The sequence below is a fragment of the Catharus ustulatus genome, chromosome 2 (assembly GCF_009819885.2).
Source record: "Catharus ustulatus isolate bCatUst1 chromosome 2, bCatUst1.pri.v2, whole genome shotgun sequence".
Lineage (NCBI taxonomy): Eukaryota > Metazoa > Chordata > Aves > Passeriformes > Turdidae > Catharus > Catharus ustulatus.
Genome location: NC_046222.1, coordinates 27,017,658 through 27,088,846, shown reverse-complemented (window position 1 = coordinate 27,088,846; position 71,189 = coordinate 27,017,658). Strand labels below are relative to the sequence as shown.

Below are 71,189 nucleotides of genomic sequence, written 5' to 3'. Positions count from 1 at the left end.
CTGTGCCACTAATCCTTATGCTTGTTTCTGTTCTTCTGACTAAGCTTCATCTCTACCATGTAACTCTTTCCATGGTTAATATATAACCATACAAAGCCAAGGAGGAAAGCCAGGATCAAGTGCAAGACTACAAATCACAGGGCTGTTAAGTTCAACTTTGGTGATTTCCTGTGAATCTTTTGGAAGGGAGCAGGGACAGTGGGACAGCCAATAAAAGGTCTAAAGACATTCTTCATAGCTTGTGGAAGATGGGTGTTGCTTACCGTAGCCCAATTACGGCTGCCCTTTATGCTGGCATTACTCAGATGCTACCTTCAGGTCTCAGATCCCTGGGGTAATGAAAAACAAAAGCAGTGCTTGATAGCTTCCAGAAATATATAAAATGTCCAACTGTGACAACCTGCCTTTCCTCTCATCTAGCTAATAAAGGATCTGATTAGGATTGTAGTAAATGTAATAGAATTACGTAATTTAAGCCCTTTCTGTGTGGGGAAAATTACTCTCTTGGATTTTTTTCTTTTCCTCACCCAAGGATACTGACACATGTTTGCCAGTATAATATCAGGATAATGGAAGATATGTATGCATATAGATGTCCATGTTTTGTGATGGCAGAACAATATAAGTCGTAACAGCAAAGGCAGTTTACTTAATCATAACCTTTCCTTGTTTCCATTGTATAGACATGGAAGCAGTTTCTACTGTAGGCAGCTCTTAAAAATGGACAGTGAGTCTCTTCAGTGTGCTGTGGTTTGGTTGCCTTTGTTTCTTCTGTTCTGAAAGTGCTTGCAAGATTTTTCAAACATGCAGGCATTTTTTTAATATACTTTTGGTAAGATAAATTTGAGTGTACTCAAGAGTATGGCTTAATTCACCATTCCCAAATCTATACTTAGTTGCTGCCTGAATAATAATTTCCAAGTCAGTGTTCAATTGGAAAAAGACAGGAGTCATTTGCCTGACTGTGGAAGAGACAGGGAGAAAAACTGTCATGTTTAGATTAGTTTTGAGCATCTCTGCCCCACTCTTGTGCACTCTTGTAGACGAACACAGAGGACTTTTCTCTGCATTGCTCTGTCTTCACAATAAACTTGTGGGAGATTCGGTCAGGATCCTTCCCAACTTTGTAAGCACTTCCTTTGTTTTAGGGACTCTTTCATTATTTGCACTGTTCAGGGTGGTTTTTTGTCCATGTCTTTAAGCCAAATGGTTATAAGCATAGGAAAACAGTATCTAAGATGAGACTTCAGACTCCAACTCTTCCCTTCTGGTGCTTTTCCAAAACTATTGACCAATTCTGGCTGCAGCTGAAGTTGTTCAGAAACCACATTTGGTCATGCTAAAGAGTAGCTTTGGCTATTGATTTTAGAATTCATATTTCCACCTATATTATGAATTAATTTCTGCTAATGCTATAAAATACTTGCCTAATATTTAAATCTTGATATCCTCTTGTCTACATGTGTGCTCTGTATGTATGTTTGTCCATACTAATCACTTTACCTTGAATGTTGAATAATTCTGTGCTTGTAGCAGACAATCCTGTTGTCTTCCCCACACTCTGGGATTGGGACATAGAGCCTGGTCTCTCTCATTAACATTTTTCCACCCTCCAGAACTGGTTTTAGGTCTTCATCCTGTCCTACTCCTGCTCTCCTTCCTGTTGTCTACTTTTAAAGCAGATTGTTTTGCTTGTAATGCTTCCAAAGTGACTGCTTATACTGTAGATGCAAGGAAGAATACAAAACAGTAAAATAGAAAAACAGACAGCTTGTTTTGTCACTTCTAATTATAACTGATGACAAAAGAAAGTGAAAACTCAGAAATCTTGTAAGTGGGCTTGGATTTAGACGAAAGATGAAAATGCGAGCTCTTCTTTCTGAGATTTAAGTCTGTTCTTTTGTAGAGGAACAAAGATACAGTGATGAGGATGAGAAGTTTCTTTGGTTGCAGTTCCATAATTGCCATTATGTTCATCATAGAGTCGGGTCAGTTCTCTACCTCCCACCTGCATATTCCTGAAATGCATTATGCTTTGTATGGTAATAAAAACCTCTTGAGTAACACATGTTCAGGATTTGGATCAATATCCTTTACCTGACTGACCATTATGCCCAGACTGCAGATTTTGGGACAAGGGACCAGGCCAGACCTGCATGTCCAAAAAAGCAGAACTTTTATTTCCAGCATGAACTGGACTTGATTTATGCCTGTTGTGAAACTGTGCCCTGACCTCTTTCTAAACAGTACAGCTCTACTTTTCACTTGATGTGTAATGACTTTACAGGCAAAGAGTGAAAACAGCTCTGCTGGAGACTAACTTTAATTTAAAAAAAAAGGTTTTTTGGCAAGTTCATATTTGACAGCTCCTTTGGTAGCAGCAATGGTTAAATCTCTTATCTTGTATGGGTGAGAAAAAAAGCCAGGTTTGCTGAGTGCTAAATTGCCCTGCCTCTGCCCAATTAATATGCAGTAAAGAAGGTACTACCTTAACAGTAAAGGAGTGAACACTAATGCAACATTAAGAAAGGATTTCGAGTAGTGCAACTATGGAATTTAAATGCTAAGTTTAACATACTTTCTGCAGTGTACCATCTGTTTAGCCATTCCACTGCAACACATCTGTCTAGGTTGTTCATAGCAGCTGTCCCAGTGAGATTGAGAGCACTGAGGTACATTTTTGGGGGTTCTCTCTCAGAAGAAGGGGAGCTGTATTGTTCCTCTTAGCTTTGTTGCTTTTCTTTGGAGCTTGAGAGAAGCAGAGCACATGCACTGGGTAATAAATATGAACTCGTTCTGTTTCCACAGGGTCCTCAATGGAAGGAGCCCAGTAAAAAGTGTGTGGTCTCAACATGAAGTAGCTTTCAAGACAGGTTCCTGGACCTGTTCGCAGTTTTGTATTGGCTCATTTTTAAGCCACTTAACCCTTCTTCATTTTTTTTACTTAATTTTCTCCTGTCTAAGTGCCATTGGACAGAAATTCTTGACTAATCAGGTGTTTACTATTTCTGAGGTGCTTTTAGAAAAAACATAGAAGGATTTAATTGGAGAAAGAAGTTGGGGGGCTTATATATATTTTAAAATACCTCCCAACACCATTGCCTCTTTTGTGGACACTTTTTAACCCCCGTTTTATATCACGTGAGTTTTACACCCTTCAAAATAGCCAAATGGCATATTTCAGAAATCCCATGCTGAAATTCTCGGGCATTTGGAACAAGACTTGTCCCAAGAGCTTCAGATGCAGCCTTGGTGTTTTTTGTGTCAGGTGGAGATCAGTGCATACATTGCTGTCTTGTGTGTGTCTCTTCCCTCTCCTTTTGTGAATGTGTTGTGTTTCTCATGAGCTTTATTGGCTTGGGTGATCAAAATTCTGCTTCTTAGTAATTGGTATTATATGATAGCATTTCTTAAAAGTTGATTTTAGAGTTGAGTTCTACACTGATGACTTGGCTTGTAAACAGTACAAACTTTTGGTTGAAAGAAGGAGCTTTCCCTCTTAGCTAAATGCTCGTGTGCAATACGAAATACATGCTTACAAACCAAAAGAATGTGCACAGACTGTCAGCCTTGAATTGGTGGTGTGGGTGGTTCTTGGCAAAGCATGTGAGTCTGAAGCTGCTTAGGAAATTTTTTACCATGGTGTCACAAACTTGCTGCATTAGCAGCAGATGTCGTTTTCCTAATATGACTTGATGTAGCACAGCATGCTACAAGGCAGTATTCACAATCTGCATGCAAAATGCACAGTGGTTGATGGCATGAAATCATGTCTTTTAATACACACTGGCTAGAAACGCACCTTGGTGTCACATTGTGAAGCTTTGGCTGTGGGGCTTAATTATGCCAAGATGATGGAACTCGTGTTGTGTGTGGAAAGTTTGTTTGAGGAATGTCATTGAATTGAAAGTCAGAGCAACCTTTCTGTTAAAACAATACTTAGCTCTTGCCCCATGTGGTTTTATTTGAGAGCTGAATGCTGACGTGAGTGAAGTGAAATAGGAGAATTCTGTGCTTTCCATCCTTTTTCTTTCATCTTTCCATATGTGCAGAAAAATAAAATTCAGAAGGGGCGTAAACTCCACTACACTGGTAGGAACTACTTCAAATTAGTAAGAAAAAATGTGACTGCTCTGCTAGTGCACAAAGCCTTCATATGAATTGAAGTCTCTTGGGGATGAGAGCTGTGTAGTGCACCAGGGCTACTTAAGCCTGAAATGTTGAAGAAGATGGCAGTTCCATTAAAATGAAAGGGGAGTAACATTAAAAAATGTGCATTTATATCAGTTCAACTTCAGAAGGAGAGAGGAGTGTGTCAGGCCTTGCTGACTCGCTGTTGTGGTCTGTTATTATTTGAGCATCACTAGCATGCCTGATCAAAGAAAAAACTCACACTAGTCCCTCAGCTTTTTGGTGAGGTATAGATTTATTGGGATCTGAAAGGGGGTGGGAAAAGCCAACAAAAGCACCAAAAGCTGTGACTTTCGATGAGTTTGGATGAGCATCTCCATTTGACATGATCATCCGGAGATTTTTGTAACTCATCCGAAAAAAAAAAAAAAACCCAAAGAAAAAAACAGCAACCTGGGTCTCAGCCTGAAATTGCAGAAACAAGAGGTTTTGAGTTATTCAAGTGCAAATTATTCTTGAAGAATATTGTATGTAAAGCCTTTTTTTTTTTGCATTTGTTTATCTCCAAAACAGGTTCATTTTTTAAAATGAAAACTTGAGCCTTCAGTCCCTCCTGTGGACAAATAGCCTTACAGAAGGTCTTGCTTCATTTTAGAAAAATGAATCACTGCACCAGTGGGGTAGTATTTGATTGCTTTAAAAGTTCCTGTCAGTGTTTTATTTTTGGTTTCTATTTTGTTTGTGGACTTACTGTGCCTTTTGCCCGACTGCATACTAAATGTTAGTCTACCCAAACACTTTGTGCACTTAGCTTTTTTTCTTTCTTTTTTTTTTTCCTTCCTCTTTTTTCTTTTTCCTTTCATTTTTTATTCTTTTTTTTTCCCTTTTCTTTTGCTTTCACCCAAATGTATTTTAGACCAAGACAGACTTGGCTCTGATGGGCCGGATTTTAGTCCGTGCACTAAATTTTAGTCCGCAGACTAAAAATAATCCGCGGATTATTTACTAAACTGATTCCCTCACTGAGAACTATAGAGACTTTAAACTCCTGCTGAGACATATGTACGAAGGGCTTTATGTCTCACAAGTCGCATTGTCTATCCATCCTCTTGCCCCTTCCCACCATGGAGCATCAGCCCAGCATTGTCTTGGCGTCAGTGCCCTGTGGCATGGAGGTGCTGGCGTAGCCATTGCCATGGGCGGCAGCTGCTCATGTAGTTCTCAGTGGGGGAACTTCGCTGAATGGGAAGAGCTAAAAAATCATAGAGGGCTTTGCTTTTATTTCTTAGGGAATTATTCAAAAGGGAGGTGGGAGGGGACAAATTGAGGAGAAAAAAATTTCTTAAGTAACGGGTGCGATGGGTATGAGGGGGAATAAGTCCACAATAGAGAGAAATTCAGTCCATACCCACACTCCTGAGGTGTGGTACGTCCAGTTCCCGAAGAATCCTAAAGAGATAATGCCAGCAAACCAAATCCAGTGGAGGGGGAAGTCAATCCAAAATGGAGAATAATCCGCGGCGGCCTGAGGTACTTGTAGTGCACATAAATTAAAAGTATCCAAATTCAAAGTATAGATCTCGGATTTTTATTTTGTCTTCAGCACAAATTGCAAATTGCTAGGGATTTGGGTTTTTTTGAGAAAAACCCAAAACCATCCAAAAGTTTACATTGTATGTCTGAGACAGATTTACAAGTGGGATGCATCTATGGATACAAACTAATCTGGTCACTTGGTTCTGTGGATGTTTCTATCCAGGACCGAGGACTGAAAATTCTTTATTATGGAAATTTCAATTACCCTTTTAGTTCAAGTTAGAGTTTTGATTTCAATTTTGTTTTTATTTTTTTAGTAAATGCACTGGCATTGGAACATAAATTTCATATAGAAATGGTTCTATACTATGCCTCACCATTGCACAATCGATTTTTTGACATACACTGTGGTGAAGTTGGACTTGCTGCTATGGAGACTGATGTATAAAGTTTCTAATTGTGTAAACATTTACTATGTCCCCCACACCATGGATTTCTTATAATATTGGCTATATTTTTCCTTGCTGGACTATTCTCTTTTGGATTGACTCCCCCTGTTTGGATTATTTCACTGCATTATCATCTTTAGGACTCGTCAGGAACAGGACATTTCACCTCAGGAGTACGGGTATGTACTTAAACATTTTTTCAAATTACTAGGCCTAGCCTTGAAAAAAAAGGAGAGAAATGCTAGAAGTGGAATAATTGAGTTCAAGCTGCATCCTTGAGGCAGCAGCCAGGCAAATGTAACATAGGCTGATAGAGATGAGATGGGCACAGACCTGTAACTTGCTTCATGTGTTAGTCACCACTTGTTGCAGGAGAAGGCTGTGTGAGGCCTCCTGGTACCTATATTTTTTCCCCTTCCTGGTTTCTAGCAGTGAGGGCAGACTTTGGGAACTGCCTACCCCAAATGACTAATTCCAGATCCAAAGGTAGGCTGAGCAGTTCATAACAGGGTTTAGGAAACATGTTAGGGTTTCAAGGACTTGAAAAGGAGAAGTTTTAGTGGACAAGAAAATACTCCTTTTATCTATATCGGATTTGTGACTGTCTGCCTACTAATTTTCTCAATATAAGGGCTTGTCATCTTTACCTTAAGAAAATAAAATTGTTTTCTTTTTAAAATCTGTATAGTGGCTGATATGTGAACTGTGCTGAGGAGAAAAACACAGCTAAGAGTGAAGAACTGAAGTTTCAAGCTATGATAAATCAAACTTGTTAAAATATCACTGTGAAGGTGCATGAGGGACACCTCAGTAATTTTACCTCACATTAAATACAGAACAACTTCACTGCTGTGGGTTTACCTCAAGACATACACATTTGTGCTACTTACCATGGAGAGGCGGGGGGAAGCTAGAAGGTTTTTTCTTTTTAACTGGAGACAGTTTTGAATTTTGTCAGGCTGTGACTTGGGAGTAATAATTGCGTCCACTGTGTGCTGTGGTCAACAATCCAAGCTCCACGGGCAGCAGGCACAAAGCAGCTTCTGCTGCCTCTTCAGGTGGCCCTACAGTGGTAACACGGTGGTCAGTACAGGCTCTTTCCCAGCAGTGTTAACCTAAAGCCTTTCATTTTGTCATTGTGAAAAACTTCCTGTCAGTGTGAAAACTTTCTGCAGTTTGTTTTGCAATAATCTGGTAGTAGGAATAAAGTCAGGTCTTCTTGTACATGGCTCCTTGACTCCCTTAGTCAGGATTCCTTGCCACATGAGTTAGTTAGCACAGCACACACTGCAGCAAACCCAGCGCTACCGGCCCAGCTGGGTACAAAGGGCGGGAAATTTTAGTCCCTGTAGAACTTGGCTTTTGTGTTTTATTCTCATTCAAGAGAGCATATATGCCTGGTTTAAAACCTCCTAAAGGAATGCCTGTGCAAGTTTCTCATCTCTGGTTAACTAGAATGTCATTCACCGATTTAATTTTTTTTCTCCTTGGTGTTGTGTGGCTTGAGTTCACCTGCACTGGTGCAAAGGCATTTTGGATTACTTCAGTTTTTACCAAAATTGCTGGTATCAGAACTTTTAGCTCATGCCCACCCTACTTCCTTTACCCCAGACTGCATTTTACCTGCAACACACAGAGCAAGAGACAAATGCTTGAGGAGGCCATCCAGGTCATGTACATGATTAACTCCTATTTTATTTATAATGGAATGAGAAAGGAGAGTGTGGTTAGCAGTGGGTAGAACTATTCTTAGAGGTTTAAAACAAAGCTGCAGTGAATAACTGCTTTTTGTACTCAAAGTAAAAATCTGTTAGACTAAAATAGTTGGTTTTCTTGACACAATTTTCAGCTGTCCTTACAAATACCAAATGTGCAGGAATTATCCCTATAAACTTACAGGAGTAGCTTGCCAGAATAAGGTCACAGAAGGAGTAGCTTGTAAATTTGAGCTAGACATTTCCTGCACCCCACCCATGCTTTCCTTGTTTTTCTCCAAAGCTGAACAGCAGCCTCCATAGCAACAGTCTGACTGCCTGCCTGCAAAAGTCCTTGTTAGTAAGACTTCCTTCACTAGCCAGAAAAACCCCAACCCAGAACTGTAGCAGGCTGTATTATATTCTTACATCCAGTGAATCTTGCTCATTTGAACCTTCTTCCCCACCTTCACTCCACTCCATATGCATGGCTGGTAGCACCAGTGTGTTTGTCACAATTTTTGAATGAGTTTCCCCTTCATTCTCAAAGTTGTTTTTCTGAGTACGCTCTCATGAAGTCTCTTGCTGGCATTGCACCTTCACTTGAGTGCAAGGCGTTGCAATTAACCCTTTCTCAAAACCCTGGAATGGATTTTCCCACACTTATTGCAGGACTTTGATTAGCACAAAGTGTTCCAGCTTGCTGGGCAGTGAGAGGTTTAATTGCTCTGACTTGCTTCTGGTCAACAAAGAGATGAGACCTAGCCAGACAACCTGTTTCTCCTTGCTTGTTTTCTTCTTGTCCCTGCAGGTCTTCCGGCCCCGCACTCCCCCCGAAGCAATTGCGCTATGTAGCCGCCTGCTGGAGTATACCCCCACTGCCCGCCTGACTCCCCTGGAGGCCTGCGCGCACTCTTTCTTTGATGAACTACGGGACCCAAATGTCAAGTTACCAAACGGGAGAGATAAACCTGCACTCTTCAATTTCACCACTCAAGGTAGCCCGAGAGCGTTGAAGGATCCCTTCTTTAGGAGGAAGCAGCAGGATAAATGTTGGTTGTAGTGCAGATGTTACTCCTTCAGAAGTAAAAAATCTCCAAGTGATACTAAGTTTATTAAGTAGTTGCATAACCAGCTGTCCATTTCAAAAAGAGAGGAAAAGGTCTTGGAGTTACAGGATTTTCAGAGTCTTGATTCTTCCGATTCAGTTTTGCTGCAGTACTGAGGGTGTACTGGATTGCATCAGGAAGGATTGCATGCATATAGCATGTGTCTGCAGAGTGTGAGTGTGAGTATGAATAGCTCAGTCTACAACTGGGCTGATGTCTTTGTGTGAAATATCAGTTTAGAATATCATTTGGAGATGGTCCTGCTTCTTCACACCTGAAACACTGTAGCCAAGTAGTAATGCATGTTACATTTGGAAGGGAGCTTTGTAGTGTTGCTGCCTGTTTTGGTTCTGAATGCAAGATAAATAAAGATACTTTATTTTCCAGATTTTATATGCTGTACAGTTCATCTGGCATTACACTGACTCAGTCATTTAGAAAGTGTAAAAATAAATGTACAACTAACTTTCTTATTTGAAACCAGGCTGGTATCAGATTTTAAAACCATTCATCTATTTTTTTCTACAGAAGTTAGAAATGTAAAGCTGATAGCCCCCAGAATAGTTTTGCCTGCCAAGACAGAACATGTGAGACGTATGGCACACAAATATGCTAGTAATGAATTTTGGAGCACCTTTTCTGTTGTTTTTCTTTAAGTGATTAACTGCTGTCCCTCACCCTTTGAGCAAGAATAGTTCTGTATACATTTTCTATTGAAAGTCTAAAACACCTTTTGGCCCAGTTAGCATCAGTGTCATTTTTCAAACTCTAGTGCATGCTCTGCCCCTCTGAAAAAATGTGAAACAGCTGTCTCCTTCAACTCGTGGAGACTTTTTGTTTAAAAAAATAAAGACCATTTATGAAGCAAAAACCCATTAAAGTGGTCAAGTAAATAGCTTGTGCTTGCACATCATGTCCTCTGTGCTGATTTCTGCATTTGTTGTTAGAAATTTAGTTGTTACATTACAAGTGCTTCCTTGTACTCCTGGATTGCCTTTTGTTTTGCCCCTCTAAGGCGATCTTCAGTAGCTAAAATAGTTTTGATCCCAGTATCTTAATACAGCTTCACCCCTGTTCTTTTTGAAAGTATTTATTAATCATTTCATGATGACATTAAGATTGAACTTATCTACTACGTGAAAACAAGGTTTTTTAAAAAAAGCTGGAGAGCTCTATAGTGAGTCAATTAAAAAATGTTTTTCTTAGGGGAAAAACAGATCTATGTATTGGGAGTGTGTCCCTGGTTCACCTCAGGTAGTATGGAAGCTGAGCCTAATGCTCAAGCAAATGTAAAGCTCCTCTTTTGCCATTCTAAGGAGTTGATATGCCCTCCCTCACACAGAGAGTCCTGGGAATGGTAAGAGAAAACAGTTCCTGTGGAGCAATTTCCTTAAAATAAAAAAAGTCAAATTTCTGTCTGTCATCTACAGGTGCCAGTTTTACCATCTATAAGGGGAAGGCAGGACACAGGTTGATCATTAATGCATTTCCAAACAAGCTCTGTTGCAGCTGACTAGTCAAACTCAGAAAACCCAAAGTGGAGTTGTTTTTAAATACCTAAATACATTTCTTAGTGCAGTGATTTGAAGAACTCTGTAGTTGATAAATGTACAGCAGCCCTGACTATGAACTCAAGATATACAAGAAGCTTTTGCTCCTCCAGTGACTACTGTTCAGTCCTTGTTCTCTGATCTTTACTGTGCAAGGTTCCATCAAATTAGTTGCTCCAGAGCAGAAATCCCAACTGGGATACATATCAGATCATTAGCTGGATAACGAGTCATGTTAAGTCATCTGTGGTAATTTGAAAAGTAATGAAAGACAATTTTGTTTTAAATAGCCTTTGTTTTCAACAGGCAGTATTAAGTTCTAGAAGTGTTTGATTTGGCTATATCCAGTTGCCTGAAACTCAAGAAGTAGGAGATGAATGCAGAGGGCTTGAAGGCAAAACTCTTAGAAATGACAAGATAAATCTGACTAGTAAGGCATTGGATTGATTTTCCAAAAAAAATTAAACATCATACCAAATCTACTGACCTGAGCATTGATGCTTCTCAGAGTCTAGCAAACAAGCAGTGATGGTATATGGAAGATCAAGATCATGGTCTTCAGCAGCCAGCTGTAGTTGTGGGGCATGTGGGTGTTTATCTTAGAGATTGAATCTGTTGAAGAGAGCATGGTTGTCACACTTCCTGAAGATAAAATACTTTTTTATTGAAGGGGGAGTGCATTGGGATTTTTGTTTGTTTACATTTTTAATGACCCTAGCCTGTGAACTTTAATTTTTCTTTTATTTAGAGAGATAAATGTATATGTTTAAGTGTACATATAATGGAAAGTTTGTTATTGTGACCAAAAAAATAACATGGCAGAAGAATAATTTTTCCATGGAATTCTTGTAGTTTTGATATATCAAGTATGCACTGTTTCCCAACACCAGGCATTTTCTTGTGTTTGGGGTGTGAAGGTGATCTGATCTCTTAGTAAAACCGGACATTTTAATTTGTGCTCCTTCTTGGACATGTTAAGTGACTGCAAATGGTATGATTTGATCAGCAGAAAGCCAAAGGTGTTCTTCCAGCTGATGTGGATGGGTCTCATAAATGAATTGTGATAGCTGCTCTGTTCACATCATGATATTGAAAACTTTGTCTGGATTGCCTTGACCACAGTAGCTTCTTGCAGCTGTATTGGTTGTAATTAGCCCAGCCTTGAGTTACACATTTGGTTTCCATAACAAGGCTTCAGTTGAACACCCTGCCCAAATACTGTGTGGGAAATCACTAAGGACAGAGATTCTCAGTATTTTGTAAACTGCAGATAATCACAGGTAAAGCTTTCTCCAAAGTATTGCAATGTCTCATTCTTACATATGGTATGGGTGCAAAAATACATTATAGCAAAAATTCAAACAAGTTCTCAAGCAAAGCTGCTATTGAACTTCAACCAAGAGAGTCCACTTTACTTTGTTTTTATCTCCTCTGAATTGGCCTGCTCCTCTTAAAGTTCAAGACATCTGGAGTATACTGAATTTAATAAACTTCATAACAAGAAAGATAATGTGAGGTTTGAGAAGGGAACAAAGTCAGTCTCCTAGTCTCTATGAAAGTTCCTTAAGGTGGCTTCAGAGAAATGGTTTCACTTGGGTCAAACACAACAAAAAGCCATTATTGTTGCCACAGTACAAAAGGATGTGTTCTCACAATATTAGATGAGGGAGGAATGAGAAGGGGGTTGAAGTGCCCTTGCAAGGGTGTTGTTCTGTCTGATAATTGCTTCTTGGGCTACAGCGACACTGACAGTCTGTAGCTGCACCTCGAGGCACTGTGCAGCACCAGAAAGTAGCAAGTGTCATGGGGTTTCCTTGTTTTAGTTCTGCTTTGGTTTGGATCACAGCCCACATTGTTTTGAGTGATGAGCAGAAAATAATGCAGGGGTGATAGAAACTTTCAAAAGAGCAACGTAAAGAGTGGGTTCCCAGTAATAACACATTTGAGAAACAGCATTGGAAAAAAATTAAGGGAGCAACATTTTCTATAGCACAAACCAGCTAATACCCAAGATAGTATTGAAGTATAGGTTTATAACTGGTGTTCCAGTTTGACACTTCAGGATTCATGTTTCTTCAGTTTATTTTTTCATTTTAAGTGGAGATTCACAAATTCTGCGTTAACAATATGAATATATGAATTCTGAATTACTCCTGTATGAATTGAGGATCTTGTATTTGTACAAGTGCTGTGAATACTGAGGCTTTCTATAAGGACTAGCTAGGTCTGCTTAGACCTGAATGGAGTATTACGAGATAGATTAGACGGGTTGCAGGTAGTGTAGCAACCTGCTTGCATTAGTAAGTGCTGAAACACAGTCTCAAAATGTGTAGTAATAAGAGCCTTGTAATCAGGGGAGTCTTCTGCCCCTCACCCTCCCAGCAGTAATGAAACATAATGTAACAGCAGAGAAAGAAAAATCAGCCAGTGGATTGCTGCTCCCTTTAGGCCCTGAGTTTAAAGCTAGCATTAAAGAAAAGCAATAGCCTCTTAAAAATGAGCCCAAATAATTTGAGACTGTGTCCAAAACCCCCTTACTGAACCCATGCCACGATTTGGCTGGGTTTCTGTACAGCCTATGCTCTCTGGAGGTCTTGCATGAAGATCTGTCTATTCTCCTTTTCTCATTTCTCCTCCAGATGACCTCCTGGAACTCCAAAAGTCATCAGTCTCCTTCCCTGAGGTGACTGTTCACATCCTTTTTACTGGATGTTGCTTTCTCAGGAGACAGCCAGTCACTCCTGTTTCTGAAACAAACAGGATCTTTCTTGTCTCAGCTCAGTCCCACCTTCTGTGAGGCACTAGATTCTCTTGAAAGGATGCCAGAAGATTGTCATTTGTTGGCAATGTGTTGCCCTTAATCCTCTCACAGTTGTGGCTGTAAGATGCCAGTTTCTCATTCTATCTAATACACATTCTGAAGCTGTATTATATTTGGAACCTAAAAGACATGACTATTTTTTCCCTGGTTAATATCTTCATCCACAATGATTGCATCATTTTGTTGTCCATTTAAATCACCCAGCTGACCAATTCCCTTTGCCTTTCCCTGTCCTTTTAAGGGATACGTTACCTCTCCTTGTTCAAGGAGACTGGTGTGAGAGATTGGTCTTGGGTTCCTGGGTCATTGAGAAAAAATGATGCTTGAGTAAGCCAAAGAACTAATCCCTGAAGCTCTTGGAGCAACTGTTGCAGCTGCTTGCTTGCTGAACCAGTACCCAAAGCAGCACCACTGTTATCAGCCTTCTCCCTGGGACTGATTGCAGGTGGGCCTGTGAAAAGGGGATCCTTCTCCAGTGCTCAGAAGGAAGCAGCATTATCAGGCCATTGACAAGGTACAGGCTTGGCTGGTTCTTTGCTCACTCCCAAGCCACTGTCTTTCTGTAGGAAATTACTCCTTTGCACCACTGTCTGTAGTTTTGGCAGTCTTGCTCTGGAGGCTGCCATGCTAAATATTACTGTGGTTTCCTCTCGCTGGTTGGCAAAGAAGAAAATGTAATGTGACCTTGGGCTGTAAGGGCATGTGTTTCACCTGAGGTGCCATTACGGGGAACCCCTAGGAGCTGATCCTGCACTTTGTGGATGATGAGCTAACTCTCTTGTTCCACCTCCCCTCCAGAACTGTCAAGTAACCCAACTCTGGCTTCGATCCTCATCCCTGCTCATGCCCGGAACCAAGCAGCTGCTTCAACCCCTACAAATGCTACAGCAGCCTCAGGTGAGAACGTGCAACTCCCTGCTTCCTTCCCTCTCCACCCTCGCTCATGCTGCCCAGGCACCTTCCCTCTGCTGAGGCTCACAGACCACCTCAGCCCACAAAGTGAACGGGGAGGAAGGGATTGTTTCAATATGACCTGAACCTTGGTCTTGGTAGGTGATCATTTGAATATTAGCTGTGGTCACCAACCCAAATCCCAACCCAAGGCACTCAAACCTGCATATGATTGCTTAATTTGTTGGTCCTTCTCACTCAGACTTTCACTATTAAAAAAAAAGTCATTATCTCAACCTGTTTTTTAGCAATCCTTGTGGATTGATTTGCACCTAATTGCTGTGCTCTCAGCCATCCTGAAATTAACACTGAATTTGTGCATGAGTTGTGATGCCTAAAAGCTAGCTCAGAGCATGTGGCCTCTGTGTAGTATGGATGAAGAGGATTTTTCCCTAAGGGCCTTGGCGTCTGAAAGTCTAGTTAGGGAGTTCACTCAGCATACTCATTGCCTCATCTTAGTAGTTGCAGTTGTTTCCTACTGAGTTTGCTTGTGTCATCTTCAGGCACAAGGCAGATGTTTTTGGGGTTTTGGCCAGCACTGAGTTTTCTGTTCTTCTCCTCAGGTTTCTGTCAGAAACCTTTTAAAAGCTCACTGTTGGCATTTAGCCACTCCATATTGTATTCTATTTCCAGTGAAAGCTTTAAATCCTGGTAATACCAGTTGGGAGACTCCAAAGAAACTCCCAGGTGCTGCAGGATGTGGCAGAGGTGATTCAGTACATTGCATTCTTCCTCTGAGTCAGCCCTGATTCAGCACACCAGAGGCTGTGTCAGGGCTTGGGCTACCAAAGGCAGGCTACAAAACAGGTATGCTTCCGTATGTCCTGCATGCACATCGGCCCCACCCCACAAGGGCTGTCAGCCCTTTTGCAGTGCAGGACACTTCCTTAGCATAGGATAGCTGATAAGGAGAAAGCATGATTCAAAAGCTGCTCTTGAAACGTGCAGGAAAGCATTTGCTGGTTGATGTGCTAGATAATTACCTGAACTTGATGTACTTGGTCCAGCCAGTGCTGTACAAGTAGCATTTTCATACTCTGGGACAGATGCAACCAAGTTTGAATGATGAGATTTCTCTCTGAAATTATAGTAGCAGCAGATTAAAGACGCAACTTGTACCATTTATGTACTCTGAATTTAGGAGAAAGCAAAATGCTATTGTCAAATTTGTTTGTTTCATACACTTGGCGATATGTTCTCTGTTTCCCTCTTATGTGCATCTGTTGCTCAACAAGTGAGAAAACAGATAAAGTAGTAAAAGTGATTTACAAACTCCTTAATACAAACATGGACAATTATTTTAAGCCTTTCTGAAAAATACTGTTTTACCTAATGTCCCTTTCATACCTTTTAAGGAGTTCTCTCCACTAAGTCACAAGTCTTGAGGAATTAATGGGGTTAAGAAATCTTTTCAAGGCCTCGTATAGGGAGAAAATACATTACAAGTCCTAAATGTGAAGTGTTAAAAAAAAAAAAAACCAAAACCAACTAACCCCAACCCATCCCATATTATTTAAAGCTTCTGTGTGCAAGCACTGCACTGAGTTGGGATGTGTCCTCCAATTCGTAGTTTAAGACCAAATTATTATATCCAGGTATGATATCCTTGCTGATTAGAAAGAAATTGTGCAATTAAGTTCAGTATTGGACAGCTTTGGATTCTTACAGTTGGTCGTTTCTTACTCACATGGGTTTCTCACAGCAGATGGTGGGAATGTCATCAAAGTTATGATGCTTATTTTAATCTGTTGCACTTTGCATGCTGATGCTACACTTAGCAAGAGACTTTCATACAAGGGGTCCCTTCTTTCTCTATACCCCTTGCACCTCCCAGAGCAGTAAATGTTGTTAAGTTCCTCAGTAACTGCTAAAGCAGTGTGGGAACAAGTCTCCCACCTAACCCAGGGCATCCTGATAGGCAGGAGACTTCTCTGCAAAATGTTTGCATGTGTGACTAAGCAGTACAGTTTCAAAAACTGCTTTTCTGAGTAGCGATGATGCAGCAAAATGTAGCTCTCAAAGCAATAATGGCAAGAGCAAATATGTAACTGTAATACACATTATTAGTGTGTAACTTGTGCCTCTCTCTAGCAAGCAGTGTTAAAAACTACATTTATTGTCAATTTCCACTTCTCTTGAGGCAAAAAGCTGTACTTGCTCTAGTAATGGAACCTGGTTTTGCAGTGGGAGTGTGTAGCCTTGGTGCTCTGGCATTAGTAAATTCTGAATATTTATGAGAAACTCTCTGACATAGTGGCATGTCTAAAGCAAAGTGGAGGAAAAGAAAGATGAGATTTATTGGCCCCTGCTTGAAATGATGTACTAGCTTTCTGTGACTTATACCAGCCATTGATGAAAAATGCCAGTGCAGTCATATTCCCGGGGATGGATGGAGGAGGAAGAGGATGGTTTCATAACTGTGCAGCCATGGCATCTGAGAGGGGAGCGTGCAGACCAAGCTGAATGCAATGCATATCTGTTTGTGTGACTACATTTTTCTTCCTGGATCAGCCAGCAGTAGTAGTTACCTCTCTGTTAATCAGCCCTAAGATGGGAAGAGTGTACTTGCCATCTGCAGGGAAGTTGTGCCAGCAGGCATTCTGGGGTCATTGTCTTAGGCATCCTGATGTGTTGATCCTATGTAATCCCAAATGCAATGGTGTGCCTGAACTTTTAGCAACACAACAGATTAGAGATGGTGTTACCTGCCAGTGTATCATAGTTGAAAAACACCACAGTGCTCCATCAAATAAGATTTACTGCATTTGCGGTATTGACATTGAAGGAATTTTGGAAAACTTGAATTCTGTAGCCAGGAGAAGATGGGCAAGCAATTCTCTCAGGCTGCTACAACCTTAGAACAAGGATGAATCCATGACAAGAGAAGTGAAACTTGGACATTTGCCAGGTTTGCTCAGAGCTTGGATTTCTACATCCAAAAGCAGGCACAGTAGGAAAACCAGGCTATCCTCCTCCTTCCCCTTGTCTCCTCAGCTGTCCTGTGAGGATTGCCAGGCTGATGGTAGCATTGTTTCTGTATCTTTGCAGATGAGCAGCACAGCCTGTCAGCATCACAAATGCGCCCAGCTAATGCTGTCAGTAGTGCTAATGGGCTTTCTCAGAGCTGGCACCTGTCACTCTCTGAACTGTAGCCCTATCTTTCCCTTTCAGGCGGTTTTTAAGCAGTGTTATGTACCCTCCAAGAAAACTGAGGCTCTCCTTAGGAGGGAAAAGCTGAGTTGGAGAAAGTTCTCTATAATGATGAGAGATGCTTTTGCCCTCAGTTTGAAAGAACTTTTGGAAGCGACTGGCACTTAAACCCTGATGACATTTCTTTGCCTGACAGGGAGAGGTGTCAGGCAGTGGCTCAGGACAAAGAAACTGCTCTGACCTTGAGCTGGGCACTTGTCTGTCCTGTCCCGCAAAGCCGCATGCCAGCTCCTAGCTGTGCTTCCCAGCAGGGCTTTGCTATCCTCTGTCAGCATTGCCGAAGACCTAGATTTCGTTCTCTTAGGCCCAAATACTCATTTTTTATGGTAAGAAGTGAATGTCCAGAGACCCTCATACTCCAGTTGTACTCTTTTTCTGGTGCTTCAGCAAAGTGATGGTGGAATAAGCCCGTCTTTGTTCCTCAAACATCCTATCAATGCAGAGTCAACAAATGAGCTGAAATGTTAAAATAGTGCATTTTGTTGCAGACTGGGAGTCAGGGCAGCCTTGAGCTTGCTCTGTCCCAGCCTGGGGGGGCCTTCTGCATATGGTTGTGAAAAGCCCCAGGAAAATGTTCTTGGCCTGCATCACCTGTTTTATTTTAACATGTGGCATCTATATTTCTCAGAAGCTCCCTGGTTACAGTGATAGTAGAAAAGGAGCATATTTTACATGAAGTAGCTCCATCCCTTCCTCTTTTTTTCCCTTTATCTCTGTGTAGCATCAATGTAATGATAACAATTTCGGTCTCTGCTATTTTCAGAAAATTGAGATCAAAAGACACGTTTCATTTCAGCAAATGAAATACAAGCAGTTTTTGTACACATACAGAGAAATCCTTTGCCAACAGTATAGACTCCAGCTGGACTGCTCACATCAGGCGCTGCCAGCAGATGTTGCATTAACTGGAGTTTATCCTAGAAAAATTTATACTAGAAAATTAATCTAGAACAGGCATAGTAAGAGTTTGAAGTGTAGAAACAATTATCTGGCTGTCTGGGTCACTTCTGATTTCTGTGGTCATTTTTGATCTGCATGCTTGTTGGATTTGGGAATTGCTCCTTCAGGGAAATTCTCTACATAGGAGGGCATCCCTCTCCTACAAGACCAGCTTCCCACATCCCATTGGTACTGCAGTCATGCTGCCTTGGTGCTTTCATTGCATGAGCTTTTTTTTGGTCATGGTGGTCATTCCTTTCTAAAGGCAATTAATTTGGGGTGAGATGAAAGGGAATGAGAAGCTCCCAGGGCAGTCATGTGGCATCCTCTGCCCACAGGACGATTTGTCTTTCTTCCCACACAGTCCATGCAGCATTTCCTTTTCAAATAGGCATCACTCTCTTTTCCCACTTGTCAGTTGTGATTCTGCATGCTGCTGATTGATTGATTTCCTATTTTTGTCGCTGCTGTCAATGTTACTTAATTTGTGACTCAACAAGTGCTGCCCATTTCTAGCCGGCACGCGCAGTGTGGTTGACACTCCCTGGAGGGAAGGGATGCCATCCAGAGGGACCTTGGAAGACTTCAGGGGGCCCGTGCAAAACTCAGGAAGTTCAACGGCACCAAGAGCAAGGTCCTGCCCCTGGGTCAGGGCACTCCAGGCACAAATACAGGCTAGGCAGAGAATGGATTCAGAGCAGCCCTGAGGAGGAGGATTTGGGAGTGTTGGTTGATGAGAGGTTGGACATGAGTTGCCAACATGCTCTTCTAGCTCAGAAAGCCAAATGTATCCTGGGCTGCATCAAAAGTAGCCTGGGCAGCAGGTCAGGAGAGGTGATTCTGCCCCTCAACTCTGATCTCTGACACCCCACCTGAAGTGCCCTGCCCAGCTCTCAGGTCACCAGCATAAGGATGTGAACCTGCTGGAGCAAGCCCAGAGGAAGGTGATTAAGAGTATAAGGGCCTGGAGCATCTCTCCCTTGAGAGAGTTGGGACTGTTCAGCCCAGAGAAGAGAAGGCTCTGGGAAAACCATGTAGCAAACTTCCAGGACCTAATGGGGGCCTACAGGAAAACCAGAGAGGGACTTTTTACAAGGGCATGAAGTGTTAGGACAAGGGGAAATGGGTTCACACTGTAGCAGGGTAGGTTTAGATTAGATATTAGGAAGAAATTCTTTACTTGAGACTGGTGAAGCACTGGCACAGGTTGCCCAGAAAAGTTGTGGCTACCCCTGGAACTGTTCAAGGCTAGGCTGGATGGCACTTTGGGAAATCTGCTGTACTGGGTGGTGTCCCTGGCCATGGCAGGGAAGTTGGAGTTAGATGTTCTTTAACCCTTCCAACCCAAAGCACTCCATGATTCAGTTCATTGCCTTCGATTGTGGCTGTGGTCAGGTAAGTGTCTGAAGAGGAGGAGGTTTTGTTAACAGGTAACCTTAGATCATTGCTCAGCTCTTCTGTGATGGAGAAATTTTACTGCACACCCATCGCCCACCAGTGTGCTTTGTCATGTCTGATATTCTTGATGTGTGTGGAAGTCACACAGCCCTTCAGGTTGAGGTCACCAAATTTGTTCTTTCTGTCTATAAACCCTTTGTATCTTTTCAAATACACGGTTTACCCAGTCTGCCCTCTTCTGTACTCAGATAATAGGTCTTTCTGATATTTTTTTCCTGTTGCAGTATCAATAGCTTTGCAGTTAATCTTATGTAAATTAAATGGGTGAAATGCATGACAGTCTTGGAGTGTTTTGGTGTTCACCCACTTATTTATAAGTATCTTGCAGTCTTTCTGACTTGGCTAATTAGATACTATATAGAATGGTTCCAGGTGAAATTGGTGTATTTTTCCCCCCTACCAGCTCTTCTAATACTAAGAATTTTTTTTTAGAGGAAATACCTCAAGCATGTGGCCTATGAAAAGGCAGTCACAATGAATTTCCTTTTGGTATTTCTTTGCAAACCCTGTGTTTTCTTGAAATGCACTTTGACATGTGCCCTTGATCCTGTGACTTGTCTCTCTGTGAAACACTCTCCCTTGCTGAGAAGGTGTTGGAGGCATTTACTGCAGAGATCTGATCCTCTAACATGTCATGTGCTTGCATAAACCTCATTACTGGCTACAGGCCTTGATGTTAATCTGCTTCAACAGTTCAGAGGGTGGCAGATCCAACTTGTGTTGAGCAACACTGAATCCAGCAGCAGACTTGAAAGACTTTCTCAGGTAGCAAGTACATGTATTGCACATTGGCACACCAGCTGTTTCTGCCAGGGGAGCAGACTCATCACATTCTTTGTCCGTGCACATTCACACAACTAACAGACAGATTTATCATAAGAAGGACTAACAATGTGAAACTTCAGCACCAGTGTGAAACCTCATAGTGACCACAGACATTGGTGCTGGATTTGGCAATGCCAGTGTGCCTTGTCCTGCAGTTATGGGATGTAAAACAGGAGACTTCGTGCTGCACAGACAGTGTTACTAACTGCAAAACCTGCTGGAGCCCAGCCCTCAGCCCTCCGGGTTGCTTTTGCCCTGCCTAAAGACTATCTTCCATTTTTTCCCAGATTGGATTGTTCCATCTGCATACTCTGAAATCAGGAGAGCATCCTAAGCAAACAGCGTCTTGGTAGGAGTTATGGGTTTCCCCTTGTGGAGAATGTCATAGCTGTTGTTTCCAATGTGTCTCTGTTTTGGAGGTAATGCTGCCTGTTTTTTTCTCTCTCCCCTTCTTGTCTCTTGTTTGCAGATGTTAACGCAGGAGAACGAGTTCAGACCAATAGTGTAGCTACAGCATCAGCCTCCAACTCCACCTGAACCAGTACCAAGTAGCCAGCTGCACAGGAAAAATCACCAGTAATTTGAGTCTTGCTCAGCAACACTGGTCACATTTGGAAAGAAAATTAAAAAGAGGAAAAAAAAATCCAACAAAACAACAAACCAACCAACCTGTTCATTTTAGTGTTCAATTTTTTATTATTATTATTGTTGTTCTTATTTAACCTTGTAAAATATCTATAAATACAAACCAGTTTCATTGTATTCTCACTGCAGGGTGTCCAGGGCAGGGGACTAGGGGGGAGGAGGGAAAGTGGAGCAATATAACACACCAATGTCTCCCCTAGACAATCTCTTCATGTTGGAAGTTTGCTGTTGTGTATTCAAAACCAGGACTCTTGCCTCATACCCCCTTCCCACAACAGAAAGAAGGAAAAACCGAAACAAACAAATCCGAAACCTCATTCTCTGCTGAAGTTCCTTTTTTTTTTTCCTTACCCTCTTCTCTTATTTTCTTTTTAAGTGAAGTTTCGGACTTTGATGTAGTGCACAGCTTGAATTTGGTTGGGAGCTTAGCAGGGGTCATTCAACAGAGTTCAATGTTTCTTGTCAGCAAATCCATATCCCAGGTTATCTGAAGAACTGCCCTGGTTTGGCATGGGGAGTGAGCGATGTGGTAGGAAAATAGGTTGCCATGGGTTGGGGGGGGAGGGTTTGCCATGTGTCTAAGGCTTGAACTGCCAGTGGAATCCTTTCATTTTAAAAATCAATGCTAGTGATGAGGAAATCTGCAGCTTCATGTGGGAAAAGTGTTGCCTGAGTGGGTGATATATAATATAATACACACACATGCACAAATAAGCAGCAGTCGGCTCTGCCGAGGCATCCTCTGTGCCCAACCAGAGCTCCTGCTTTCTGTGTCTCAGGCCAGCTCCCAGCTTCAGCAGAGAAGAGCGGACAAACAAAATCCTCAGCAGGGGGAGGGGCCCAGCTGGTGGATGGATGTTAAGGGACTTTTTGGGAAGTGTGAAACACTGTGAAAGTGTGTTTGGTTGGGTTTTTTCTCTCCCCACCCCTCCTTGGTTCTTGATTTGAACAGGCTTCCCTTTCCTAAGGTTCATACAGGAAAAGGACACCAGGGTTTATAATGTGAACTGTAACAGGCTACTGGTTTATTTTGTAATACTTTTTTTTTAACTGCAGTTTTAACTTGCAGGATGTCACATTCTCTGATAGTTCTGATTTTAAATCCACAGCTAGAATCTGTATTTAATTTTCATATTTTTTAACCGCTTGCTTTTTCTTTTTCTTTTTTTTCTTATCTCTATTTATTGATGAGTGTTGCCACATTGCCATTATATTTTTACATTGGTAGAATATTAAAATACACATCTGAATGCTCTTGACGGTAATTTGTACCTGCTGACTTGTAGGAAAGCTGGCTCTTATATGAGTGTGTGTGTATATATATTATATAAATATATACATGTATACATAGATACTGCTTTTTTTATTTTGTCTGCGCTCTTGAATCAGTCTGACTGAAGCGTGAGATGAATGCTTGTTCTAGTCCATCAGTTCAGGGTCCAGGTTTCCTCCATGCAACAACGTGTGGTGCAAGCATCCACATCTCTCTTCCTGAAGTCAAAGCAATATTCCTTGCGAAAGGTCAGGTGAACGGCCAGATGCAGCCCCGGCATGGAAATGAGACTTTTGGAGACCTGATCTTGTGGTAGGCTTGTGGTTGGTGTCCACTCCAGCCTTATCCTTCTTCAGAGAAACTGTAGTTGCCTTTGGTGCTTACCAAGCTGTTCCTCGACCTGTGAATCTCTAAGGCAAGCAGTTGCTTTTCAGGAACACGCAGAACCTTCATGTGGCCCAGGGGGAGCCAGCAGTAGCGACTTTGGAAGCTCAGCTGCCGCAGGGGTGGCAGGGGCTTGGTCACAAGCTCAGTGTGTTTCTTCGTGTACCTTTTACACTGTCGGGATCTTTTGGAAACTGTGTCTTAGCAGCTCTGGAACTGATAAAAGCTCTGCCCTCTCCCTCTTGCCTGGCACACAGTGGGTTTTGGGACACAGGAACTCTTTGAAGAGGTGAATGACCATCTACCATGAAACCGATAAACCCTCACGTTATACCCTTCAGTGATTTGCTGTTGGGTACACAGACACACAAAAAAAAAAGGTTTTAAAGATTTTTTGCATTCTGGCTGACTGCAAAGGGAAGCATCCATGTTGAGAAACAGAAGGCTTTCCAAATCCTTACCTGCAATTTAATAAGAAGGGCTGAAGAGCGTCTTAACATACGCACTTGGCTAGTCAGTGTCCTGAAAGGTAAGTGAAGGATCTAAATCCATGCAGGAGACCCTAAAAGTAGGACAGTGGCAGGGTATGGATCTACTGTATAGGCAAGACTGCTGAAGCATTGGCCACAGGCGCTGTTATTTGGAGGCAGTAAATTACTGAGTCTTCAAAAAAAAAAAAAGTAATAAAAATATTGAAGAAAAATTTCTGCTTGTGCCAGGACATGTGGCTTTTATTTTTCATTTTTTTGTTAAAGACTGGCAGAGGGGAGTCAGAGCATTTCTCTCTGGTTTTGTGACTGTGCCAGAGTCTGTGTGTGTCTCGTGTGTGTGTATTAGGCAGGGGGGAGGGTCAGGAGTGCCCCTCTGATTTTATTTCTGTTTTCAAGCATCATAGCAGGATCACACACTCTTTTATACAAGTTAGATCCAGGTCTTTAAACAACCTTTTTTTGTAAATAAGAAAGAAAAAAAACAAACAAAAACAAAACAAACAAAAAAAACAACAACAAAAAACAAAGCTCCTCACCAAATTCAAGCTTGTACATTATTATTTTTGGTTGTTTTTGAATTTTGAGTTTTATTGTTTTGTATGTAAATATGTGGACCCAGGAACTGTTATTAATGAGCAAAAAGTTACCGTTCAGGGCAGTGATTCTGTTTAATAATCAGAAAAAATGTAGACGAGCTTTTTAAAGCCATATAGTTTTAACTGTACAGTAGGTACCGGCCTGTATTATTGTAACAATAACTCTAGCGATGTATAGTGTATCTATATAGTTTGGAGTGCCTTCGCTTCCATGATTTTTTGAATTTTATTTCCCTTTTATTTTTTTCTCCTCCTTTATTAACAATGTCTCCCACCCTAAACCCGCATCTTTGCTTCCCCCTCCCCGCCCCCCTTTCTAATTCTTTGAGTGCTGTAAGGTTTCGGTGATACCCTGATCAGTAGCGGAATCTCCAGCGTCATTTACTCCATTAGAGCCGTGGCTTTGTTCTGGGGGTCTCCAAGGCGCCCACGCTGCCTTCCTTCTCCCGCTAGCAGCAGCTGATTTCATTCGGACCCTTGCTCTAGCAGCCCGTTCAGATTTTGCTTGTCTCTCTCCCTCAACCCTGCACCCAGGAGTGTCTGGGCAGCAGCAGCTTCCGGGAGGCTTGGCCCTCCTACTCTCCCTGCGGCTGTGTCGGGGGCAGCAGCGAGCGGAAAAGGGCCCCCAGGGAGGGAAAACCCCATATCCCACAGGGCTGCTGCATACGGAGCCATCTGGCTGCGGTGGGAGCGGGGGCATCACTATAGGAGACTGTGGTGTTGTTCTCTGCCGGGAGGATTTTCTGTTCCCATTCTTCTCCCTGTTTTCCCCCCACATCCTTCCGAGAAGTAATTTTTGTTTTCTTGAGATGAGTTTAACATGACTCTTGATTTCTTGTGCCCAGCACGAAGGCCTTGTTTCTAAAACTAGTTTGCTTGTGTTTTTACTACCTTGTTAGTATTCCACATAAGATTGTCTTGAATGGGAAAACACGTAACTTTACCAAACCAAAGGTTGCTGTTTTATTTCGAAGCATCTCGTGTTCATTCCAGTGGAGCAGAGGCTGCACTTTCTTTCTGGTGACACGAAGGTCAGTGATGCCAAGATGTTGGCAACAGTCTGCTCAGAGCTGTCCCTCTCTTCTTTTACACTCTTTTGGGCTTCTTTTTTAACCCAGTGTGGTCTTGATTTGTCTTTTACATCAGCCCTGCCCTAGTGGGTCCCTGAGCCGGGCTGAATCACAGTCTGTCTCCCCCAATGGATGCTCAATCAAGACACTGGTGTTCTTTACTATTAAACTAATCTACCTTGCTAGGAAAAAAGAAAAAAAATTACCTGCAAAAGAAAATTGATTTGTAGAATACCCCTGAACACTGTCCCCTTATTTCGAAGCCAAGCTTTACCTAAAATAATGGCAGGTGCCTGCATCTTGCAACCTAAAATTCCCCCCCTTGTTTTCAGTACTTGGAAAAGCAGAAGTCAAGCAGCCTGCCAGACTCATACTCCTGTACTAGGAACCTCAGCCACCATGAAGAAGAAGGAAAAGCCAAGGAGGAAAAGCACAGTAGGGTATTCAGTCTGGGCTCTGCATTCTGGAGACTGCCAGCAGGTTCTCCTGGGGCAGCAGCTGATTTCCACGGGACTCTTGGCCCGCTCTGCTCATGGCTGGCTTTGTTTTGCAACACTGCAATAATGGCAAAATGACAGGAGAGGAAAACAGTACCTAAGAGGTTAGCTCGAGAAAAGTAGCTTCCTTGTGTTGGTCTTTCTCAATTTATTTTATTATATATATATATATATATATATATATATATAATTTGCTTGCCTGTAAAATTTGCGTTCATTAATGTGTTGCTGATGGATCACTTGGGCCTGTACACACCAATTAGCGTGACCACTTCCATCTTAAAAACAGAAATCTAAATATATATATATATTAAGGACTGTGGGTTGTATACAAACTATTGCATACACTTGTGCAGATCTGTCTTGATTTAAAGGAAAAGCAAAACCTGTATAACATTATTACTACTTGAATGCCTCTGTGACTGATTTTTTTTTTTTCATTTTAAATATAACTTTTTTTGTGGAAAGTATGCTTAATGTTTTATTATTTCCCCCGCCCCATTCCCCTTGTAAATACGTTTTGTTCTGTGTGACTCGGTCTGGAAATAGTTAACTGGTACTGTAATTTGCATTAAATAAAAAAGTAGGTTAGCCTGGAAATGAAATTTAAAAAATACCAAGTGTGTGGTCTTTATTTCAAAAAATTGTCCTACTCTTCCCTCCTCTCCCTTCTCTGACCCTCATGCCTCTTTCCACTCTGCGAGAATAGGTGGACGTGAATTTTTGTAATAATAAATAAAAACCTCAAGAAATGAGCATGTTTTCTTAAATGAGTTGTGTTATTCCATGCTATTTTTAAAGAGATGCCAGTTTGTTTATGATGCCGTTTGATTTGATGGAGAGAGGAGCCCTGGGACATAAATATTTCAAATTAAAGCCAACCAATCTTTCTTTACCGTCCACCTATAGAAGCAAACTTAAGAATCTGTGTAAACTGCTGGTTTTGAATCCTGCATTCATGGTTGTTTGGGTTGGGGTTTTTTTTGTGGGGTTGGTTTTTTTTTTGGTTTGTTTTTTTAATCATTGGATCCCATTAGTAATGTCATTTGGTGGTGATCTGTAGTTTGTCGAGACCACGTCCAGTGGACCGTTCCTCCAGCAAATCAGCACATAGTTATCTCTGAGTTGGGTTTCCGGTACTGGATAATGTATGTATTAAACATGACATGTCTATTAGTGCAAAAAAAAAAAAAAATCCTTTTGGGCTGGCTGACCTGGCCGAATCCATTCTGTCACTATCCTAAAGGCTAGATGCGAGGTCATGTGACTGCTGCTTCAATAAAAGCAAATTTATATTGCAAAAAGACTCCTGCTTTGTTTGTGCGCCACAAGCTGTGGTTGTTCCTGTGAAACCTCTGCTGGGCTCCAGACTGGAGCCTTCACTCCGGAGGCCCTCCAGAACAAGTGGGAGTAGTATGAGAAGCGGCCCATGATGGGTCCACACCTTGCTTGCTGAGTCAGGGTCCCCTTGATCCTCTCCTGATTGCCAAATGTGTGTCTGGGAGCTGTTCTGCCCCACCCTGGATGCTGGAGCTGTGCTCCTCAGAGCAGGTGCTGGCCTCCCCCAGCTCTCTGAGCGGGCTTGGGGCTTGGGTTGTGCAGGCCCTTCTGCACTGGGGTGACAGGGCCAGGTGGCCACCTGTTGGGGAGGATGAAACGAAAAAAAAGTATAAATATGATTGCCTGGCAAAAGATATTGAGAATATGGAAACTCTAAGTGAGATTAAAATGAAAGCCATTTTTAAGATACCAAACCTTAGTGACTAAATAACTAGAAAACAGTAGTATGGCCAGCTGGAAGTAATCCCCTCTTGGCTGAACAATTCTCTCTGCTTGCAGACAGGTCCAAGGGTCAGAGAAGACCCTGCTAGCTTGGCAGAAGGGGTCCAAAGAGTAGTTTTTAGGGTTTAAAGTGTAGCTCAGTATGGTAATGTAATGATTCTTATGGGCTGTATGTAAATGCTATAGGATTTGTATCTTTCATTAGATTGGTTAGTGAAAATTAAAATATTCAACACAGAAGAAGATTTATTGTATTGTAATGGGAACCTTGCTCTCTGACCTCTTTCTGTTACCACCCTCTTACCTCTTTCTTTTACCCTTTGCTCTATTACACTCTTACAACACTGCTCCAAGCCGTAGCTGGCAGCTCCAAGCAGGGCCCTTTCACCCAGGCCCTTTACAATAAACCACAAGTTCCAAGACCTGCCTTTAAAAATCTCTCCGTCTGTCCCGACCGTCCTGCCCACCGTTGCTCCTACAGCCACCCACAGCCTGGCTGCCCCAGAAGCAACACAGTGAACGGAGCCTGCTGTCCCTTCATTTAGCGCTGTCCCACAAGGTCACCAGGATTCTGCATCCAATTCGTGCTGAGACTGGGACTGCTCTGCTCAGCCAGTCTGGCCCTGGCATTCAGGGTGGCCACTTACACCTGCAAATGCATCACTGCTGAAATGACAGCACCTCTCTAGGTGAGTTTAGCTATTTAAATCTTGTTTCTGGGGGAAGTTCATCACAATCCCTGGTGATTTGGGTTGGTGGTCAATCATCCTTGGCTACTTCTCTGGATGGACATGCACTGGGGCCTCCTGTCTCTTCTGAACTTTCCTCACCTGGAATGCAAGTTGTGGGCTCTCTTTATGTGCTGTCTTTGCACAGGAACTCTCAGCTCCAGTCTCAGATCTCTCTTCTGAATGTCAGAGCCAAATGAACGGGACTCAAGCAAGCACCTCAACTTCTTGCTAAGCTGGCTGGAAGGGGATCTTAATCTCCTTCACATCTTTGTAATGTTTCCAATTTTATTGCCTCTACAGTTGTTTCAAACATCCTCCTTAAGCTGTGAGTACCAAAAGCAGCCAGATGTTCCCTACAGTGCTCTTCCCAGTGTCAATGAAGGCACTGGAGAGCATCTTGTAACTGCTGCCTGTCTGTCTCCTTGTCTCAGGGTTTGCATTCACTCTTCTGCATGGAGGATGCAGCTGTCCAGTTTATCCAGCAATCCCTCCTATTGTAACTCCTGCAAACATTGCTGGTGGGACTGTTACAGTTTCAGATCATGTTTACATTCCAGTCACCCTTTTAAAAGATGTAATGTAGCACGTTAGCATCAAGAGCCAGTCCTTGCACAACCATCCAGGGAACATCATTCTTTCGTCCTGTGAGAAAATAATTTTTGAGATCATCTGCAAACCAGTGTCAAATCCACTTAGCTGTCAGTCATCAATGCCTTGGGATGATTCAAAATGCTAATCCAAGCGTAAAGCAGCACCAAGCTGAATGCAGTACAAGAGTCTGCTCCACTGATGTGCTTTGTCTTTATCGAGCAAGCTGTCAGCAATCTGCATTGGAATTAAGTGTCAGTGTCAAGGTTACTGGCACCATTTGTTATCTGGAAGGTGGCAGCTTTTGGGCTGCTGGTGGGAAGGTCTAAGTGGCTTTCTGTGGGAGAAGAACAAGAGCCACAAAGACGGAGGAGAGAACCGAGACACAAACTGGAGAGGGGAGAGAGGAGCACTGCAGTTTGTCTGAGGCTCCATGTCCAGTGTCTTGGAGACAGCAAGCCCAGTAGATGGTACAACCTCATCAGCCAGCCTGGAACCTCGCTTCCCTCCCTGGGCTCCCAGAAGGGCTTGGCTGGGCCCTTGTCCTGTCTCCCTTGCTTGTCTTGAAGGGTGGTGTTCCTGGCAAAGGACTGGCTTTGCTAGACCAGCTGTGCACAAAGGCTGCAAGACGTAACTCCTGCCAAATCCAAGCTCTGATAGGAGAAGAAGGTGTGTAGGTGTCAATGCCCCATAGGGCAGAGCAGGAGAGCTATGCTCTGTCTGGGTGTGAGTGTTGTACAATGCAAGGAGCATTGGAGCAGAGACCAGATCCCCAAAGCAAATTCCTGCTGGAGGTCATCTCAGTTGAGAGTACAGGTGAGTGCTCAGAGCTACAAGGGAGAACTAGACTTCACAGCAAACACCTGTCTTTGGTCAGTGCAGGAATGCAGCCCTGGATCTTGCTGCATACCCAGCTAATTCCTGATACCTTGGCACAGATATTTTCTTGGTGTATCCTGTTGCTCCCTGAGTGTGCATGCAGTTGGATAGGTGTCCCATGCAGTCAGTGGATGCTCTCTGCATCACTTATCTCTGTTAACATACTCCAGAGCTAAGGCTGGGTCCTCCAGGACAAGTGGGAAATGAAGAGTCTCTTCCCTTGTGGAAGCTTGTGAGTCGCTGCAGCAGGGTGTTTCTGACCAGGGTGCTCTGCCCCAAGACTGCTTGGGCAATCTGCCCAAGCCCAGTGCCATCTGCAGATCCCCCTTGCTTGCTGCAGAGTGAGAAACTGCAGCTTTGGGCAAACAAATCCATGTTCCCGGACAGAGCCGCCTCGCAGAGCACAAGCACCTGTCTCAACAGAGGAGCCACAGGCCCTCTGTATAGTGGCAGGCCCAGGGAACTGAGAATGAAATGGATTGCTAAGGAGAGAGATGAGGGGTTTGGGCTTTTTGGTTGGTATTTTTTTCCCTAAGCAAAGTTTCTAAAAACTGGTGGGAAGGCAGGAGTTAGAGCAGGACTGTTCATTGTCACTGGCTGCTTGACCTCCCTGTGCTTTACCTCACCTCCAAGTGCTGAGCAGTATCAGAGTCCAGACATGTCCTGCTCACAGAGGGACATGTGTCAGGTTCTGTCAGAGGGAGACAGAGGCTGCAGGGAGCGAGGCTCAGGTGTGTGGTCGGAGCAGCATGGGAGCTTGAGAGGAAGCAAAGAGCATTCCCACCCCTCTCACCAGATCCCTGTTATCACCCTCCACAACTCCCCAAGAGCAGGCTGCAGCCAGGTGAGGGTCGGTCTCTTCTACCAGGTAACAAGCGAGAGGACAAGAGGAAGTTGTACCAGGAAAAGTTTACATTGATATTAGGAATAAAATTCTTCGTGGAAAGGGTTGTCAAACCCTGAAGCAGGCTGCCCAGGGAGGTGGTGGAGCTACCCACTGTGCCTGGAGATATTTAAAAGATGTGGCACTTGGGGACGTGGTTTAGTGGTAGACTGGCAGTGTTGGATAATGGGTGGACTTGGTGATTTTAGAAGTCCTCTACAACCTAAACAATTCTACTATTATTTCCTCTGGCATAACAGCAGCCATGCCCTCCTTCTCCCTTCTGCAGCTCATTCCTGTAATCAAATCCTTTGCCAGACCAGAGTGCTCAGGAGGATGCAGTGCTTACTGGTGGTTTGAGAGTGTTTTTACTCAAGGAGATCATTGATGTTGTTTGGAATGTTGCCATAAGTTAGCAGCCGTGGGAAAAGGGACTGCCCAGCTGGGGTCTCTTCGGACCACCTCAGTTACAACTCTTTTAAGATTTTTGTTTCACAGCACCAGGCCTAAGAAGAGGTTGGTCAATGGAAGCTGTTTCTGCTGGAGACAACAGATTTGGGGCCTGCACAGGAATGAAAAAATGGCTTGCATTTGGCTGGAGGCAGAAAAATTATGTTGGCAGGCAGAGAGAGGCTTCAATTCAACAGGTAAGGAACCAACAGCCTTGCAAGTGGCTGTTACTGGCTCAGTAACAAACAAAAGGGAGATTCTTAGGATCAATCCTACAGCAGCCCAGGGAGAGAGTAGCAAATGCAGCTTTTAAGTCTCTATCACCTTTATCTCACTGCATTGGCACTGCAGGGGCAGCGGATGTCCCAGCCGCTCCCCAAAGACAAGGACCAACATCCCCAGCACTGACTGAGAAGCTCCAGGATGGGCCAGGAGTGCAGGCTGCCATGCAAGCTCCCCGCTGGGGGAACTGGATAGGATAAGTCTCATCTGTTTGGGCTCTGCAGTGGGTCCAAGCCACTGTAGAGCAGTGGGCAGCTGCAACAGTGAGTCTTGGCAGGAGCAGCCACAATTCTCAGGTCCATTGGGGATGGTGTACTGAGCCAGGCAGTGCATGTGGATACAGATAAGCAGCCCTGCAGGAAGGAAAAGGAAGTAGGACATCCAAGTGCTACTTGAAAGATTGGAATGTGGCACATGGGAGGAGGCAAAGAAAAGTAGCCTTTATTCCAGCCAGTAGTGGAGGAAAAGGTGTGTGGGGTTGATGCGGTGTGTGGGAGAAAAGGAGGAATGAGAGGGAATGAATGATACGATCAGAGCAGAGAGTCAAAGCTGCCCTGCTCCACGGGTTTCAGCGTACATCCTTCCCCTCGACCTGCTGCCATTTTCTGTCTCATTTAAACAGTGTCTGTTGAGATATTTTCCTTGCCAGTTCTGCTCCAGGCAGTGGCTGGGAGGAGAGGTGGGGACGTTGGTCCAGGGTGGTCCCGGGAAAATTGAATTTACTAATCCAGGTGTACACATTCTGTCTCAGGGAGCTGGCAGTTTTGGCAGGTGTTCAAACCAATTCCTGCCTCTCTGGTGGGATGGAAGGCAGACACAGGAAGCAACAGCTCCCCATCCAAGCCCAGGCCTGATTCTGGGGTGCACTATGGTGAGGAGGCCGGATGCCAGCACAATACTGATTCACCAATCATAAAAACACAGGAAGAATTGCATGAACTGGACTTTGGTGAAAGCAGGGAAACAGCATTTGGTGGCGATAGTCAGCAATAGTGCAACTGGGCCTTGTTAAAAGCCTTGAGCATCTGAGGACCTTACTTGCAGGATTAATCCCACTCTCCTAAAGACATTGTGTGAGGGCTGAATTGAGCCAAATGAAGTATCAGGCAAAGCCTGCACACTTGCAAGACCAGAAGCAGAGGGAACAGCAGAAAGTGGCAGGAACTCTTAACAGCAGCACACACAGGTCTGTGGCAGCAGCTTTTGTGATGGTTATGTTGCTTTTAAGGGAGGCAGGAGAGATGGGGGAGTATGGCTTTGGTGTGGTTTTCTGTTGACAGAAATGCAGACTGTGCATTTCCAGTAAAGAAGGATCCAAGGTCCTTTTTGCTGAACTGAGCTTGGTGCCACCAGATTTTCTCTTCCCACACCACCAGAGCCATATTGGCAGGGAAGCCCTGGGACAATTTGCATTCATTCATTTACTACAAAGACCAATTTTTCACCATTCTCAAGGTGCAATGCCCCCAGAGATCCGTTTGGCTCAGCCTGTCTCCCCCACCTGCCGGGAGACAGGAGGCAGCAGAGTGGCACAGCCAGGCTCCCTCCCTGTGGACAGCTGGGGAAAGAAAAGCAGGACAAGCTGAATTTTCCCTATGCTTCCACTGTATTGGTGCAACCCTGGAGGCATCTACCTGTGTTTGTTTCGGGTATGGGTTCCTTCCTAGGGTTGTAGTGTCTCCTGCTAAGAGATGGAATGGTGAATTCTTATCCTGTTGATTTATGATCCAAATTCCCTCTCACTGTGCTCATTTTCTTTCTCAAAGTACATTCTGCAAAGCTTGAGAAAAAAGAACCCACATGACAATTGAAAGCAGTTTCTACAGAAGAGCTTCCTGCAGGAATCCTGCCATGGCCTTCAGTTTACATGCTAGGCAATGTCATGTGGAAAAAATGTTTTTACCCTGATGGTGTCCTTTAAATCATAATAGAAGCTGAGACATTCACAGCTCAGCCTGTGCACAGCATCTGGAGTTCCCTGACCCTCTTGTTGTCATACAGAGCTGTATCCCCACAGAAGACCAAAGTGCTGTAACCCCTGTCCATTCCCACACCTGTTGGAATAGTTATCTTTTAAACCACATCAAATTGAGCCACGTGCAGAATCTTTATTTTGATGGACCATCTTCAGAAATACAGCAAATGCCTCAATGGATGATCTTCCTGATCTAGTGTTCTGCTGCATCAAGTTTTTCATGTCTCTCCTATTACATTGGATCTTGTTATTCATGTGATTCATGTTATCCCCCTCCTTTTAACTAGGCTAAATTTGTCCAAGGTAGCCTGAGGCTACAGAGCCAATCTCTGCACAGCTTCTCCTCCCACACTGTGGAGTGTTTTGTTCTATATTTTTGTATTTGCAACCTTCCCATTTACTGACTAGCTACCAATACCGTGAGAATTGCTCCAAATCTCCAGTCCCTGATGGGACCACCCTCACAGTCTTAACCAATACTTGTCACCCCTCCAACTCCTGCCAGAAGCCGAAGCACTTAAAGAGGCTGCCAGACACCAGCCTGGTGCCCCTGGTTCAGCGACCTGGACACCAGCGGTTCTTTGATGCAGCTCTTTTTCCTCTCTCCAGCTGCTATTTACTCCCCAGTGGAACACAGGAGCATCCAGACTCCTTTCTCCTCTCCCTCCTTTCCCTCTCCCCTCCCTGTCAATTCCTATTCCTGTACCTTGCCCCAGCCTAACCCACAAAACAAAGACCCGATGCAGATTTTTTACAGGAATGCATTAATGAGCACTATTTTTGACCAGCTGCTGGTTTGTGTTATGTAGGAGAGACATGATGACTGGGATTAGCCGAACCACACCTGAGCTTTACAAACCCAGAATAAGGAAAAGATGATTCAGAGGGAGAAATGATGGCAACAGCGAGAGACCAGCCCATTACCACTGTAGCACTGAGGGCTAGTACTGATGTTGGCTGTATAAACTGTAGCCATCAATGAATGAGCACTTTTGGTGTAGTAGTGTGGCTGTGCCTGCCCCTCCAAAATGTGGTGCTTAGTGTAAATGTCCCTTTATGCGCTAAGGCCACAGCCCTCGGGAATTCTGACACGTGAGTGCTGGAGAGCTGAGAAAGCCTTGAGCTCTGTGACAGATGCACTGCGCCTGTCTGAGCCTGCTGCTTCCCAACATCTGGAGCTGGAGCACCCCCATGCCTGGAAACATGGCAAAGCCAGCACACAGCAAAGCCAGCATCCTTTCTGTATAGTCCTAGGAGCTGGAGCCAGAGTGACTAACACTGTTCCAAGAAAAGTAAGATTCTTTCCAGACCTGCTCTTTGCAGTGATAAAAAGCAAGAAGTGGTCAGCCCGAGGAGTAATATTTCTGGAAAATGCATCAGTCCCGCCATGCCCATGTCATCCTGCTATCACTTAGGTTTGTGCCAGACACTTCGTGCTTGTCAGAAACCACCCTGCTGAGGTCAGGGGCACCTTTTCTTTCTCCAAGGACTAATGATGTGAAAAGATGCTGCAAAATCTGACTGGTTTTGTTCAGCTCTAGTGCTTTATTAATAGCAGTGCTAATGCAGGAAGCCACTGGGCCTTACACCATTAAGGAAATCACAGGGACATGCTTGTCTGTGGATGGTCTCAACTCAGAATTTCCAACTTATGGAGTATTTTTTCTTTTAATGTTATTGAAGCAAGGAAATACCACCAAAAACCAGGTTCAGATTTTTATAGTTTTTATTTTATTGTGCCAGGAAAACAAACAAGGAATGCTAACTCTGCTTTCTCACTCAAGCTTCTCTAAATAATCAGAAGAGAAAAATTAGCTAATGAAGACCAAAGCAAACTGGGGAGGGAGTGAAGGAAGCTGCCACACCAAAATGTATACAGAATGGTTCAGGACAACACTGCTGGCAGCCAGCAGGAGGGACAGCCCGAAGAAGAGAGAGGGTTTTCCATCCAGGGTGCCCTGGAAAAATAAATACAATGTGCTTCCCTTTCCTTTGCCATGCTCTGAACTCAAATCACAGAGGGGCAGGGAAACATACCTCACTCATCTTCTGTCCTAGGAGGCTGTGGGATCCTTGTGGAAGCCTTGTCCAAGTTCACGTGCAACTGTGGCAGGCTGAGTGCTGTCAGCTGCACTTGGTTCAGCAGCTGTCCCACTCAGAGCTGTGCTGGCAGTCCCAGCAGGAGAATCCTCCTTTCTCTTGGTGGCAGATGCCTCCTGATGCGCGGCCAGATCAGCCAGAGCCCTCTCTGTGCCCCTGTGGATGATCCAATGAGCAGCGTAGATGTGTTTTCTTTGGGACTGCCTCACTGTGCAGAAAAAGAGGTTAGGCTTTTACTTGGAAATGTACAGCAAAGTGTTCTCTGTAGCAGAGAAGAGAGAATAGCATTTAGCAATCCTGCAGCTGTGGAAAAGTCTGTCTCAGGAAAAAAAATTCATGCCCTTCTAACTTTGGCTGAAAGTGTTCTACTGCCCACCTAATACCAGAAACCAACTTTGCATTTCACTTTGAGGACTAGCCCCCGCAGTGGGAAGCACAGCCAGTGTTCTTCTTCCCAACTTTGGGATTAACTGCCCAGAATATATTATCAGGCTTTAAAATAACTTCTTCTTCAGTGTCTGTTAAATGCAGCAAGTTTCTGGAAGAATCCAGCTAAAATCTGCCATCTCCTGTGCCAGGATTTGACCTGCACTGAGAAACTCAGTGAGTGCAAAATAAGACTCAGAGCCACAACTGACACAATGAAGTCACCTGACTACCTTATCACCTCCCCTCAGCTATTTCAGGATTGTCTCCTTTCATCCAAAGTCATTGTACTTCCAACCCACCTCCTGGGAAATAATCACCCAAGCCTAAGTGTTCACCTACAGCTGTATTACTTTTCACTATTCTTTGTTCTCCCTTTCCCCCTTTATTTCAGTCATGGGGACTGAAGTACTACGTGCCTTATGGAAGGTGTGTGGAGTGATGCTGGCTCTCATCCTGTCAGTTCCAAGACTTACTTTGGCCTGTTTCAAGGCTGAGCTGCACTTAGACAGTGAATGTTAACGCACGGGTCCTGCATGCTGGCACACAGTTCTGCTGTCCCTGTCTCAGTCACTCAGCATTACCATCCCACCCTGCTTATGTTTGTCCATCTCCCAGGTCCACTTCATCAACAATAATGCAACTGGATCTCACTTGCATTTGAAAAGCTGACCTTGACTAGCCAGCCCTCATTCCCAGGAGAGGTTTCTCTACCTAAGGCACTTTGGCTTCAATCGTGTTCGCATCAACTGCATCAACTACACTGGGAATACTCCCCTGGAATTACTGCAGTCCCTTTCTCCATCCACAGTGAATTCCACCTAAAGGACAGTGTGCTGAAATTGGTGAGTGATTGTCCTTTTCCAAGAAAGTTTTTCATATCAGTACAGTGACTTCTACATCCACTGAGGCAGGGTTCAGAATCGAGGTGCAGAAGTTTTTCAGTATGAGCCAGTATTGGATAATCCCTGCTTTTATGCATCAAAATGCAACAAAACAACAAGGAAAAAAACCACAAACTAGGTAATGGCAAAACGGGTATTTAAGGGGAAGCACCTGCAGAGTGCCAAAAAAGAATCTCAGGGAACTGAGACAACGCTGCATCATTCCTTTCAGGGAGCTAGAATAAGGAGAGTGAACCAGTTCACAAAGAAAATGAAGTTATTGGACTCCTTACCTCTTTCTCTCATAAAGCTTTTCTCAGCTTCTGGGATCAGGAAATTATAAACCAGCTCTGCTACAATCTCTTCTGACTGTAGGCGAGTTTGACTACAGGACAGATGCACAATGGTATTAGTATTTTAATTTTCTCTCCAGACCACCTCTGCAAAAACATGTCTCCCTTGTAAATATCCTTACTCTTTCCAAGGGAGTGTACTGTCATCATGGCAGCAGTTGTCAGCTGGGTCTTTGTCCTACAAATACCTGACAGTGTGACTATTCCCCTCTGTACTGCCAATGTGTTCAAGAGAGCATTTGAACATGGGATCACCCTACATTCCTTACTCTCAAAGGTACTGAGAAGCTCAGTTCCTTCTGATGACAAACTGAGTTAGACACACAGACATTGCTGAGCATTTGTGTCTTTGTCAATTCAGTCTTTGGTCCATTGCTGAGTTTGCTAAATTCCTCCTTTTTGTGACTCTGCGCTCGACTGGCCCCCATGCTCTTTTCCATGCCAGTATTTGGTGGGTTCCCAGTTGGCCCAGGGGCGGCATGCATTATCTATGCTTCATTCCCCCAAGGATTCCAATGTTCTGCTTGTGTTCGTCTAGACACAAAATACACAGCTGTTGTACCATAGGAGTCACTGTGTCGTTGGGATTTTTATGGCTCAATTAAAAAAAAAAAGCATAGAAACTGAACCAGGGGTTTGGCAGGTCCTAGAAAGTATTCACTGCTGATGCCCCAGCCAAACACAGACTGTGGTGTTCTCAACAACTTCACTCAAAGTGCCTTGTCAGACAGCCATCAATATGAGTGACCTCCATGGAAACAGGCAGTTGCTTAAAGAACAGCCACCCAGAATGAAAGGCTGTGTATAGCTGTATCTTTTAGGATCTTTTTCAAATGGATTTTCTGTAGTAGTTTAAATAAATGAAAAGATAAGTATGAATGGGTATTGCTTTAGGCAGTTCCCAGATTCACTTAAAGCTCAGTCACAGCCTCACACTGGTGTGGAGAAATCTAAAAAGGGCGATTCACAGATCACACATGTGATTTGCAAAAGGAACCTGGCACACGCTGTATGGAAATAATACCTCTGTAGCAAATAGGAACAGTGTGGTTCCCATACAGCAGTACACTGATGAAGCGGCACAGTATTGCTCTGCTATTCCCATGGCTTGGATTATGCACACAGCCACAGATGCACATGGTCAGGCATGAGTGCTGTGAACAGCCCCTCACATGCTGTTCAATAACCTACCGACTTTCCATTTTGTAACCAATGTTATTGATTTCTACAGCCCTTTGCTGAACCTCTTCCCTGGCTTGCTCTTTAGCAGTCCTCTCCATGCTACTCAGGATAACGTCTTCCAAGTAGGTGTCAATGGTTCTGTCCTGAACATTCACCACCTAGAACAAAACACCAAGATATTGTTCCTCTGCCTATTGCTGTGCCAGGAACATAGAGGAAGATTTCCAGAGAAGCATGAACAACAGATTTTCACAAGTATCTTTGTTTCAGGCAGGCCAACCTGAGATTTGTTTTGAGATGCTTTCTGTAAAAACTTATTTTCTAGTAATTCTTTCTGAGAACTGATTGAACAAAGTGCAGGTGAAAGAAAACCAATTCACAGATCCAATTCTGGTGCAGCAGGTTAGTCCTGTGAATGCAATGGTAGTTGCTCCCTCATTTCTCACGGTCCCCTGAGCAACAATTGCCAAGTAATAATCATGGGTATTGACTTCAGTAAATAAATCAGCTGTCATTCAAGTAAACCCTGAAGGACAAAGTTCCATCAAGCTAGTAAAAAACCAAGATAAAATTATTGGCTTCCTTATAATGGTTGTAGAGCCGGGATTCTAGAAATGGGTGTTTTCCTTCAGCTAATCTGAAGGGCATAAATTTATGGCACCTTGGCCTTACCTGCTTACCACTCAGAAATACAGAAAAGATGAGACGCTAAAATAAAAAAAAAAAAAAAAAAAAAGCATGATGCCAGATCCTTTTGGTATTAACCACCTCCCACAAAGTTTGAAAATTATTGGTTTAGTCAATCAGACTCCCACTCATGTCTTTCAATGGGGAGAAATATGCTTCATGCAGTCAAGAGCTAGGAAACAGGAACAGGACTATAGAATAGTTATGGAATATAGTAATTCAGTATTTTTTTCTTGATTTCACGGTTTTTTGATCTAATATTGTTGCTTCAAAATAAATGTTGTACCTCATTATTTGCAGTCCACTTGGGCCCAAGGGGGGGGACAAAATCTTTCCAAACCCTTGCTTAAAGGCATCCTTCCTAGAATAGCGCCTAATAGTTCTGCTGGGCAGATATTCCTAGAGATGATCTAGGTAGATCTGCTCTCCATAGGTGTTTATTGAAAAAATTTAGAAACCTACAGCCACTCATGTCAGGCCTAACAGGACTGTCTGTAGGGGTATTCAGATCATCCTTAATTTAATGGGCATGATTCTCTCAGGAAAGAATCGCCCTCTCTTCACGAAGCTTTCCCCCTCAATTTTAAAACTAGTCATCACCAAAGTCAGTGCTGAAACAGTTCCCATCCATCTTGACCTTCCCACAAGTAGGTAGCTCCTACAAACTGCCTACAGTCCCACCAGTCTCCCCCCTCTCCTGCCTGTCTGAAAAGCTCATCTTCCTCCTGCCGCCGGCTCTCTTCCAGCTGCCGCTGTCCACTCTCCTCTGCTTCCCGCATCCGCCTCTGCCTCTCAGCCAGCATGATCAAAGCATGGATCTTCTGTTCTTCTTGCAGCCTCACCAGCTCTTTGGCCAGAAAATCAAGCATGTTCGCCAGTGTCCTTCCTTCTACCATGGCCAAGTCTCTTTCCAGTGCTGACAGCTTTCAAAAGAAAAATGTAAAGAATTGTGCAACAAACCCCAGGAACATTGTATGAAGTCCCAGGACTACCACAGGCATGTGAGACAGCTCTGCAGCACCCACTCAGATCAGCCATGGGACACTCCCAGGAGTTTGGCACTCCTCATGCCCTGATTGGTTTCTGAGTACCTGCAGCTTCAGGCACTGAACCTAAAATTGTACAAGTTACTAACTGCTGACAAATTCAAATTGACAGTAATTATATTAAGTTTTCAGAAATGCAAATCAGACCTCAAAATTCCGGGTAACGGAAAATCAACAAGTCTGTGACAGAGTTGAGACAAGATTCCAGGTGTTCAGCACTGCTGTGCCATTCACTCCTTGCTCCAAGCACATCCTGCTTTATGAGCTGGGTATGTGTGATTGCACTACAGAAAGATACAAGATCTATGGGGAGTTCATTATCTCTAGAATGGACTCTGAAGCCACAAGCCTTGGCAGGAGGGAATGTCTGGAACTGGCTGGGATGCTGTGTGCTGTTGAAATAAGCAGGCAATTACAGAATAGACCTAAACACTAAAGTTGAAGTGGAGCTGAAATATCCCAGGCAAGTAATAATAAATCAGCTTTCTTATACAGCTGTGCCACTTGCCCAGGCAGGAAGTGGGATTGTCAATGTGGCACACATCTAGAAGTGACAGCAATTAGCCCACAGGTGTTTCAGATGAAAGATGGTGATGCAGTAACTGCACCATCCCACAGGGAGGGATAACATGGGACTAAAGTGCTTCCTCCTCTTCATTTCTCAAGGTGCTGTACATAAAACTAGTGTGAAATGGAGGAAAACAACTCAGAAATACTTTTGTGTTAGATTTTTCTTATATATGAGTCAAAAATTTTCAACTCTTCATCTTTGTTTCATGTGGAGTTTCCATCCTCTTGGCAGGAAGCATTTCTTTCAGGCTGAAATGGTCAAAAACCTGGAAAAAATCTGTGACTACCAAACCCTATAGAACTGAGAGTCATCAGTGACTTTCTGAAATAGCCACACACAGAGGAAACTCCTGCATTCCCGAGAGTTTTGAAGTTCAAAATGTTTGAAAACATGAGCCTTGGACTGTGAACCTTCAGAGACAGTAAAAAAAAAAAAAAAAAGTGAGAGTAGAGGAGGCCAATACCAGCAGAGGGGGATAGTGGCTCTCCAAAAATGAAGTTCTGAGATCAGAGGTATCTTTACCATTTGCTCTCTCTCCATCTCTATGAATATCATAATGGTGTTTGAACTGCTTTCTCCTTCACTCTCATGTGGGCTTCCAGAAGAAATGGAGCACTGTGAGTTTCTAATGCCTAAGGCTTTTATTTTTCTCTTAATTCCTCAATAGAAATATTCTCTAGTCCTGCATTCCATACCTGGGCTTCCTATGCATGAGGGAGTATCTGACAATGCTAAATGGCAAATGATAAAACACAGTCACCTGGTTCAATTTGTACTGAGATCTAGGGGGAAATTTTGTTGCTGCCCAACCAGCAAGAAACAGTGGTCTGAGTTCATCTTTGCCAGGTAAACCGCCCAGTGGATGCTGTTATTATAAAATGGAAACTGCCAAATTGCCTCACAGCTGGTCATTGAAAAAACAGCAGAGTAGTAAAAACTACAAGAAAACTTGCAAGAATGTGATAGCTACTGTATTCTCTGAAATGTAGTGAACTCCGGACAAAATTTCTTTATGATCCATTCTCAACCAGCATCTGCCATTTAATTCACTTTGCTCTGGAAGGTTGTGGCACTGTAAGGAAAAACAGGAATTTGCATCCCTGGCTCTCACTAGATCCTTGGCAGAGAATGGAGCCCAAAATTTCTTTGCTCTGCATACAGTGGCAGGTACCTCAATGTGTCACCATTGCTAGGGTTCTAGAAATCTTGAGCCCAGTGGGATTTATAAAAAACAGTTGGCTTTGGCTTCCTTTGTGAGGTTTTACACATGAGGAGGAGCCTGAGAGGGTGCCAAGCTAGAAAAGGGACAGGGAAATGACAGAGCAGTAATAAACATTCAGGAAAACATCTGACAGATGTGAGTGACAAGCACGTATTGTGATACGAGGTCATAGTACCACTCAAGTGGATTGAAATGTGGAAAAACTGAGGATCATCTGACACTGCAGTTTGTTCAAATCACTATAAATATAAATAAGTGCTCTGTCTGCAAACAAAGCAAACACAGCCTGCATAGCAGCTGTGGTCAGCGTGCCTCAGTCTGTTTCTGAGATACCCCAGAGCCTCCAGAGTAGTGAAAGAGCAATTTTAGTCCCTCAGGCATTCAGTGCTTGGCCTGTGCTAGGACAGCTTTATTGCTATTCAAATGCCTTCTGTGCTGTGGATAATAGAAAACATAAAAAATTAAATGTGAAAGTGTTGTGGTACTGCAAGCACAGAGGGTCTGGTCAGGACGGAGCTGTGAATCAACCTTCCCATCTATGCAAGCAAACCTGGTGCATTTGTGAGTCATGCTGTTGCTGTAAAGACTGTGTCATTTGCTTCTGTGCCTTCATGAGCAGCTGTCCATCCTCCTGGAGTGCATGAGTGGTGCGCAGCTCTTGGATCAGATCCAGGCGCTTCTCCTTCCCTTCAAATATCTTTAAAATAAAGATAAACAACTGAGTATATTAAATGGAGAATACAGAGTAACATAGTTTTGCCAGCAGAACACACCCATTTTCTCCAAGTTGCAAGGTCAGCTAGTTCTCTGTAACAAATTTGTGGTTGCATTTAGGCAAACACTACAGCAGTCAGGTAAATCTGATACTTCAAATTTTTTTTTAAATATTATTATTATTAGTAGTAGTAGTAGTAGTAGTATTAGTATTAGTATTAGTATTGGGTTTGGCTTTACCCAAACTACTGGAATGTAGAACAACACCACCTATGTGAAAAAGGTAATAGTCTTCTGCATACCCTGTTATACTAAGCTCAATGTCAAAGCTTCACAGTGTTTCAGCATCTCCTGTTCTCTAACCTTCATTTTGAGAGAGCCCAGCAACAGCCCAAAGCCATGAACTGGTGGGGAGGTTGACAAAACTGCTGCCATCCCTGTTACGGGGTTATGTGGCCCAGCTCTCCTTGACACTGTTTTACTTTCAATCCCACACTCTTTCCAACAGGACTTCCAAGAGCAACAAAAGGTCACAACCCTGCTTGTCATTCTCCAACTCAGTAATATATTTCTGGTCCAGCAGTAGCTGGAAGAAGATTCCTAAAACAGTGGGACATTTCACACTCTGAAAGTCAACAATCCTTCAGTGGCCTCAACCATCCTTCTCATGATCTGCATCACACAACTGGAGAACACTTGGGAAGTCTTTATTCCACCTCAAGCCACTTTTACAGTACTGTATTGCTAAAGTTCAGGGTCCTGCATGGGAACACTTCAAAACATTAAATAGTTACTGCAAGACAGAGTACCAATTGTATTCTTTGCGGACATGGAAACAAACCTTCAGAACTGGTCTGATCACAAGTGACAGACTTGCTTAATATAAAGCCCATGAGGCATGGCTAGTGAATTAACTTTTAGTTAGACCCTCTTCTGTTCCTCTGAAAGCAGAATGATGGGTCCTGCACTTCAAAGTAGTAGGCTTCAGTTGCTCCTCATCTGGGATCCAGCTCACTAACAGTGGAAACCAGAAAGATGGCATGAAATACAAGCTGTCCTGCTGGGATGTGGGATATTTTTGTGCCTGGGACCTTGGCATAATCATGGTAAAAGGTATTCATGGTCCAGATCTAGTCTAGAATTTGCCATTTGAGTAATTCTGCCATGAAGAGCCTCACTACCCCTGATTAGTGCTGTGGAAAGAAGACTGCAAACATCCTTTGCAATAAGTCATTCCCACCATCATTCTGAAAACTGACATAAAGAGACAGAATACCATGTTCTGAAGAGCCTTGCCTCGGAGCAACTTCTGCAGACAGATCACTGCCAGGTCTATTTCCTCTTCCTCCTGCCAAAACATAACAAATATCCACACAATTATTAAGCATTTCTTTGGAGACTGAGATTTCTGTAGATTATCTGTCTAACTATTAAACACTCTAACTCACATCCTGTCTGTTCTTGGCTGTTTCTGAACACCGTTCTTTTAATTTCCAGGGAAAGGAGAGTGAGTCAGAATAACATGTACTTCCATGTTTTTCAAGGGATGGGGAAGAAAAGTTGTATAATTAGAGTCTGTTTGAGATTTTACAGGGTCTTTAGAGATGAGAACCTATTGATAAGGAGACGTTGATGCAGAAAATTACTGTATGGATTTTAAGCACTATTTGTAGCTTGACTGAATCTAAGTTTGCAAAATGAGCATCAGCTACATTAATTTAATAGGTCAAGACACTAACAGGACAGAATATGTCCAAGAGAGCTATTAACAATGAAAAAGGGTTTTAAATTAAAAGGGAACATACACAATTTTTCTTTTGATATTTATTCCAGTGTTGATCTTTATCAGATTAACTCAGTAAATTTAGACTCAGAAAGTGGTAGTTTGGAAGTAAAATTAATCACAGTCCATTGTGATTTGTCTCTTTCAGAATTTTACTGGCCTAGCATTGTGTGATTGATACCAACTTGTAAGAATGACAGAGCATGGTGGGAAAGGCAACATGACCACAGAAGGTAAAAAAAGAGGCTTACTTTAAATAGAGGAAGTAGATGAAGCACAGATGGCAGCATTTTTTCTAGGTGAGGAGTTTTCTAGTTTGGAGTTGACAGTAGGAAAAGGAAAAAGTCTATTGGGTGCCTGGGAAAGATAAAAAGAAATCTTAAAATTGGAAGCATGGATTTTTAATAAAGAACCTATGAGGTCTGCATTGACATGTGGTATTTAAGAAGTGCTGGAAAAACAGGAAAGAGTGTGGGATGAGAGAAGCTATGTGGGCTTGAATCTTAGTTATCTGTTTTTTCTTAGGTGTTGAATTGAGTTTTCCAAATGCAAAAGGAAGCATTCCTGCCTTTCCACACCAGCACCAAGGAGGAGCAATGCAGAACTAACGAGGGGACTTGCAATTTGGTATGCTCTTTTTCTCTGGAAAGAAGGGAAGAATTTCCAGTCCTCTACCATATCAACTGGCTACAGTGTGAAACCCCTTCAGGACAGTTTTGGAGATGGTGATGGAACACATACTGGTAAGCCAAACTGCTTGGTGTGATATTAACTAAGATTAGGTTTGAATTTTTATGTCGAGCATTTTTCTGTACTTTTGTTTTTGAATGCTGCAAATTATGCCTTAGCAAGTGTAATCATCAGCTTGTCCACCTGCCAGCTACAGACCAGCAGGAAAGAATGAGGGGAGATGAAAAGCTTACCATGCCCTGCAGAAAAAAAAAGGAAAATAAAGGATATAGAAGAATCTAGGAGAGGTCTGCAAACTAGAGGAGGCTGGAAGAAAGTCATAAAGCAATGAAGGAATTCAGAGATGCTCTGTGAGCTTGTTGTGGTTATTGAGTCCATTAGAAATGACTGGGGGAGAGATGATGAGGATGCTTGCAGTAGTGCCTCCATTCTCTCCACTTTCTTCTGGCAGGGTTTCCTTCCAAGACCTTCAGCTCCAGAAGGAAGCACTTAGCAATTGGTACTTGTATGGGCATGTGGCAGGAAAAGAAGCATTAACAACAGGGAAGAGCCTTGTCTTTCACAGTTCCTCACAGCCACCTGGTAGAAGAAACCTTACTTGGATCTGGAAAGGCAGGAGATGTTAGTGCTGCTCTTCAGTGGCTCAAGTGGCCTGATTTTACAGGTAGAGCTTCACTGGAGAGCTCCATCTTTTATGTGCTAGCACATAAAAATTCTTGAAAATAAACAAAATGTTGACAAAATTAATGAAGATGGAATTCTGTTGTATTGGAATTCTTAAAAAAAACCCCAACTATAATCTGTAAACACACTCAAGAATGTCTACAAGTGGTAGAAAAATTTTTCTGATTTCTTTACATGTTACCTCAAATTACTGAAAAACCTGCCAAACTGGTAAACCCACCACTGCAATACAGTATCTATTGCTTACAAGTTGGTAAAGCTGTGGAAAGCTTTCCCCAAGGAAATAAGAAATTCTTGTTCCAGTAATCTTAAAATAGACTGCATAAAACATAGACAATCATACTGTGTGGAGTTATTTCTCTGATGCTCTTGGCACCATTTGTCAGGTTTTGGTTGTCCTCATTAAAAAGCCAAGCAGCTAATAGTTGCTATAAATTTTTTTATTGCAAAGGCACATCAGTTTCAAAAGGCAAAGAGTCACAAGTGTTAAAGTCCATGCTAAGTTTTGGTATAGAGTCCCTAACAGAAGCAGAAGCTGCTCCCCAGGGTCCCAGCAGGGCCAGCGTTGCTGCAGCAGCTCCTATCTTCTTTGGGCGACTATGATGGTGGCAATAGAACAGGAACAAAAGCAAAAGGCAAAGCGAAGTGCAGAAGTGAAGCGCTCTCCCCAGTGCATATATTCTTATACAGGAAATTCCCAACAAGCTGAAGACACAAACTCAAGCCACTACTTCTTAACCTATTAGAACTGTAGTTTCTTAGCACACCAGGTTATGTATAAACTACCCTTATGGTCTATCTTATTCTATCTGAAAAATGTAAGCAGTATTCTTACTATTGTTTTATTATGTCTAAAACTACGTTCCTGGAGCCTCCACTGAAACTCTAGTATCTAGGACTATGTTTTTCAACCTTCACTAGAAGTTGCACTTCTGCTCTGGCATCTGAGACCTTTTATCCACTAAAAGCACTTAAAGCTTATTCTTAATTATTCACTTGCTTGCTTACTTATTCTAAAACTTAAATTTACACTTCTACTTTATGTGTGAGTGGCTTAACATACTTCAATCCATCCAAAGGTTTTAATTGAATCCGTGCACTCTGATTTTTCTCTGAAGAATTCAGAAAGACTCTTGACTTACAGACTCCAACAATACTGCACAAAGGAACACAGCAGCACAGATTATTTAATAAGACTTTCTGTCTTCACTTTCATGGCTGTGTGACTCTTAAGTTCACAAGATTAAATTGTAATTCTGCCTGATTCTTACTACATCATGAAAATGGTGTTAGCAAGAAGACAAAACAGTCCACTGGGGCAACCAGCTCTTAAGTATGTTACTTTAAGAAAGGAAGGAAGTTGCAGCTCCTCTAAAAAGTACGGTAATTTCATGACTATAAGGCGCACCCTTCTGACTATAATTTTGATCGAAACCTGGAATTGTGCCTTATAATCCAGTGTGCCTTATATATGGACAAATTTTGGAAATTTGCCAACCCAGAAGTGTGAGCCGCAGCAGCCGTGGGAGCCGAGCTGCGAGCCGAGCTGCGAGCCGTGCTGGCCACAAGAGCTGCGCCAGCCGGCGCTGGGGGTGGGTGGGAGTGCTGGGGTCTACGGCATGGGGAGGGCACCTGGGGCTGCCTTTAAAGGTTATGCCGATCTGTGAAAAATGTTTGCAAATTGAGAACCTGCCAGTAAACCCACGATTGCAGGATTCCGTTACTAATTCGTTACTTTGTTGCGCATGGATCCTCGCTGCAAAAAAAAAAGTGCGCCTTATAGTCCAGTGCACCTTATATATGGACAAAGTTCGAAAATTTGCCGACACCCCGAAGTGCGCCTTATAATCTGGTGCACCTTATAGTAGTGAAATTACTGTAATTTTTTTCCTACAGCATATCACAGCCCCCATGACACATCATTACTGCTGTTTCAATCTCTGCAGGAGAATCATTATCTGTGAACTGGTGCATGCTCGTCAAACACTGCATCCTGCATGATGACAAGAGCTTCACTGCAGAAAATTCATTAAGTGCATGCTCAGTGCTAAGCAGCCAATGTCTCTCTGACCTCAGTAAGTCTAAATTTAATTGCCTCACTGAATTATGACAGTGTTGTCAGATCAGAAGGTTGGAAGCTACTGAAGAATAATGATAATGATAATAATAATAGTAATAATGAAGATGATGGTTTTTTTTCCCCAGGAATAAGGGAATAACATGTCTACTAATTTATCTCTTTTTAAAACAAAGTTTACTTAAGGATTCACCAACAGATACTCTAAGTTCTTTTCAAATCTTTGGCTGCTAGTATCCTTACAGAATAGAAACTAAGAGAGTCTTAAGAAGTAATGATGGCTATTTTTAACATGGATGCACACAAAAAAGATAAAGCTCCCTTCTTTCATTCCCTGGGCATTCCTTTAACAACTGTGTAGGAAACAATCAGGGATCAACAGGGAAAAAGGTACTAAAACCACTTCACTTACAATTGATGGTTTTTCCAGGATTAAAGTGGATGGCTGAGGAACAGGGCTTTCTACTTTTTCATGGACAGGGGGAGGCTTCTTTGGCTCCTTGACTTTATTCTTCTTATCCAGTAGTGCCTGCAAAAGACATCCAATTTAATAAGAACATGCGTAGATAGAACAACATAATGCCAGTCCTCTAGATGCTGACTGTTGCTGACACACTGACTACAGGGAGCTGAAAGCTTTGCAGGCTTGTGGCATCTATTTCTTACTGCATATCAACTGAAAAACTGAGTATGATCAGTACATGACGACATTGGTTGGTCAGAAGTCATTGATGGGATGTCAAAATCATATGCAAGAAGGAAGCAGGAGTTATTTTACTGTATTTACTAATAAGTCATCAGCACTTGTGAGGCACCTAAATTTTATCTAAAATGGGTATGAACTTCATCTCTACAAATAATTAATTTTCTAAGAATTCTACAACTCTTTGCCTTTAATGCTAGGTAATGCTTGTTACTGTGGTTTAGAAATGTTACACAGTTGGGAGATTTTATGAAGGGGTCAGCTGAAGAGGGTACTGTCACTGTTCTGTGACAGTGAAATGTCTTTGTATGATAGGTTATTACTACACAAGATTGAACCAAACAACCCCTTTACAGCAAAATATGTTTCAGAACTCTGCTCTGCTCATCTACAAGTGCCCTGCAGTCCAGTGGCACCCACAGCAACTGTACAGGTGAACTGGGGGAAAAAGAGAAACTGTCTTGCCGAAAAACTTCCTTCTACCAAGAAAATGTAAAAGTCCATTAAGCGTGGGTTTATCTTGCTTGCAGCTGATTGGTGGCTGATGTCACACTTTGTCACAGACTAGCATCAAAGTTCGACCACAGCTTCAGCTTTTTCAAGACATTTTCAAACTGTTTAAAAAGCCCAAGTCCTGCCAATTTCCCACTGCCAGCTCTTTAGAACTAGATATTCAGATAAGCATTTCCAACTGCATGACAATGCTTGCCTACTGCAGGACATCACACTTTGGCTTGCAAAGAAAGGGAAGGGAGTATATCTATTAAAGCTCTTTCAAAACTATAATCCTACTACTGTGTGGGTTGGGTCTTTAGTTTTTATTATTGAAAGATCATATTCCAGCAAGGGAAAGCGTGCCTTTTCCTTTTTACACTCTTTTACTTTTAAATGTTCAAATACAGTATTTCCAGGGAGGGAAATCAAAAGAAAAACTTTAGAAAAAGGTTCAGTTCTGAATTTATCTCTCCAGTAACTGGAAACTGATGGCATTTGCACAGAATTTAATTGTGAAATTAATGAAGTTTTGAAACTCCAGTAGTCATTTGTACAAAAACCCTTCTCACATGCAGGATCTGATCTTTCAGGTCAGGATAATTAATTGCTCCAGGAAAGGAGAGAGGTTTCTAAGTGGAGGGGATAAAATACTTTATTACTGCATTATTATGTTAATAATGCAAGAATCAGAACCTATAAACTGCTTTTCAGATATGTGAAATGGTTATAGCTCAAATGTTGATACATTTTCTGAACTATGTTTTGTATGTGAAGACTTCAGAGTACTCTAGCATGAAGATTACAACAGTGCTGGCTATGATTTATAAGGAGATTTGCATGGCAGGGGAAGGGAAGCAGAAAGAAAAAGCTGCTGTAGTTGCGACTCTTGAAAATAATGGCTACTATGTTTACTAGTACAATCTCAATTGCATAAGAATTTTTCTAATAAAAAGTTTCCTGCTAACCAGAATAACAAAATACAACCAGACTAATAACTTTTAAAGACAGAAAAATCTATTACTAATTTGGACAAGAGGGAATCCTTATTAATGTAGATTTGAGATATACAGTACTTTCACGACTATAAGGTGAACCCTTTTGACTAAAACTTTCCCTCGAACCTGGAAGTGCGCCTTATAGTCTGGTGTGCCTTATCTGATGTACAAAGTTGCGAAATTTGCCAAACCGGAAGTGTGAGCTGTGAGCCGTGGGGGCAGCCGGAAGTGCCACGGCAGCCGGCTGGGGGCAGGCCCGGAGGCCCGCGGCACCGCCCCTGCCAGGTGAAGGCCGCCCAGGGGGCCCGCGGCAACCCCCTTCCTGGGTTCAGGCAGTCCTGGGGGCCCATGGCTGCCGGGTCCAGGGGGGCCCGGTGGCTCGCGGCACTGCCCCTGCTGGGTGGAGGCAGGCCCGGGGGCCAATGGCTGCCGGGTTGAGGTGGGGCCTCGGCCAGCAACTGTGCGGGGTGAGTTGGGGATGGAGCCTCGCTGCAAAAAAAAAGTGTGCCCTATAGTCCGGTGCGCCTTATCTGATCTACAAGGTTGCGAATTTTGCTGACTCCCGGGGGGTGCGCCTTATAGTCCGGTGCGCCTTATGGTCGTGAAATTACTGTACTACAGATCTTGGAAGTAGCTTTATGTTTTTACATCAACACTATCTAGTGCCTGTTTGGCTATCTTTACTAAGTATAAAAAATGCTTATCATTTGCTTTCTCTAATCTGATGCTTTAAATTATTTTAAGATTTCAACGTAAGAAAATAAAAAGAAAATATAGGGGTTTTACCTTAACTGGTTCTGCCTAACTTAACAAGTTCTCATTTTAGGAAACGGAGACACCAGGATTCAAGAATCACTACAAAAGTACTTGATTTTAAAATATAAGAGTGCTAAATTTCTGAGCTACACCAAATGCTACTGCCTACATATCATACTTCTATATTCCTGATACAGACTACATTCCTTTATTCAGGTAGTTTACTGTCAAGACAGGATGTGATTGGATTGGACAGTGAAAGAACATAAGTCATCTCTTTTCGATCCTCCTGGAAAATGCAGTGAACAGCGAATGGCACTCATGCTTTTCACCATACACCGGTGGCTTCTCAGCCAGCTTCTGAGAGAAGCAGAACTCTTGAGAGGATAATGACTTAAGAAGCAACTCTCCATTCAAAAATAATTCAATCCATTCTTTAGATTCCTCCCTTATCTTCTCTGCAATCCTCTCCATTCCACAAGATCCTAGGTATATTTGATTTTCATGCACAGCACAAAGTATATAGTCATGGTTCTCTTTCCTCCTTTTTGCTCACAACAGAATCACAGAATAAATGAGGTTGGAAAAGATCTCTGAGATCATCAACTGAACACCACCAACCTATGACTGAACATCACCATGGCAACCAGACCATGGCACTGAGTCTGTCTTTTTTTTCATGTCCAGTCTTTCTTTAAACACCTCCAGGGACTGTGACTCCACCACATCCCTGAGCAGCCCATTCCAATGTCTTATCTGTGAAGAAATTCCTCCTAATTCCAATCTAAACCTCCCCTGGTGCAGTTTAAGACTGTGCCCTTTTGTTCTGTCACTGGTTGCCTGGGAGAAGAGGCCAGCCTCCAACTGGCTACAGCCTCCTTTCAGGAAGGATCATCAAGGACAGGCTGCCAACCTGCTTAGCAGTGCAGCATGGCTGCTGCATCGCGGCCGATCAAGATGACATAAAAACTCTCAGAGCTTGTGTTGGGGGTTGGGGGAGGTTTTTACTCTTTCCCTCACTAGAGAAATTTTTCCCATTATCATGCTAAGAAGTTGGCCGGGCGGCTTTTAGCTCTTAATTGCTCAAGTCAAAAGGGATGGGTGGGGGGCTCTCTCCATGGCTCAGCTGCTGGGGAGTTTGAGGGGTGGGGGTGGATGGTCAGAGGTTGCTTTGTCATTACGGGAGACACTCTCTCGCCGGCCCGAATGCGGAGGAGAGAGGTTTTTTCTCTGCGGTGGGACCTCCTGTCCTGTACTCCAACACTGCTACAGTTTCCTGCTTCTGAAAACAGCGCTGAGAACCGGTACACAAATGGTGAGCGGAGTTTGCTTCACCCTTCTCCCATCTGGGACAGCCCTGCCGCTGCCGCCTTGCTTCCCTGCTTCTGCGACTGCTACGCCTGAGAAGGCCGCCCCGCCCTGCTCTCCACTGGGACCGTGCGGAGGAGGAGGAGGGCGTCTGTGACTGGAGGAGAGACTGAGACTGAGTTTCGTTCTGTTTCGTCATTGATTTTTGTTTTCATAGCTGATGTTGTTCTTGTTTGTTTTGTAGATATATCAGTAAAGAACTGTTATTCCTAAACCCATACCTTTGCCTGAGAACCCCTTAATTTCCAAATTATAGTAAACTGAGAGGGAGGGAATTTTCACTCTCCATTTTGAAAAAAGTTCCTGCCTTTTTTCCTGGCAATACTGTCTGCTAAACCAGGACAGCTTGTCTGAGCATAAGCCAACTAACACTCTGTGGAGATCTGTTCTTGAAGAAGTAACTGCTTAAAGGCTTAAAGCCTTTCCTATGCTTTGAAACTGGCAGCGATTTTCTGCAGAGACATTCTTGGCCTCTCTAATTCTCTACCTCTTTCCAGCAAGTGGATCAAGGAAAACAGACATGGTGAGAACAGTACTTAATGCTGAATTGAGAAGTTTCTGGTTCTGACCTCATCTTGATCCAACACTTTGAAACCACCTGATACTTCACCCCTCTTAAGTCACCAGAGCATAGAGAGTCTGCCTAAAGTCATGTATTGTTCTGCACTGGGATGTCTTCTACCACCTCCTCTACACCCTGGTGTATTTACCTGCGGTAGTTATCTGTATTGGTATGTTATGTCCTTAATGCCTTGGATTTTCATACAGGTTGTCTATATATGGCTCACTTGCATTCCTTAAAGCATTGTTATCTGTGCTGGCTAGGAACTATCTTTCTTTGTCTTTTTACTTATCTGGCTTAAGACAAAGATTTTTGTTTTTACTGTAAATTTTGGGTCACTCCTGTTTCTCCCATTTTCTCTTATTTTAGAGAATTATTCAAAAACTACTGAGTGTGCATAACACTTCTGCAAAAAGCTTCAGGATGGTCCTAAAAAAGTCTGCTTCTAAAAGCACTTCTTTTTGGCTTAGTTTCATGTCTGAAAATTCAGCTCTCATTCTTAGGAGGACATAGATCCTTTTTGTAATTACTTGGATTATTACTTATCCCTTCTAAAATGCCTTAAGCTTAGGAATACCCTCAATGTGGCAAACAAAAAGGAATATAATGAGGAGAACTCATCCATCTTTCCTCATGTTTGGCCAGACAAACAAGTCTTGGAAACTTCCTTTATTAAAACTAACTGCTTCTGAGGCCAATATCTAGCATTCCTCCTATATCCGTAACTTGCTTCCAGATCATCCAGGAAAATTTTTAAAAACTCATTGTAGAGCTAGATCTCCATGTACTCTCTGAATTTTCCACGATTCCACCTCATTTCTAGGATTATGGCAGAGTATTTACAGATTAAGTGTGCTACAAGAGCACTAAAATAAAGCTTTAGAATAGAAAAAAGTGATCTGGCTACTCAGCTACAAAGATAAGGCAAAGTAACACGGTGCCCTTGTAAGATGATCCCTAATTACCTGCTTTAAACTTCTTTTCTACTGCATGTGATAGGAGGTTTGTTGGCACAATTGGGACTGCTTATTCCAAGTGGTGAGAGAGCTCCTCTCAGGGAGGATTCTCCTAAATTCTACTAATGCAAGTACTCCGCTTGCTTTACTGGTCTGTTTTTGACAGCTCCAGCAGCATTTTTAGGTGGACCTGTCAGCAAGACTCTGCTAAGACAGAACATGCTATAGCCATCAAACTTCAGAAGCAAAAGCCTCTGATGAGAGAAATGACCAGGAACAGTACCACAGAGCTCAAGAGCTAATTAGGGCAGTCATTTCTTGATTCTCTGAACAGAAAGTTTGTTTAAATCTAACAGTGGCTGAGGCAGTCTGGGTGTTTCACAGGGTCAGTACTTTCTGCTTGTCTGGACCAACCAGTCTGGTGTTTAACTCTGTACATCTAAAAGCAGCAGTTACATCTTGCATAATATATTTATTTTGTAATTTTTGTCTGCAAAGGAAATGGTTTGTGATTTTAAAGGAATATTCATTTGGCATTTTTGTTGTGGGGAAATGAGTATTACTTATGTTAGCCTCTCAGTTGCTATAAATCAATGAAGACCAAGTGATCTACACCAATTTAAGAAAGAAAATGTGCAGAATTGTCTGAATTTTTCTGGCATTCCATCTTCCTTTGTCTACTGGGTTTTTTTTTAAGAGACATTATTGTGTGAGCAGCCAGCATTCGGCTGCTTACACTTCTCTGTGGTTACAGTTTGAACACTTCACCACAGTCTCTCAAACCATGAGGAGTATTTTAAACAAGCAGAATACAATTGCTGTAACTGGAATTCAACTCCAAAAGCTTGGACTAAAATTCTGCTGACAATGAGAACCATGCTATGATGCAGATTACACCATTCTATAATTTTATGCAAACCCACCCGAATTCAAACCCCTTCAATACTTCTGTGTCTTTAAAACTACGAATTTTGTCTTTACTTTTGAATGATTCCTACAGCACTCAAGATTTTCTTTGAAAATTTTCTTTATGGATAATAATGAGATGCAATATTTCTTCTTTACAAGATTCAGCAAAATTTAAATTTGAGATAATATGATTGATTTTTCAGAGTAAGATTCCAATTTAAAATTCAGCAATAGCAGGTTACTGTCTGCTTTGAAATTATTACATTACACTAAACCAAAAGAGCTATACATATATATACACACACATACATAAAATATATATATAAAGTGAAAGTTGCCAAGTTTTACAAATTAGAGTCACTATTTTCCAAAGATACAGCAGGCAGCCAAGAATATTGCTGATTTTACATTCAACAGCATCACAAGAAGTGTACCTAAAAGTACATGTAATTTACAAATATTGTGATTGCAGATGCAAATGAGGCATTCTTTCCTTGGTGCTCAATTGCGTATATGGACACCTCATCTACATGAGCAATTGTGATAAATTAAGATATGCAAAATGCTATCAGTATGTTTGTAAATCAGATGCTGTTCTTAGGGAACAACAGTGATATGCATCCACCATAGTGACCTGATATTATGAGTGGGGTCATTTTAATCATGCTTTGCTGCAGATGTTTTCACAATATGTACTTAAAATGTACTTTTTGAATTATGTACAAAATTTTTAGAATATTAATCCAGATTCGCTTTCTTTAATTATTGGAAGCTTGACAGTGTGGCCAGTAGTGTATTATAAAATGGAACAACGAGAATGAGAAAAGGGTGGAAATTTCAAATTGACATAATATGTTCCAATCCAAATACCTGATCTGTATGAAGACAGATTTGTTTGTGCTTGTTTTCTATAGAATTGGAGCAGAATCAGGAGTGAGAGTACTGATGGGCCAAGTATCAGACCAGCACTGGTCAAACCTACAACAGTCTGCATGTTTGATCCATTCTGTCCTAGAAGCTGTTTTACAGAATAAGAATTCAGCACAGGAAATTGGAAAGAAGCTTACACATCTTCACAAGTGCATTTATGCGCAGTTCAAATCTAAGAGGAATTGACATGCTGCTGGATGCAGCTTCATACCTGGTGAACTTGTGCCAGAACTGCCTCTAGTCTTCCTGACCTTCTAATATAGCCAGTCTTAGTGATAGTGCATTTAGGTTTTGGAGCTTTTATCTTGAGCTGGAAGACAGAATGCTGGACAGATTTTTCCAGTTCACACAATCCTAAGATTATAATATGAAGAAAGATTATAATATATATAAGGATTTTAACACAAACAGTGATTAAGTAGTGGAGTGATGGAGGGAGAAACTTGAATTTTGTTAATATCTCAAGTATTTCCCACAACTAAATCTTCCAAAATACCTTACCTGCAACAGTGTTAAGATAGAAGTTTTTTACCACATAGTAGTCAGAATTGTTGTCTGGGAAAAAACCAATTCGAGACAAAGGAGCATATGTTTGTGATGAAAAGTCATTATACTCTTTGATGATATCTCGTCTCTCCAGCTTTCCCATCCAATTCTTGCTCTTAGCTATCAGTTTCCTGAGCACTGAAAAGGAAATACAAATGTGAGACAGTTCACACAAATAGTTCTATAAAAGCTGTAGCTTTGTAAATTCACAAGAGCTTTTCTTAGATAAAATAAAAACATGACAGACCAAATGCTGACCATGCACATTGATATTGTGGATGCAACTTATTTCATTTTGAATAGATGGTAACCTTAAGAATATATAAATGGCTTGTCTGAAAACTGTCTCCACCCCTCTCTTCCTGTCTTTCAGACTTACTTAAAGCACAGTCACACCGAATCTTTCTTATTTTCTCTTCTTTAGCCTTCTGATGATTTTGCCAGTGGTTGTACAAGCGTGTGGCATCCAGCTCATTCTGATTCTCCTCTCGCCTCTGCAGCAGCTTCTTAAAGACTTCCACTTGAACCTTCTGCAACCTGCAAGGAAAGAAAAGGTCAGGCAGTACTGAATGTACTCTGCAGTGTTCTGTACCATGCTGTCATGATCAAATCCTACATACCTTTACAAATAGCTCACATTGCATACCTCATATTTAATCTTTCATTTTAAAAAGGGAGTTAAGCACTGGTAAAATGTATTGTGGTAGCAGACCTGTAGATTAAATTTAAGGAAAACATCCCTTCCCAAGATCAGGGTATTTTCACAGAAACAGAAGGCTTGTTCTACCCTTCAGTCAATCCCCTAAACCTTCTTGTTCCTCCTCTATTCAGCCAATAATTAAAATAAATTAAAGAGTATAATTGGACTCCTACTTATCTATTTCCTCTTCTCTATAGGCCCACTCCTTCCTTTCCATAGCCTCCATCATCTTCAACCTCTTTGCAACGTTTGATGGACTGTCCATGGGTGGCAGTGCTGCTTCCCAAGCATGTTTTTCCCGGATGCGGTCAATTATTTCCATCTCAGCTTGTCCTGCTGGCAGCCCCCGACCTTTCAGGGACAAGAAGCATTAGCTTTTTAGGAGATTGGCAAATCTTACAAGTAGCCACCACCAAAAAGTATGAGAGCACTGGTTGAGCATAGGCCCATGTGTTAAACACAGGTAGAACTGTCAAAAGCCAGAAGGAAATACTTCTAAGGCCAGTGAGATTCTACAGTATAAGGCATGGTAGGACCTGCAGTTGCTACAGTTCAGTGCACATTAACACTGGCATTTCATTCTTCTACCGCAGGCAGCAAAGGCAGAAAAGCTTTTTTAGGAAGATACTTTCTGAGAATGAGCACTTTCTTTGGCACATGCAGTGTCCATCATTGTTAGAGGTGAGACACTGAGAAATGAGGATCACAGGTCTATTCCAGGGCAGCAGTCTTCATACTGTTTTTTAAACAGTTCAACTCAGAGCAGCTGAAGAACAGCGGGTAAATGGAAAAACTGCTCCTAGTTCACATTTATGAAACATGACCTTTCCACATTGAATTGTCCTCAAAACTCTTCATGAAATGCCCCAGAACAGCACCATTAAGTAGAGAAATATCATACTTATTTTAGAAACAGATAAAATAATTGCCCCAAACGCACACAAAAAAGGACCATCAAAGCTGGCAATAGACCAGACACTTGACAATGAAAAGTAAAGAACTTCCTGCTAAAGAGGCAACATGATTATTATAATTTATCCTACTTTCACAACTCACCCCAAGAGAGTGTAGCAAGTGTCAGAATTTCAGGGACTGAGCCACTGCGAACTATATATTCAGGGGAATAGGGATCTGTCTGTGCTTCACCATCCCTGTAATCTGTCTGAGTCCCCAGAGTTCGGAACATGAGTCCAAAGACCTGGCTGTCTCCTGCAACTGACTGTACATGCGACTCTGTCCTAAAAACAGGTGAAAGATGGAAGAAGATTGGTGACATTTATTAAAAAAAACTCCAAGCAAGCAAACCAGAAACACATCAGTCAAAGGTGAGTCTAAAATACCCTCCTTAGGTAATTCAGAAATCTTCTAGTTCTAGCCCTCATGATTATTGCATACAAATCTTCCCTATGTATCCATTCTAAAGCATTGTCTTTAAGGGACACAAAATCATTGAAGTAACATGAAGTAAGACTGTTTCAATTTAGTTTATGTGTTTCTCTTTCCAGCAATTCCAGAATAAAAATTTAATTCTGATATAAGCACATGCCATTTCCACTGACTCTAGTAGAAACTGAATTTTAATCTGAGACCTCAAAATTTGATACTGCTGAAAATCACATTAGACTACATCATGGATGCTCTACATCTCTGAGCAGCATTGCATCTATCACTGAGATTGTAATAAAATATCAGAAGATTTTACAACAATATTGTTCTACTAGAGAATCTTCTTTGCAACGGTGTCTCTTTCAGAATTCAGAGACATCTAGCTTTCTGTTTCAAGCCTGTGTTTCAGTCTTAACACACTAGAAACATGTCCTTTATTCACAAAGCACTACTTATATACTGCAAGCAAATTCTGAAACAGTCCACCACCTGTTTCCTCTAGAATTCTCAATGATGAGAACAGCACCTTACCTCTTAACAAGCTTTTCCTGTTGGTTCATTATGAAAAATAGTGGTCACCAGCTAAATAGTTTCCTGATCTTTTTCTAGTGAGATGTTACCCATTACAACACTAATTTTCCACAAGTCACTACTTACTCTGTCTTTGTATGTGCAACAGCTTCTGGAACACCTGCTGGAGGCAGTTTAAGAGGTCTGAAAAGAGAGAATGAAAGTGAGACAAGAATGAGCATAAAAGATCATTATGGTTCAGAAAAACTGCAGTCCACTAAATTCAGCAGATTTTCCACAACTCTGGTTCTGTTGCACGTTTAAGAATTGTGCCTGAATATTAAAGAACTCTTTCATAGCTATGGAAGAACAGAGGAAGTTTCACTAGTAGGACTAAGTGTTATTCTTAAATCAAACTAGAAAGTGGAGTTGCAAAACAAGACAATCATTAGTTTTGAGTGTGTCCCCAACATTTTGTGTATGTTTCACTAATTAGCTAAACTTTTTCACCTGTCACTTTTTTGACAGAGTTGTGGTTTTTTTAGTAACTGCTTGAAATCCTGAAATTCAATCCTACAATCAGCTGATAAGTTGGTTTGGACTTATCTAATTTTATTGTTTCCTTTTTTGCAATACTTTATGAGGTAACTTGAAAGTGATAAGGCCTCAACTACAGATTAATAATTCCTTCCTAGGCATTCTTGTAGTATGCATATTGCAGTTCTCTACAGATTCCCCTTAGACTCTGGGAAACTTTGAAGTTTAATTTCATATTGCAGATGACAGCATCATCTTTGTTCTTTCAAAACTGTTGATAAAGGCATCATAATAGACTTCAAGTTATTAAACTTGGCAATTTTTTTATATTTAAAGTGGATGTAGCAGCCAATAGCTGCAGAGTAAAATAGTGAATGCAATTCCAAGTGTATGTGACTAAGTCAAGAATGTTTATATGGTAGCTGTTGGTTCAGATCTTGAGTTCATTGCTGGACTGCAGTGTCTTTCTGGAAGGAGCAGAGCAGTCCTGCAGTAGGGGACATGGATGAAAAGTTAATCAAGGCTTCCCTTTGCTCCCTTTCCGCTCCTGGCAGAAACTGGGAGTTAAAAGGTTCCTTCTTAAGAAAACACCTTTCTAGGGATCTAGAGAATCACATTGGCTTTGTAAATACCTTCTTCCTTTGCACAGGATGATCTACAGCCCAAAGCTTTCTTATTAAATACAGAATGTCTGATATATTTTCTTATATGGTAATGCACAACTGAAAATTCTGTCATGGTGTGAATTTAAAAAGACCTTGTGTTTTAAGACCTGGTTACTATTAAAATTTTCTATTTTATCAAAGAACTGACAGAAAATACAGAAAAAATAAAACTCTGGTCTTTACTTAGGTACTCTTGAAAATGCACAGGAACAAATCAGTTCATTCTTTACCGTGCAAAATATTTGTAGCGATTTCTTCCATCAACTTCAGGATCTTCATACACAATCCGAGGTATCTGAAGAGAAGACTGACCTCTGAAAGCAAAAATACATGGTATCATTTAGGAAGTCCACTCAAAGCAATTGTCTTTTTTCTTATGCCTTTTTTTTCTCTCTCTTCCTTCCAGTTGCACTACCCAACATGCACACTACAAACTCCCCTCAAGCCTCACACTTATACGAGAAATTATATTTTGGTTTTTTTTCATATTTACCTATGTAGCAAAACATTCTGACACTTTATGTATATTTTCCACTATGTGTGGTCAAGAAATGGTCCTTGTTGCCTTTATCAAAACTTTCTTACAAGCTTTTTATGTAAAGGATCACTTGTACATGCTTGACTTTGTAAAGGAAACTACTTTTATTGGAAGTGGGGGGAGCAAGCTCCTTATCTTAGGGTAAAACGCTTTCCAAATATGTGTAAAGATGCAGAATGAGCAAAGGAGAAGACGCTTTCTGTGGATGATACAATTCGTCCAAAGCTATCTTCCCCTGGCCCCTGGAACTTACTTTAACAGATAAGGTCTCCTAGATACCAAGGCTGAGCCAAATTCCTTAAGAATTTAGTATTGGTTAGAAATTAGTTTGTGTAATTGGTCAGTTCACCTTTAGAATTTTTGACTTAGATTGGATGCTGTTCTTTGTATAAACTTTTTATTGGCTGTAGTTTGAATCCCCCTTAAACCTATAAATATGACTGTCTCCCCTTTGTCTCTGGGGATCCCTCCTCGACCACCCTTCGCATGAAATAAAGATTCTTGTGGAACGCATCAAGTAAGGCCTCTGGTCTTTCTCTGCTGGTTAATGTAAGCTCCTGAGAGATGGCTGACTGATATTAGCACTCTCAGGTCCTGGTAAAACAACTACCAGGGGCAAAAACAAAGCTTACAGCTTTCTACCTTTGAAAAGCAGGTAAAGAGATTTTGAGCAAACGTTTAAAAATTTAAAATCAGCAATTTCAATTTGAGTTCTCCAGTAAAGGAGAAAACTTAGGACAATCATGGGAATGTTTCAAAATCTAGGGTGGAGACACTGGAACAACCATATCTTTTGCAAGAACAATTTTTTTCCCCCACTTTGAATTTAAATCAGGTAGACCTTAAATTTTTCACTATAACATCTTGAAGAGGTTTTTTTAAGGCTTTGGTAGATCATGTGGAAAACCTCATTAAGGAAATCAGTAAGAACTGAGAAATTTGAAAGGTATTCATCAGGATTGCTATTTGATTTCACAACTGCTTTATACTCTTGTAAACCTGCACAGCTAAAGACACAGTTAAAGACAAAACCCGGAAGTTCTTCCCAGAGAAGATGTGGATGCCCCATCTCTGGAAGTGCTCATGAGCAGGATGGATGGTGCTCTGAGAGAAAGGTATCCCTGCCCATGGCAAGGAGATTGGAACTACATGATCTTTAAGGTCCCTTCCACCCCAAGCAATTCTATGATTCTGTGATGATTTTATTTCTTTGAGCAATGTATATGGCAAGTTCTGAAGGCCAGGTTTTCTACAATTTTCATTTTTAGCAGCTTGTACGAATTCTGACCTCAACGATGTATGGGCTTGTGGGTGCTGGGCTTGGGTGCTGATGCCTAGTTTTAATTACAAAGGTATATTTTCAGAGATACCATTAACAATATATAACATTGCTCAAAATCCGAGATCAAAACAGAGGATTATGTGCTGAGATGAGCTGTCTTCCAAGCCCTCATCTAATTCCTGTGAACTGTGCTGTGGAATCTGCAGAGGCACAGTATGGCTACCTGCCACAGGCAAGCTTAGAGCAAGATGCTTCATTAACCTTCTGCGACACACAATTTACTGCCAAGGTAAGTTTAAAGTCTTCTCTTCCCAAGGCTTTCAGTCACATCACATAAGAAATGAGAAGGGAATATTTTGAGATGCAATATTGTAACCTGATATACTTGTTCAGCACTAATTAACCTATAATTGTGATGTTGTGTTTGTAATTCAAATGAGTTAATTGAGCTGATGGCTAATTCCACTATCTGACTCTTTATGTATCAGACTGTTGCTCCATCCAGATGGATTTGTATTTCACTCAGCACAGGTGAGCACTTATTCTTATGATTTAACTTTATTAGCATAAATTATTCACCCTGTTACAGTATAGTTATAGGCACAATGGGAACCCAGGGAAATAGCCCTTTTCATACTACAGATCCTGCCTCTTGCATATCCTTGACTTGTATTTGCTGACTTTGCTGAAATAAATGAGCATTTATTCCCAGTAACCTTACAGAGGCAATACAACTACTGAGAAGACAGTTGGGAAATATTCTGTCTTCCACATCTGCAGCACTGTCAATCAGTGAAGATTGAAACAGAGAGGATGTATTTCTCATTTTTAGTTAATTGCAAGACATTTTGCAAATACATGTTGTTGAAATGTACAGTAAATTCACGAATACAAGCCGCACTGAGTATAAGCCGCATCGCCGGGTGTTGGCAAACATTTTGTTTTTTGTCCATAATAAGCCGCACCTGAGTATAAGCCGTTCTGTCGTTTGCAGTGAGGACCCGCGTGCAACAAAGTTGCCAATTAGTAACAGAACCGCGGCAGCGCGGGGTTTACTGGCTCAGCTCGGGCTGTGCAGGCTCGGCCCACTCGGGGCTGCCGACGGGGCCAGGTGGCCCAGCCCGGCGCTGCCGCTCAGGGCCGGCTGCCGCCTCTGGGCTCACTCGCTCTGGCCCGGCGCTGCCCCGTGGTGGTAGGCAGGGACGGAGCCCCCCCAGCTCCCGCGGTGGCAGAGGCAGGCGGGGACAGAGCCCCCCGCCGCCTCCCCGGGCCGCAGCGATGGTGGCACGGGGCCCCCCCGTCTCTCCCCCGGGCTGCGGCAGAGGAGGGAAGGAGAGAGCTCTCCCGCCTCTCTCCCCGCCCCCCGTGCCAGGCTCCACCCGCAGCGCAACAGAGTAACAATTTGTAACAATCGCGAAATGCCGACTTTTACTAGCAGGTGCTCAGCTCAGCACCCTGGCTGGCACTTCTGATGTTGTAAACATCAGAAAATTATTCACATATTAGCCGCTCCTGAGTATAAGCTGCATTTCCGGTGTGGGAGCACAATTTTAGTCAAAATGGTGCGGCTTGTATTCGTGAAACTACTGTAAATCAATTTTAAAGCAGCGCAGGTGTCAAGTTGTTAGAGAACAGTAGGCAAAATATAAGAAGTCACTGAGGTGTTCATGTGCTGGGGACATTTGAAACACTGAAAATAGTATGAAGAAAAATAATCCAATATTACTAGTATTATTATTATTATGTAAATGAAAAGACTATGTCTTTGAACAAAACCAGTGAAATCCACTCTATCACTCTTGAGTATCTTTGATTATTGTCTGGCATGTGGTAGAACTCAGTTACCAGCAACCCCTGAGCAAGCACCATCTGAAAAGCCCGTGGTCTAAAGTTAGTTGCTTAAAGCAGAAAGAACCTTTGAGAACAAAAACCTAAGCTGACGTCTGTAGTCTTGAATACAGCTACAAGAGGACTTAAAAATACCTGTGGTGTGGCAAAACACACAAACTTTTTTTTTAATATCTGTTGAATCAGAACCCAAATTGTCCCACCAGGAGAAAGCTCAGCTAAGAAACCCCTGCACTAAAAATGCAGCGCCCTGATTCAAGGACCCTGGAAGGAGCAGCAAAAGCAACCTAACCAGCTGCAACGGCACAGACTAAAATCAAAGAGCTCCCACTGAAGTAACACACATGAATCACTGAAGTCTTCATAACTCATCTGATCTGTAAGAGGCTGAAATAACTCTCCTCTTTTTCATGACAACCACTGCAAAGCAGATAGCACAGGGATGAAGGAAATGTGAAACATCCACCCTGTAAGAAACTGATGGGTAACCACACTCCACAACAGCAATTTCAAGGGAAAATATAAGTAGGAGCAAATTGCAGTCATCTCCATTTCAGTGTGCATGACTTTTTGGGCTTTTGCTTTTATGTCCATTTTAAATTGTCCAACCATAGAACACTCACACAGCAAGCTTCTGAAGAGTCTCCAGGCGCTGCTGAGTCCTCCATCTTTGACCAATATATGCAGGCACTGGATCTTCGCCTTTGAAGCACAAACTGCAGGCTGGGAAATGGATCAGTCCAGTAGCCATGCTTCATAATATTGGTGCCTTCACCTAGCATTTGTGTGGACACAAAGAAGACAGACTGTAACTTAGCCACTTCAAACAGCATTAAAGAGATCAGAATTCCAGCCTGCTGTGATTTACAGGACTGCACATTTGGGATAGGGAAAGAAGGTGGCATATGTATGTTAATGATGACAGCAAGTTAGATGGTTTTTCTCAAAATGTGGAGCATACCAGACTTAGCAGCAGATGCACAGATTTGTCTCCTGGCTGTTTTCCAGTACTAAACTTATACAGAAAACCAAAAGGTCTAATGGTTTGTTACATAAAGAAGTTAGTGCGCAGTAACTGTGAATGGGCAGCAATGTGAACTTCTAACCTGTCACCCTATGTAATTCCCTCCTATTTTTAGTGCTCTAGAAATAAAGTAACATATTCCACTTGCAGAGAAAAGTTACATTATTTTATACTGGAATGATTTTAATATTTATTAAAAATAACTCAAAGGGAGCTAGCATACAAAAATGACCACATTAAACATCTGCACCCTTCCTTTTAAGGACTAATTTCCCTGGGTAGATATGCCTTAAATTGCTACATTTATCATTGCCAATAAATCTTTGCAATTGTAAGTGATGTAGGTCTATTGGTTTGAGCTTCTGTAAAGACTGAAATCAGAACTGAGATGTGAACTGCCCCTTTGATTTCAATGGTGTTAACTCAAATGCACACAGGTGGCATTTCAAGTATTCACCAGAATGTAAGACAGTGTCAGTTGATGAAGCTCTAGGCACCCTACCATGCGTAGCTGCTTGCTATGCATGAAATTGCATTTTTGTTCCATTTATCTTCAAAAGGAGTTCAACTTTTGAGAATTTGGAATATGAACTAATAGTATCACAACCTCTGTCCATCCCAATTTGAAAAGCTACAGATTAAGAACTCAAGGATGTAGGGTTTTGAATTGTACATTATGCACTTGCTGATTGATTCTAAAACATGTTTTAGGCAAGAGTCTGCAACTACACCCATCTGCACCATTACACCTGTAACATGACAACTTTAGCGACAAGGATGCCTGTTTCCTTCATCTGGCCTGAACTGTTACCACAGCCATATTGTTGCAAGTATCTCACTGGTGAGACCTCCCAGCTCTGTGTGTTTGTCTCTCTATGGAGAAGCAGATAAACACTCTCTTGTTTTCATGTGGATATAAGAAATATTCTGAGATAACAGAGTAAGAGATATCCAGCAACATTCTTCAAATAAAAGAGCTCCTTGACTCCATTGTTGTAAAGTTGCTCAGGGCTTTTCTCCCTGCTGTCCAGCAATGCAGTCTGAGTTCAGAATACCTACCTTGCAGCCTCAGTCACAGGCATAGCTTCAGGAGGACTCTGTTTAAAATCCACTTCATTGTGCAGTCTCACCAAGTCTTTTCCACTGGCACTTTACCTGTATGCACCCCATGCAGCTATCAATCACTGCTGTCTGAAGGTGTGACTGTAACCCCCACAGACATGCCCTAGCTGGTTTTAAACTAGTTAAGGGGAATGCTGACAACAGAGGAGCAAATGCAGTAGGAAGCTAAGCATGGGGTAACTAGGTAAGGATCAGGTAGGAAGTTATACTCTGCTAATTCTGTATGAAGAATCAGCATGGATTTGCAGTCTTTATTGGCTGCTTAGATGTCGCTAGATATTTCATTTTAGTCTAAGTAGGCTACACTGATCTGCAGTGCAAGTATATCCCAAGGTAAGTCATCTACTGTGTGAAATGACAGCTCTGCTTGAGTAACAGCCCAGTAGCTGCCCACTTATTTTATCTAAGTAACATTTACAAGCTATAGTTAACAGCATTTGAAAATAGTCTATTAAAAATGATGACACACAGCTTAGGAAATTACTCAGAACATGAAGCTGAGTATTTCTAGGCTGCTGTTACAGAGTCACCATGGGCCAGCAATTATGGCTACTTCCTGTGTTGTCTTTTTTTAGATAAAACTTTTCTCTGCTTCATATTTTGCTGTTTTAAGGGAGCAGCTTAGGACTTAGAGTTTCTACCCATGTGTATGCAGAAAAAGACAAGGGGAACATGTGAGCTATCTTTGGCTAACCACTCTATCACCAAGCTGAATACGGATATTTGACTTTGGAGGGTCCTTCTCACTTCACAATGTGTACAGAAGGTCTGACAGACAAGTGAATAAATGAAAATAGTTAAATATTTGAAGAATCAGCGTAAATCATCAGGTTCCATGTCCCTCTTTAAAAGTGTGTCTATAAGAGAGTATAAAACTAGGAAGAACTGAAATGTAAGTCTCTCTATCAAACAGATGTCATCATCATGCAAATAAGCCTCAAAGCTGAAATCCTACTTTTCTGCAGAAGATACAGGTGAAAAATCTAGTAGAAAAATCTGCTTTCTTTGGAGACAAAGTCAACTTGAACAGAAAACATGATGACATGAAACATTAAAAGGGAGGCATGGTGCAATAGTAATCAGTGGTAATACCATACTATACATGACTCTCCGGGAAGAGCTGGCTTCGCTCCTTCAAATGTTTCATGGGCCCAGCTTCGTTGGAGACGCCAGGCCTATTGCTAGACAGCTGCCCGGGCGGCACCCACCTCGTGCCGAGCTCGGCGACAGCCACGGGGCCCTGGCGTAGGGGAGGCCCTGGGGCATGGGGGCCTTACGCGCCGCCCGCCCAACTCCCGGCCCCGCACCCGCCGAAGTGCTGGCCTTGGCCGTACCGGTGCCGCCAACCGGGGCTGCAGTGGAGCGGGGCCGCGGGCAGGGCGCTGCCGTCCCGGCGAGGCCCGGTACCGAAGGAGCGGCCGAAGATCCGGCGGAGAGCCCACCCCGCCGAGTGGCTCGGCCACGGCCGCCGTTCCCATGGCCACGGCGACGGGCGGGCGGGGCCGGCAATGTCCTGCCCCTGCGGCCTGCCGTTGCTGCGGCCCGGACTCTGCCCTGCCTGGCCCTGTGGACGGCTGATCGTAACTATCAGGACACTTCCTGGGGCAGCGGCGGCCCTCTGGGTTTTTCCCGGCTGCTTCCGGCGTTCTGCTGCTGGTGCTCCTGCTCCCTCCTGCACCCCGCATCCGCTTTCGGCAGAGCCCTGAGGTTTCGCCCTGCCGCCTCCATCTTGTGCCGCCTCCTGAAGAGCCGCGCCGGCGCGGGGATGTGGCTGGACTTCGGAGAGGACAGGGCACGAGTGAGGCCGGGAAAGGAAGAACGTGTGTTTTTACTTTTCAGCAGCTGTTGCTGGAGTTGTTTCTTGTGATGCTTGCTCCCCGGAACCCTCGTTTTAGTGCTTAGTAAATCTGGTTTAGCAGTTACAGTTAGGGACAGGATTTAAGTCTGGATATTCTTATTCTTGGCTTTGCTTGTCACTTAGGACTTCTGCAGCTATAAAGTGGTGAAAGTGAGTCCAGAGAAGGGCAAGGGAGCTGATGAAGGGTCTGGAGCCCAGGTCCTACGAGGAGTGGCTGAGGGAGTTGGGGTTGTTTAGCTTGGGGAAAAGGAGGCTCGGTGATCTTGCCTTTCTCTTGAATTCCCTGAAGGGAAGGTGTAGCCAGGTGTAGGTTGGCCTCTTCTCCCAGGCAACCAGTGTCAAGACGAGGAAACAGTCTTAAGATGTGCCAGAGGAGGTTTAGATTGGACATTAGGAGGAATTGGACATTGGGAGGTGGTGGTGTCACCATCAGTGGAGGTATTTAAGGAAAGATTGGGTGTGACACGCAGTACTATAGTCTGTTTGGCATGGTGGTGCTTGTTCATATGTTGATGCCTTGGGTTTTAGCTTTTATATTTTTCAAACTCTCTGCTGCTTGGTATGTAACTGTGAAACTTGATATTAGGTATTATTAAGTTCTCTTCACGGGATAGTTAGACAAAACAATCCCTTCCTAGCTAGAAAATCAAGGACAACCTTTACCCAAAAAGCATAAAACAGCAGAGGGAAAGGGGCAAATCAAGGGGTTAAGATTTCATAAGCTGAAGCTGTGGTTGGATAATTGACCCCAATATGTAGACGAACCAAAACTTTAAAAAGTGTAAAATCTTGAAAAACTTGTGATTGAGATCCATCTTGGATTCAACTTGGCCATAACCCCGCAGTGCAGGCTCTTGCACTGCTCAAGGTGTATCCTTTCAATAAATACCTATTTTATTCCTTTTGCTCTGCCTAGTCTCTGTTCCAGGTCAGCCTTTCCAGGCATCACAGTGATCTCAGAGGTCTTTTTAACCTAATTACTTCTCTGGTTTTGTGAAAATAAATTTGGTACATACTGCCCAGAGAGACCCAGAGGGTTTTTTCATCTGTAGAGCATCTCAAGAGACCTGCATATAAAACATTACCAATAAACATCATGCTTTGCAAAGCATTGCTGTTTCATCAAGGAGGAGGCTATCCTTTTATATAAGAAACAAAGTTGGAAGTTTCTTCGTGCTAAATGTAGAAACCAGAAATGGCTAATGTTTTTGTGAACATAAGGAGATTTGCAGGCAATGTCTTGGAATAGGACACACAAAAGCAGAGAAATTGCAAATGGGCCTTCTCCTCTGTCTATAATCTTGAAGCAAGGCTCTTACATTAGTTATTTTGTGTGTAAAACTGTATATCAAAGGGTTATTCACAGTTTGTCAAGCCTGACATAAAATACTGGCCCCTCAGTACCTCATTGCAGGAAAGCAACTTTAGGACTGTAGTTACAAATTCCTTGACTCTGAATTTACTTGTAGACGATTCAATTTTGAATGCTTGTTTACTTTCTTAAAGGCCCATCCCTTGCCTAAAGCAACAACTTTTTTAGGTTAGTGGGTCAACTGAAGATGTGTCTGAACTAAGAAAAGCTGTCACAGCTTTGTTTCTGACAGACATTGTCTACATCTGTGGATGTGTAGGATGTGACTTCCCACAATGGATACCTAGCAGGCTGTAAAGACCCTCATTTTACTAAAGAGCTTTACAATGTGATACGCTATTATAATTATTTATGTGGCAACAGAAGCCACTTTTTAATAGAATTCCCTGGCATTTCTCATAATCAATTTCGGTTTTCCTTTTGTTGAGGGGTTGGGGGGTTTTACTCTTTCCCTCGGTGGAGAATTTTTCCCCTTATCATGCTTAGGAAGTCAGCTGGGCGGTTCCCATAGCTTCTAATTGCGCAAGACAAAAGGGATGGGTGGGGGCTGTCTCCCTGGCTCAATCGCTGGTGGGGTTTGGGGAGGTCAGGGTGGCTGGTCGCTTTTTTCTTTCCTTGGGACACACTCTCACCGGTCCAAACACTGAGGAGAGAGGTTTCTCTGCGGTCAGATTTGCCCTGCAGCCCGGCACTCTTATACAGCCTCCTGCTTCTGAGAACAGCGCTGAGAACCGGGACCCAAACGGTGAGCGGAGTCTTCCTTCACCTTTCTCCCACCTGGGACACGGCCCCGTAGCCTCCACCTCTGCCTCCCTGCTCCTGCTGCTGCTGCTGTGGCTGCAAGGGGTCCGCCCCACTCTCCACTGGTACCGTACAGAGGAGAAGAGTACCTGTGACTGGAAAAGAGACTGGAACTACAGTAATTTCACAAATACAAGCCGCAGCAATTTGACAAAAATTTTGGTGGAAACCCGGAAGTGCAGCTAATACTCGGGGGTGGCTAATATGTGAATAATTTCCTGACATTTACAACCCCAGACGTGCCAGCCAGGGCGCCGAGCCAAGCACCTGCCAGTAAAAGCCGGCATTTCGCGATTGTTACAAAGTGTTACTCTGTTGCCCTGGCTCCCTGCAGGCAGCACGGGGGGCGGGGAGAGAGGCAGGAGAGCTCTCTCCTTCCCTCTCTGCCGCAGCCCGGGGGAGGGACGGGGGGAGCCCGCGCCGCCATTGCCGCAGCTCGGGGAGGAGGGGGGGAGCCCGCGCCACCATTGCCGCGGCCTGGGGAGGAGGGGGGGAGCCCGCGCCACATTGCCACGGCTCGGGGAGGATGGGGGGGGCTCCGCCCCTGCCCTCCGCCACCGTGGCGGGAGCAGGGGGTGCTCCGTGCCCAGCCGGCGCCGCGGCGTGAGCAGGGCGCGCTCTCCGTGCCCGACTGGCGCCACGGCGGGAGCGGGGCTGGGGTGAGCGAACCCAGAGGCGGCGGCCAGCCTCGAGCGGCACCACCGAGCTGGGCCACCTGGCCCCGTCAGCAGCCCCTAGCAGGCCGAGCCTGCACAGCCTTAGTTGAGCCAGTAAACCCCCCGCCATGCCGCGGTTCTGTTAGTATTTGGCAACTTTGTTGCACGTGGGTCCTCGCTGTGAACGACAGAGCGGCTTATATTCAGGTGTGGCTTATTTATGGACAAAAACCGAAATATTTGCCAACACCCAGAGATGCGGCTTATACTCAGTGCAGCTTTTATTCGTGAATTTACTGTAAGTTTTGTTCTGTTTTGTCACTGATTTTTCATAGCTGATGTTGTTCTTGTTGGTCTAGATATATCAGTAACTGTTGTTCCTAAACCCATACCTTTGCCTGAGAGCCCCTTAATTTCCAAATTATAGTAAACTGGGAGGGAGGGGATTTTCACTCTCCATTTTAGGAAAAGCTTCTGCCTTTTTTCTGGCAGTACCTGTCCCCTAAACCAGGACACCTTTCTTGTATCGTATTTCATTAAAACTCCATTGTTTCCATGCTGAAATTTTTCCATGCTGAACATCTGCCTTGGGTAATGAGGTGGTGTGAACTGTACTTTGGCCAAAAAATTATTCTTTGTTGACTCCACCCTCTGATATTTTTCCACATTAAGGTTTTCAGAGATTACTAAATACAGGTGGCCTGGACTTCTTTTTTTCTTATGTGGAATGGATCCAGTTGAAAACCAAGTTGAAAAGGAACAGTGGAATAACTGAATGGGTTCTTGAGAGTGCTACAAGATGTCAGGGCATAGCCTAATGGGTACAGTAATTTCACGAATAAAAGCCGCAGCAATTTGATAAAAATTTTGGTGGAAACCCAGAAGTGCGGCCAATATTTTGGGGCGGCTAATATATGAACAATATTCTAAAAGCTGCCAACACGGAAGTGAGAGCCCGCAGCAGCCCCAAGCCAAGCTGGAGCCCGGCCGGCCCCAGCAGAGGTGGGAAAGCCTGGCAGAGGCGGGGCCAGCAGTGCGGGGGGCGGGCGGCA

General features: G+C 42.8%; 2 protein-coding genes across 9 annotated transcripts in view; one reads left to right on the top strand and one right to left on the bottom strand.

The window, feature by feature from the left end:
* Positions 1-26,384, top strand: part of GSK3B (glycogen synthase kinase 3 beta) — a 178,442-nt gene extending 152,058 nt beyond the window's left edge. For 2 of the 4 annotated variants that reach the window (XM_033053150.2, XM_033053152.2), the window contains 4 exons: positions 6,257-6,295; positions 8,622-8,808; positions 14,089-14,187; positions 21,143-26,384. In XM_033053150.2, coding sequence (XP_032909041.1) covers positions 6,257-6,295; positions 8,622-8,808; positions 14,089-14,187; positions 21,143-21,210 — 393 coding nt within the window. In that variant the 3' untranslated portion in view covers positions 21,211-26,384. The remainder of the gene's footprint in view (positions 1-6,256; positions 6,296-8,621; positions 8,809-14,088; positions 14,188-21,142) is intronic. The other 2 variants (XM_033053151.2, XM_033053153.2) reach the window with 1 other exon arrangement.
* An 8,523-nt stretch (positions 26,385-34,907) lies between these two features.
* Positions 34,908-68,153, bottom strand: CFAP91 (cilia and flagella associated protein 91). Of its 5 annotated transcripts, none has more exons than XM_033051603.2 (17): positions 66,785-68,153; positions 63,928-64,079; positions 59,867-59,950; positions 58,582-58,638; positions 57,595-57,776; positions 56,712-56,889; positions 56,218-56,375; positions 55,794-55,976; positions 55,504-55,646; positions 48,031-48,147; positions 43,661-43,732; positions 42,221-42,367; positions 39,533-39,754; positions 38,154-38,302; positions 36,903-36,994; positions 35,237-35,507; positions 34,908-35,095 (listed from the first exon to the last, which is right to left on the bottom strand). In XM_033051603.2, exons 2-16 carry the CDS (start codon positions 64,053-64,055, stop codon positions 35,254-35,256), a joined length of 2,166 nt encoding a protein of 721 aa, XP_032907494.1. In that variant the 5' UTR covers positions 64,056-64,079; positions 66,785-68,153; the 3' UTR covers positions 34,908-35,095; positions 35,237-35,253. The 5 variants fall into 5 exon arrangements, with proteins under 5 accessions (XP_032907494.1, XP_032907490.1, XP_032907491.1 ...); XM_033051599.1 differs by having other exon boundaries at positions 34,908-35,157; positions 66,785-68,152; XM_033051600.2 differs by lacking the exon at positions 66,785-68,153 and adding an exon at positions 66,543-66,769 and having other exon boundaries at positions 34,908-35,157.
* Positions 68,154-71,189: the final 3,036 nt, after the last annotated feature.

What these genes read in the sequence shown, in the direction of transcription:
- CFAP91 (XM_033051603.2), bottom strand. Translation starts at nt 64,055, where the DNA reads ATGGCTACTGGACTGATCCATTTCCCAGCCTGCAGTTTGTGCTTCAAA. An exon ending in GCAAGGCTCTTCAGAACATG is followed by an intron (nt 42,368 to 43,660) that starts GTATTCTGTCTC and finishes TTTATTTTAAAG; the next exon opens with ATATTTGAAGGGAAGGAGAA. An exon ending in AAGCTTTATGAGAGAAAGAG is followed by an intron (nt 35,508 to 36,902) that starts GTAAGGAGTCCA and finishes TTTTCTGCACAG; the next exon opens with TGAGGCAGTCCCAAAGAAAA.